At 38.8% G+C, this 72089-nt stretch overlaps 1 protein-coding gene across 1 annotated transcript; it reads left to right on the plus strand.

The window, feature by feature from the left end:
• The first annotated feature begins 388 nt into the window (after nt 1–388).
• Nucleotides 389–10509, plus strand: LOC149800519 (uncharacterized). The gene is made up of 3 exons (XM_089954202.1): nt 389–825; nt 2843–3008; nt 7631–10509. Exons 1-3 carry the CDS (start codon nt 658–660, stop codon nt 8338–8340), a joined length of 1044 nt encoding a protein of 347 aa, XP_089810328.1. The 5' UTR covers nt 389–657; the 3' UTR covers nt 8341–10509.
• Nucleotides 10510–72089: the final 61580 nt, after the last annotated feature.

Below are 72089 nucleotides of genomic sequence, written 5' to 3' on the forward strand. Positions count from 1 at the left end.
GGTTCTACGTATACGAGAGCGGAACAAGCAAATACATTGCACGTAAGGTAGGTTATCAGCCAAGATAATAGTCAAGACTCGAGCAACTCGATAGTGCCTGCCTACTCCAAAAAAGTACGAATCTAACGTGTAAATTAATTGTCAAAAAGTCATGCTTGATTAAGACCTATACAATTTACCATTGACAAATGGCAAAGATAAAACCATTACCTACCGTCTTGTTCAATAGGTAATTGGAGACTTTAGTTAAATGGAATATATTTAACTACAGAAACAATGAACTATATATGCAGTATTACATTGATTATAGGAAAGATCATTCGATATGCTAGTTTTGCACTCCTACAACGTTAAATACACACGTGTAGCTTTTGTGCTGTTTTCGACTGACTTACGGTTACATAGTGACACATCATCTGCTATTAGATCTTGAAACATTTAATTTAGATTTTTTGTGTGCAGAAGACAGGCGAAATTCTGCTTAGATTAAAACTTAAATTCCTCTTGGAAAATACGCCTTTTGCAATTATGGACAAATGGAATGTTCGAGGCGTACGTTGAACTTTAAAACTTAACGAAGGGAATCTCCGGTCTTGATGCACAGATTCATTGTTTCAAGTCCTAATTTGTTCGGATGTCCAGAATTTGTAGCAGTTGATGAGGACACTTAAAAGTCTGAACTTCTTGACAATGAATGACATTCACAGAGAGGTGTTCAAACGGCGATACCGTTACCTCTTTGACAACATCATTATGGAACATAGATTGTGCAAAGCTCTACAGGACAAAGGGATATTTACAGAAGGAATGGTGAACCTTATAATGGTAATCGTTGTGCATCCATTTGTTTGTCTAAATGCATTTTTCTCTGAAGCACATTCAATTTTAGTCTAAAACAGAAAAAAGATTTTACACACGAATTTAATAAAGATAATTAGACAGCTCCGTGTGTAATAAGGTGACACTTGTTAACATTCAAGGCAATGGAAATACATACCGTGTTGTAGTTAGATATATACCACAGTCTCTCTCTCTCTCTCTCTCTCTCTCTCTCTCTCTCTCTCTCTCTCTCTATATATATATATATATATATATATATATATATATATATATATATATATCGTTGTTACATATGTACCATATTGTAGTTACATATGTACCGTGGTGTAGTAAAATATATCCAACCATCATAATTGCTTAGGCAATCAGAGTGCATATTCAGCCTATGTACGTTTATGACATTACGATTTCCTTTATCACCATATATACCCATAACGTTAAACCTATGGATGGTTTTAACATTGCATTTCTGTTAGAACCCAGAGAAACCCATCATGTGAAATTCCCGTTATAGTCCAGAGAAGCCTCATCATGTTAAATTCCCGTTATAGTCCAGAGAAGCCTCATCATGTGAAATTCCCGTTATAGTCCAGAGAAGCCTCATCATGTGAAATTCCCGTTATAGTCCAGAGAAGCCTCATCATGTTAAATTCTCATTTATGTCACACAAAAACCCAAAGGTGTGAAACTTATGGTTATTTTTAACTTATGATTTCCCGTTTGAGGCCAGATAGGCCAATCAGTAATGTTTTAATGTTACATTCCCCACCAGAAGGACCCATAATGTCACAGTGTTACATTCCCAGCCAGACGGACCCATAATGTTAGTGTTACATTTCCCGCCGATTTCTCACAATTTGAAACAAAAGAAATCACACATTGTCTTTATAATCCAAAGACCGATTAAGCATACGATTCCCTGTAGCCATTCACGTCGCCAGCCTACATATGTATCACAGGGATGCAATATACTAATATGAATATAAATATAATAAAAATAAACTTAATCCAAATCGAATAAAATTTTCTAACACCTATCAAAACTTCGAGTCAGTTTCAGGCGACTGTCATCTTATCACATAACCGAAATGGACTAACAACGTCACATGTATGGACACTTGTTGTTTTTATGGGTGAAAAGTTAACAAATATAGTGACATCATGTGCGTTGGTAAGTCGCTGACTGAGGAAACTAAATCGAGAACTTACTCCTTATAAATGTGTCAGAAAGCAAATCGGAAAATACCGAATTTTCTATATTTGAATTTTGTAAAATCGATATGTCAAAAGGATGTAGTTTTCATTCAATCTTAAAACCTCAACTTAAAGAGTATTTCATTCGCAGACAAGGATAGACGGTGTGAAACTTTTCTTAAAAATTCTTCGGCCGTCCTTTTATTTTCAGTGGAGTTTAATGATCGAGCTTTGAAAAGGCTGCTTAGTTAGAGTATGCTGTTTAGTTAGAGCAGGTTGCCTTGAAAGAGTAGGCTACCTAGTTAGAGTAGGTTGTCTTGACAGAGTAGGCAGCCTAGTTAGAGTAGGTTGTCTTGACAGAGTAGGCTGCCTAGTTAGAGAAGGTTGACTTGATAGAGTAGGCAGCTTAGTTAGAGTAGGTTGTCTTGATAGAGTATGCTGTTTAGTTAGAGTAGGTTGCCTTGATAGAGTAGGCTGCCTAGTTAGAGTAGGTTGACTTGATAGAGTATGCTGTTTAGTTAGAGTAGGTTGCCTTGATAGATAGGCTACCTAGTTAGAGTAGGTTGTCTTGATAGAGTAGGCTGTCTAGTTTGAGTAGGTTGTCTTAATAGAGTATACAGCCTAGTTATAGTAGGTTGTCTTGATAAAGTATACTGCCTAGTTAGAGTAGGTTGTCTATTTAGAGCAAACTGTCTAGTTAAAATAGGTTGTCCAGTAAGTAGGATGCCTAGTTAGAGTAAGCTGCTTAATTAGAACACAGAATCATGATGACATATCTCACAGTCATATTTGTCTATGTGCTTTTCAGAACGAGGCTGGCCATGACAGGCAGCTTCAGAAGATGTTAGAGTGGCTCCCGCGGCGTGGACCCAAGGCCTTTGAGGCCTTCTTGGAGGTGATAGTAGTGGACTACTCCTGGGTGGCTGAGAATCTCAAAGACTGTGAGCAAGAAATCATATCAAGTCGGGAGGCGGGTAAGTGCCTCGAATTTGTTTCACCGCTAGGTTACAAGGGACCATGCAATTATTGGTACCGGGCAAAAACCGTGTGGTGTCCAGTTAATTGCTGCCTCTCTTAAGCTTCGTCATGATGACCACTACATTCACCAAAGATACTTATGAATTCCCTCCAGCCTCTGCTGTTTGGGTCAAACAGTTGATCTAATTCAAGGTTATCTGTTCCTTTTCATCACCTCCTCTATTGTCCTCTTTTCTCTTTTCCAAGTACATTTTGGTCTTCATCTGTTCATTTTCCAAGTACACTTTGTCTTCATCTGTTTCTTTTCCAAGCACACTTTGTCTTCATCTGTTCATTTTCCAAGTACACTTTGGAATTCATCTGTTCATTTTCCAAGTAGACTTTGGAATTCATCTGTTCATTTTCCAGGTAAACTTTGTCTTCATCTGTTCATTTTCCAAGTAGACTTTGTCTTCATCTGTTCATTTTCCAAGTACACTTTGTCTTCATCTGTTCATTTTCCAGGTACACTTTGTCTTCATCTGTTTCTTTTCCAAGCACACTTTGTCTTCATCTGTTCATTTTCCAAGTAGACTTTGGAATTCATCTGTTCATTTTCCAAGCACACTTTGTCTTCATCTGTTTCTTTTCCAAGTACACTTTGTCTTCATCTGTTTCTTTTCCAAGCACACTTTGTCTTCATCTGTTCATTTTCCAAGTAGACTTTGGAATTCATCTGTTCATTTTCCAAGCACACTTTGTCTTCATCTGTTCATTTTCCAAGTAGACTTTGGAATTCATCTGTTCATTTTCCAGGTACACTTTGTCTTCATCTGTTTCTTTTCCAAGCACACTTTGTCTTCATCTGTTCATTTTCCAAGTAGACTTTGGAATTCATCTGTTCATTTTCCAGGTATACTTTGTCTTCATCTGTTTCTTTTCCATGTACACTTTGTCTTCATCTGTTCATTTTCCAAGACTTTGGAATTCATCTGTTCATTTTCCAGGTACACTTTGTCTTCATCTGTTTCTTTTCCATGTACACTTTGTCTTCATCTGTTCATTTTCCAAGTAGACTTTGGAATTCATCTGTTCATTTTCCAGGTACACTTTGTCTTCATCTGTTTCTTTTCCAAGCACACTTTGTCTTCATCTGTTCATTTTCCAAGTAGACTTTGGAATTCATCTGTTCATTTTCCAGGTACACTTTGTCTTCATCTGCTTCTTTTCCAAGTACACTTTGTCTTCATCTGTTCATTTTCCAGGTATACTTTGTCTTCATCTGTTTCTTTTCCATGTACACTTTGTCTTCATCTGTTCATTTTCCAAGTAGACTTTGGAATTCATCTGTTCATTTTCCAGGTACACTTTGTCTTCATCTGTTTCTTTTCCATGTACACTTTGTCTTCATCTGTTCATTTTCCAAGTAGACTTTGGAATTCATCTGTTCATTTTCCAGGTACACTTTGTCTTCATCTGTTTCTTTTCCAGGTACACTTTGTCTTCATCTGTTTCTTTTCCATGTACACTTTGTCTTCATCTGTTCATTTTCCAGGTACACTTTGGAATTCATCTGTTCATTTTCCAGGCACATTTTGTCTTCATCTGTTTCTTTTCCAGGTACACTTTGTCTTCATCTGTTTCTTTTCCAAGCACACTTTGTCTTCATCTGTTCATTTTCCAAGTACACTTTGGAATTCATCTGTTCATTTTCCAGGTACACTTTGTCTTCATCTGTTTCTTTTCCAAGTACACTTTGTCTTCATCTGTTCATTTTCCAAGTAGACTTTGGAATTCATCTGTTCATTTTCCAGGTACACTTTGTCTTCATCTGTTTCTTTTCCAGGTACACTTTGTCTTCATCTGTTTCTTTTCATTGTACACTTTGTCTTCATCTGTTCATTTTCCAAGCAGACTTTGGAATTCATCTGTTCATTTTCCAGGTACACTTTGTCTTCATCTGTTTCTTTTCCAAGCACACTTTGTCTTCATCTGTTCATTTTCCAAGTAGACTTTGGAATTCATCTGTTCATTTTCCAGGTACACTTTGTCTTCATCTGTTTCTTTTCCAAGTACACTTTGTCTTCATCTGTTCATTTTCCAGGTATACTTTGTCTTCATCTGTTTCTTTTCCATGTACACTTTGTCTTCATCTGTTCATTTTCCAAGTAGACTTTGGAATTCATCTGTTCATTTTCCAGGTACACTTTGTTTTCATCTGTTTCTTTTCCATGTACACTTTGTCTTCATCTGTTCATTTTCCAAGTAGACTTTGGAATTCATCTGTTCATTTTCCAGGTACACTTTGTCTTCATCTGTTTCTTTTCCAAGCACACTTTGTCTTCATCTGTTCATTTTCCAAGTAGACTTTGGAATTCATCTGTTCATTTTCCAGGTACACTTTGTCTTCATCTGTTTCTTTTCCAAGTACACTTTGTCTTCATCTGTTCATTTTCCAGGTATACTTTGTCTTCATCTGTTTCTTTTCCATGTACACTTTGTCTTCATCTGTTCATTTTCCAAGTAGACTTTGGAATTCATCTGTTCATTTTCCAGGTACACTTTGTCTTCATCTGTTTCTTTTCCATGTACACTTTGTCTTCATCTGTTCATTTTCCAAGTAGACTTTGGAATTCATCTGTTCATTTTCCAGGTACACTTTGTCTTCATCTGTTTCTTTTCCAGGTACACTTTGTCTTCATCTGTTTCTTTTCCATGTACACTTTGTCTTCATCTGTTCATTTTCCAGGTACACTTTGGAATTCATCTGTTCATTTTCCAGGCACACTTTGTCTTCATCTGTTTCTTTTCCAGGTACACTTTGTCTTCATCTGTTTCTTTTCCAAGCACACTTTGTCTTCATCTGTTCATTTTCCAAGTAGACTTTGGAATTCATCTGTTCATTTTCCAGGTACACTTTGTCTTCATCTGTTTCTTTTCCAGGTACACTTTGTCTTCATCTGTTCATTCTCTAAGTACACTTTGGAATTCATCTTTTCCTTTTCCAACTCATTAATATTTCAGTGACTTATATCTTGTAATCTGCATTTACTAATACGTGCAAATAACATAACCATTTTCATATCAAATAGGGCACGAGTTTTATACATTTATCCTATTCATATCAATTAGGGTACGAGTTTTATCCATTTATCCTATTCATATCAAATAGGGTACGGGTTTTATCCATTTATCATATTCATATCAAATAGGGTACGAGTTTTATACATTTATCCTATTCATATCAAATAGGGTACGAGTTTTATACATTTATCCTATTCATATCAAATAGGGTACGAGTTTTATACATTTATCCTACGAGTTTTATACATTTATCCTACGAGTTTTATACATTTATCCTATTCATATCAAATAGGGTACGAGTTTTATCCATTTATCCTACGAGTTTTATACATTTATCTATTCATATCAAATATGGTACGAGTTTTATCCATTTATCCTATTCATATCAAATAGGGTACGAGTTTTATACATGTATCCTATTCATATCAAATATGGTACGAGTTTTATGGCCATCTTTATGCCCGTAGCAGACTCTACCCCCACCCCCCCAGCATTATCGCTTGATTGGCATGGTGAATGGATATTATTTTCAAGAACACAGTTTTTAGTATTTCTGATTCCTTGCTTAGGTGTGAACATCTGCACTGGTCAGAAATAAAGGTATAAAGGAAACAATTGTGCTGAAAGTAAGTTACTATTTCCTTTGTCCTTTTGCCAAATCATTGTCATTATGTATACTGTTATCTTCACGAGAGTTTTAAAATTCCAGAATGGCAACTTCTCTGTGTTTCCGCAGGGTTTATTTATTTAAAATACTTTTGTTTCAAAAATTCGTTACTATCCGATCGATGTTTGAACAAGGTCAGACGCTGAACATTAGATATAGTAAACTTTATATACTCCCTCCCCAAAACCCCAAACATTTACTTTGTTTCCACAGCTGCCGGAAAGAAAACTTACATTCTCATTCGCTTTCCAACAGTGTTGTCGGCAGTCGATGTTTCTGCTCGTTAGATAGGAGACAAAGAATACATTTCTTGTTATCATTACCAGATTAACACAAATTATGACAGAGATCTAAGATTGATCACTACAATGTGGTATGATGGAGTGCAAAGTTGCCAGCTGGGTAAGAAAACACTCGAACCATCTTAGATTCATACAAAAAAGAGCTGAATCGTCCTTTCATATCAAGTACAATTCCACTTTATTTTTCTCAGATCAATATATAATTCACAGATGAATCAATATATAGCCGAAATACAAGCCAATATATGGCTGACATGCGAGTCAATATATAATTGACATACGGGTCAATATATAACTGGCATATGAACCAATTCATAGCTGACTTGAGTCAATATAATAGTAAGACGATGTGCATTTTTTTAAAAAACTGATCGTGTTAAATCCACTTGTATTCGGATTATACTTTATCATCTTGAACTAAAGATACCATACATGGAAAATTCTGCTGCAGTCTTACTAAAAATTGAGCAACTAAAAGCAAAAGCAAAAACAACACTCTCTCATTGAAAACACTGGCTGAATTTGTACTACAACATTGGATATGGTGTTGTGTGTCACTTTAACGTTCTCATTCTTATTATTCCAGCGAAGCTAGACGATATACAACCAGAGGTCAAAAGGACAGTTAAAGACCATGTGAGGGAGTTGGCCAGAACTACTCGTCTAAATCAAGCGCAACAAAAAGCTATCGAGGATTTCCTGTGCCGCCATATGGCGGACGACCGTCACATGGTAAAATCATCTTCTCCTATGTTGTATAAACTCCACCGTATGCTAATGAGTTGTATTCCTCTCAACACATTAGATGAAAGTGATCAGATGGATTTGAACTGTGGCCCAGAAAGTGTCACATTGGAAAAGATCGAGAAAGAAGTGGCGTTGTTGACGCAAAGGATGAGCGATCTTCAGAGCACAGTTGAAAGCTGTTATGACCGAATGGGTGAGACAAACAAGGACAAAGAATTACCAGACTTGATTTTTTCCATGCGGAAGAGTTACTTGGAAAAGGATATCCGTTTAGAAGAGATGAAAAAGCAAGTTGTTTTAGCTCACAAGAATCTTCGTGTAACGAAAGAAAAAATTAAGAAGCTTCAAGAAGCAAATATTAAACAAGAAGAAGAGAAAGGAGAGCTAGAAAAGAGTTTAGAGTCACTAAAACAAAAGATTTTAAAACTGTCTGAGGAAAGGCAAAAGATGGGAATGAAACAAGCTTTTGATACAATGAGCACGTATTCGAGTCCAGTTATGGCGAAAAAGTCAGCTAGCAGCGATAAAAGATTCACAGAAAAGACATAGTCCTGGGCTTCAAAATATCCTTAGTGCTGTTCAGTTCCTTTAGTAGTATATACCACGTGCTAAGGACAGTAGATTAAAGTCATATAAACAGTTTAAATGGAAACAGTCCACACATGTATTATTCGACTACATATGTGTACTATCAATCCTTTGGTTCTTTTCTTCAGGAAAATTGCTTATGAGCAATTATTCTGAAACAGAACCAGTCTCAAAATCATATATCATACTCACACAATACAACGATCGACATCAGTGATTAGTGAGATGAATTAGTCCGACATGAATTAAATGTTCGCGTGCTACGTTTCAACTTGGAAGGTACGTAATGGTTATGAAGGAGCTAATTAAGAGATTGCTGACATGACATTGCTAGTCTTACATAATAAACATTACATAATGAGCAACATTGTTTCAGGAGGTTTATCAATGTCGCTGTGTCAGTATCAGATTGTGCATGCCACGTATGCCCTGGTATGTTATTTTACTTATCCATTTCGTGGCCGCTCACAAAACAAGATGACTCTTGCAGTGGCATCATATGTATCGACTGAACACTTGAAATCCTGTTAGGTACTTCAGTCGCACAGAAGACAGAAAGTTTTCGAATATAAATAAAACGTACTCTCTTGCGCTAATATGTCGTATTCATTGAGCGAGATAGAAATAACGATGTACGCAAAGTGAATGTTTCAACTGGTCTGCTCTACAGTAACATATCCTAATTAGCATATCAGTCCAAATATGGTTCCGCCCCTTTCAATCATGCTAAATTTCTCCGAATAGTCTGAAAACGTCTCCTTTAATACAACCAATATCTACCTTTAAGTTTCGTTAATTTGCTTAGTTATTTATTACTCACATTACATTGTTTTGTAGAAATATAGAAATTTTCAATTGTTATTTGAATGAAATGCATTTTTGTTTTATTTTTCTTCTTCTTTTATCACGTCTTGAACACTCGATTAATGTAAAGGTGACTTTTGAGTATGGCAATCAGGGCCGGTGCCAGACCCGGCCAGACTATCTGGCGCCCTAGACAAGGTTAGATTCTTGCGCCCCCCCCCCCGGAAAATGACAATTTCAAAATTTATAAACAATAAGTTTTTTTAAAAAAAAATGCGCCCCCTGAAATCAACGCCCTAGGCGGCTGCCTAGTTTGCCTATATGGTAGTGCCGGCCCTGATGGCAATGCCATGTAATTCGTATGCAAGAGCAATCTCTCGTGTGATATATATGCAAGATCAATTCCGTGTAATATGCAAGAGCAATGCCATGTTATATATACAGGATTCCAGTAACTGCAAATAACCTAAAGTTAGTTTCGTTAGTCAACACTAATAATAATAATAATAATGATAATAATAAAGATTGCATACGTTTTTACCAGTGGGGTGTTCATACTCGTGCAACGTGTCAAACGTGCTTGTCGTTGTTTCCAGCTCGTGAGAAAAATGTTTGACAATATGAGGGAATGATGCTAATTTATATTTTCTGAGGATTTTACAGAGGATCATCGGACTTAAAAGATAAAGTTAAAGATTCCAGGTTGAAACTAAATCATAAACTAACCATCTTTTCAAATAGATACGGCAAGGGTTAAATTTGCTTGAACATTGAAAAGATTGCAACTAAAACATTATTTTTGTTTTCAGTCGTGAACTGTATTGGACTGATAATATCTGGCTTGGTTTGTTTGTTTTCGTAGAAATCACATCCTCTGTATATGAAGAGATAAAGTATCATTTTAAATAAATATGCTCGCAAATAACGCCGTAAACGTATTGTAACGCCATATACCTGTTATACTTGAATATTGAAGATTAAGCAACCCATCGGACAGATCCATCGCACTATCAACACACAGTGAACACATTATTAAGCTATATAAATTAAAACTATAATTTATTCCTAATGGATTTCAATTTAAAACTTGTGTTTTGAATTCCTGCTTTAGCTATCCTTTGATATTGATTATTATTTCACTGGAAAAATTCTCGTTATTTTTAAATTACGTAATGCGAAAGTTTTTTCATGTCTTAATTTTGTACGGTGGAATCAATTTTAATGTCGTTTCCATACCTCTTGATACGGAATTCATTGTCTATTTGTGTTTAAGGTAAATAACCACTTGGAACTTAATTTTAAAAAAAATAAACTCTGCAGAAAATTGATATTTTTCCTTTTCACTTACCATGTAATTTTCAAAAGAGAGGATCGGCTTGATGTTTATTCGTTATTTTGTGCAACAGATGTTTTCCCAGAAATTATAAATATTTTGTTTTAAATCGGTTAAATGTTACGTTCCGCAATTAAAATTGTTGATAAAAGGTCTAAAATAATTATTAATTGATGCAGTAAAGTCATATAAAATCTCAAATTTAGGCATTCTGCCTTTGACTGAGCGAACCACTGGCACTTGGCCTTTGTATACCGTTTTACACACACACATACATACATACATACATATATACATACATACAAACGCGCTTTTAATGGCCATTAAAATGAGACTTCAGACCGTGCGGAGAAACAATGTATTCAAATTTCCAGCCAGCACTCTTATGCAAATAACAAGAGTACTTTTGTTTGGAAGGTTATCGCTGATTTTTTGTATGCTCTGTTACCTCGGTAGTGTTCATTACCATCTTGATAGTTGTTCTGCTAAATACAAGTGGATATCAGCTTTCCTACGTTATGCAATCCGATCTGGAACAGACTTTGGTCAAGCACCTTATCTATCCTGGTGAAGAGTATTCGAATAAAACACTACTTTCATGGTCTGGTTCTCGTTTTACAATATGTGATAGCTCGGGTGTTCAGAATCCCACTTTTTCGTTTATGTTTTCATATACCTGAACAAAGGCATGTTTATACATTGCATCTTTGGTTGTATGCAGGTCAGATACTTCAAATCTTAAGCAAATATCTAGAATAATGACCGATTCATAAAATTTATACATTTTGGGAGCTTTCGTTTCAAAGGAGCAAACACTCCGTCCCAGTCTACTACACATATAGTAACAAACTAATTCTATTAAATGGTGGGAAGTGAAGGTCTGTATAAGAGAATACGAGCTTCTTGAATGAAACAGAATAATGTTTTACATTTACATGTATTTCATTCGTTTTAGGGTACTTAATGAAAATTCTAAATTAACATTACACCTTCTGATTTACATGTTTCACATAATTGAATTATCAGTCCCTGGAAATCTTTGCCAGCCTTCTTTTGATTTAATTTCTAATATTAAACTATGCCAAAATTATTTAGTGAAATATTAAATAAATTCAGGTGTTCAGCATGTGTTTCAACAATAACATTATTACTGTCCGTGGGGGGGGGGGGGGGGCATGTATATCCAGAGTAATATGCACAATACATACAGTGTAAAACGCCCCCACTCTTTGTAAAGGGTAAGGGTTGATTGGCGGATTGTACCTTCTTTCAAGGTGTCCGCCTTATTCGGTTCTCGTTATCTAGGAGATGATCGCCCTCGGTGTTATTGCCCGGATCGAGTTAACCTATAGGCAGAATAAATATAGATCTGAGCCGATACAACTCAAACCCCCGTACATTAAAATCAAAATTTAATCAATTACATAAACAGTGGTGATAATACAATACATTAGGAAGATACACCTCTTTTTGGAATAAATCTTTTACCGAATTTCAAAGCACAAATATATTTATAAAAATAGCTGACCTTTTTTATTGATATAATTAGTTCATCATACGGTAGTAGTGAAGTGGGGCGATAGGGCGACAATGGGAATTAGCATTAAAAAGCACCCTGGGCCTGTATAGCGACAAGGGAAATTAACATGGGAATATAGTGTGGGCCTGTTTGGCGACAAGGGAAATTGAACAGGGTCGGGACCTTATTTTAATAAGGTCTCGACCTGATGGGTCTATGCAAATGGAACATGGGAAAATTGAAACAGGGAGGGGTCTCTATTTTTAAAAAAAATAATTAAAAAAATGGGTAGGCAATGAAAGTCAAGGTCTTTTCCAGACCTATGAGTAGCCCTGAAAAGGGCCTTTGGGTTTCTTCTTCTTCTTCTTCTTCTTCTTCTTCTAACTCTTCCATTTCTTTAACCATCTTCTCACTTTTGCCACTATTCCTCTCTTCTTCTTCTCCTTTTCTGGCATCCAGTCAGGATGGCCTAGAGCTCTGAACTTTTCCTGAACTTTTATCCAATTCTGAATGAGCCTCTCAAACTATTCCTTTTTCTTTAAATTTTCCTTATCCATTCTTTCTTTACTCCATTTCTTCTTTATCTTCTTTACTTCTTCCACCATCACTTTTCTGATTAGTTCTTCAGCTTTCTTCAGCTTTTCCAGACCCTTTTTGACAAAGGGCCAATCTGACCATTTCACCATTCCTTCCAAAAGACACTTTACTTCTACAACATTATCCAATGCCTCTTTTAACATTCCAATTTTGACATAGGGAGGATTAATAAACCCTCTCAACTTTTTCACTTCTTCTTCTATTAACTCCTCTATCTTCTATCTGGTTACTTTTAGTTTGTTAGCAAAGTCCAGACTGTTTCTTATCCTCCATTCTCTTTCAATTCTTTCCACTACATATTCACTGTCTATCATCCAATAGTATGTTTCCTTTAAGTTGTTGAACAGGTCAGATACAGCTACCATTTTCTTTTCGCTTATTCCGTAGAATGGCGCGAACGACGAATGTTGTGGATTCTTATACGAAAAGCGCGGACGTGAAGGAAAACATCCCCTAAAACCCAAAACTTATATTACCTAGATCATCACTTAAAACGCGCGGACGTGAAGGAAAACATCCCCTACTTTTCTCATCTCATATTATCTACTATCCACACAAAGTTCATGAGCCATATAATCTAACCTCATTATATACTATCCACACACGTCAAGCAGCAAAAACATAACCATAATCTACTATTCACACAAACGTACGTGAGCGCTTACAAACACAAACACATACATACACACTAGGAAAAAAGAGTGAGTGTTTATATTCACACTACTCTACATACACACATTGGCAAATCGATTGTTATTTCTTTTCTAGAGGTATAGGTAGCCCTGAAAAGTGCTGTTTTTTTTCCCAACTCCACAGATACCTGTTAGTGGCTGCACCTCCCCGGCCTGGCACCGCAAACGCATCTCCTACTCCAGTCTCCGTTCACTCTTTTCGCTGGGAGTGCAGAGGCGGGATGAGTGGCTTCAGAATCCCAATCTTCTGTCTCTGGGATTCTGAAATTTCCTTGTTGTGGCTGTGGTACAGCCATTCCTCTCTCCTTTTCCTCCTCTTCTTTTTTTCTTCTCTCCTCCTCTTTTATCCTTCCTTCTTCCACTATAGCCTCTGCGGCCAGCTCATTCAGTATGAGCCTGGCATATTCCAGGTGTACATGAAGTTCAAGAAGTTTCGCTAGCCTTCTGCTCATTTTCTAGTGTTGATCAATCAATAAGGGTAGCTAGACTGCTGAGCGATTTTCAATTTATACGAAAAGCGCGGACATGAAGGAAAACATCCCCAAGACAAAATTTATATTACCTAGATAATGACCAAACAAGGCGCGGACCTAAAAGAAACACTCACTCACTTTTTTACTACCCATAACTAATTTAAAAATTTTCATTAAAAAGATAATATACTATCCATATACTTAAATCAGTCAAATCAAACCAAAATCTACTATTCCCACACTTCAAACAACAAAAAAACATTATCATAATCTACTATTCACACAAACTTACTTGAGCTCTTACAATCACACACACTTTCTAAGCAAGATAAATAATTCATGTGCTTATAAACGCACTTCTATGTTTTAACTTATTATAGGCAATCGATTGTTATTTCTTTTCTAGAGGTTGGGGTGGCCCTGAAAAGGGCTGTTTTTTTTGTTTGCTATGGCAATCGTTTTTAGGTTCTAAGATTGCGGACTCCTCTGACGATAGGCTTTCTCCCAGGATAAGGTCTGCTTCTTCGGAAAGAGAAGAAGAACTCTTTGGTGTCGATGCGACAGTCGACAAAGCCTCTGTCAGGTTCAGGTTGCTGCTGCTGCTGCTGCTGTTGTTGTTGCTGTTGCTGCTCTCTCTGCTGTTTCTGAAGTCTATACTTCTCTGTCCATTCTTCTTTCTCCCTGTTAATTTCTTCTCTGAAGAGCTCTTCTATGAGGTCTTCAGTGACTTTTAACATTCTCACATTCTCTATCTTTTCTGGCTTCGGTATCACACTGTGTCTGACCCTATGCAAATTCACGTAGGCTTCGTTTAGCTTAGTTAGTCTGGAGCACATCTTCGTAGGAGGATAAGTCGATAATGGATGGTTAGACTGGAGACTGATCCCGGTTTTTAAAGTCAAAGCGCGGACGTGAAGGAAAACATCCCTCCACGGTTTTCGAGTCGGAACGTTCAATGAGTGTCATAAGAGAGATAGTAAGAAGTCAAAGAGCATGAATCAAGATTCCTATAGCAAAACAAAAGACAAAGGCATTTTTTCTTCAAAACAACATTTTTTATTCAAAATTACTTAACACTAACAAACAACTATAACATTTTTAACAATAACCATTTGATATAACATGAAACATTTTTTTCAAATCACAAACATTTTTTTCAACTAACACATTATTTTGGACAGGGCTGACAACGTTGTAAATGAAATTGTGATTTCCACTGTTGGAAGTCATTAGGCCATTGATGGACACTACGTTTCCTAGCTTGAGACAAAAGATAAGCATAATGGTCACAAAACCATCGATCTACTTTCACATCGTTTCTAGAAGAAGAACGAAAATGAGTCACTAAATGTTCTAAGGAATAGCCCAGGCTGCGATGATGCAGAAAATACACACAATATTGTCCACACACCAAGGAATCTGTGCCTTGTAATTTCACATTATTGAATCGGGTGGTCTGAGCATTTCTTCTCATAAAGTCAATGATATCGTCTTCCAAATGTGGCAATCCATAGGAATCGAAATATTCCACACATCCTTCTTGAGGAAAGTAGACGGCTAAGCAGTGGGTTCCTGGGAGATGACTGTCGTCTGTGTTGATCACATAAGCTTGATGGTCTTGACGTTTGCGATGAGGGAGTTCATCTTTAGCACAGACGACAGGATTCCAAGAAGCAGTGGACGAACTGTGGTTCAAAAGATAATAAACTTCCCAGGTATCCATTTATTTGTGTGTTTTTTTTCTTCTTCTTCTTCTTCACATGTAATTATAAGTGATCAATTCGATCCTGACTTTTTGCTTGAAAATGTCTGACAAGTAAAAGGCGTTTAGCTCCGACTTCTTACTCTGGTCAAAGAGAGATTCGATGCGACGACACTCCAGAGACGTTAATGGAGGAGAACAATGTTTAACCAAGCCTTTATACCACTCATTCAACACGAATTCTATCTCGATGAGACCCCAAGCTTTGTCCAGATATTCGTCCAATTTTTCTTCTTGACTCAACATTAGATATTTGTCGTGTTGAATTTGACTGGGATGATCGTTGTGACATCCATAGCACTCTTCCTTGATCATTTCTTTCATTTTATCTACCAGGACTGTAGGAAAACAGGAGACTAAATGGGCTTCTTGTTCTGGCCATCTTGACTTCATCATGATAACTTCTTCGTCTTTGTCTTGGGATTCTTCTTCTTCTTCCACAGTCTCCTCACATTCCATGTCCAAAGTTTCTCCAGTAGGTAAAGAGGGATAACAGTCTTCCATGGCTTCTAATAGTCTAGAATGACTTCTCTCAAACTGTTAATTTCTATGGTATTATCGAATTCTGCATACTGGAGGACGTTCACCGTCTCTGTTAGATTTGAAGCAAACTGAAGTTCCACACGAATCTGACCCGATTTTATAGGGTGGAAATGTCCCTCGTCGCTGCCTTGGTCTGGAGTGAAATCAAAAGCCCAGAAAGTGTAGCCTCCTGCATAATCGTCGTACGTAATACCGTGACTGGTGTTGGTTCCTAACTGACCGGTAGCTTCGTACAGGGACAAGTACGATCTCAAATAATTCTTCGTGACACCAAATTTAGGTTCGAAAGGTCGGGTACACAAGGTCTTGCCATCGCGACTGACTTCAATCTTGGACACATTGTAGGGTTGAAAGTGGAAAGGATTTTCATTGTAGGCTCCGTTGAAAGGTGCATTGCTTACGATACCAACGATTAAACGCTTGGGTAACTGTCCTTGGAACAGATGATCTTCGATCATAGATCTCTGTCCAGTGGGAATGGTGAACGTTTTCACTTCTACGCGTCGTATCGGATACTTGGCGGTTGTTCTGCTCAACGTGTGACTGATGTCGTTTCCCACTTTAGGTAACACTTCCACACGACGCACGTAGAGTTTGGCTTCTTCGATTTTGGTTTTGTAAGTGGAACCAGCAGCATCCATCAAATGGAAAGCGGCACTGCTACGATTCAGTCTCAAGTGGACATCCACTCCGTTCAGCAAATATTTCTCTTGCAGCCACATGTCCAAATGCAAACGATCCATCAGTTCTAAACTACGACGTAGTGCAATATTCTTTCGTCGTTCTACAAATCCCGTTGTATTTTGATCATCCCCAGCAACTGTAATGCTGTTGAACTTAGTCGCTTTGTCAGGTTTCCATACCACGCAAGCATCCAGATGAGTGTTCTTGGCTTCTTTTCCGTACGTCAAGAGATTTTCCAGGTACGCTCGGTAAGGGTAAGTATCCATGCTGCTGCTGACCAGTTTGTTATTCAAGTACAAGTCCACTTCGCTGAACAAGAAATGCGTGAAATTATTGACGGGAGCTACTACATCATCGTTGTCTATAGGACCGTTGTCCGCTTCGGTTACTTTGACTTTCAAGTACAGGTAACTGCTATTCAGATCGATGCAATCTTCGGGTTGTCCTTTGATTTCAAACTCGATGGGAGCTGAATCCGTCAAAGAGGAGACGGGATGAAATTCCACCCATTGGGATTCTTGCATGGTCATCATGGTGGGGGGCATGGCAAACAGATCCAGTTCCGACTTGGAACAGGCGCAAGACTCTCGGTGCATCATTTTTTTCTATTTCTCAATAATCGAAAACGTCTAAGTCTCGAACGGTTCTTCTTTTCATTGCCTTTCTAGCTTTAGAAGTGTGAAGTCTGGTGAAAGGGTGTTTTCTTCGTCGTCTTTTTCTACCTTGTAATTGCTGTGGTGTCAGGGAAGTAGGAATGCCTGACTCCGTAGCGTTCAGGGCATTTATAGGTGTTTCTCGTCGGCCCAAAAGGTCTTTACCCGTTTGCAACAAGACATTTTTGCCTGCCCTCAAGAAGGCTTCTTTAGGGTTTTGTTTGTCGATGATGACATTTTGGAGAAATTCTTTGCTTTGCGTCAGTGCGGCATCTTTCAAGGCGTGCAATCCGCGTGTCACCATCGGTTTCAACATGGGGGCCACCGAACGAAAGGCTGATTTTAGCATATCTCCTAAACCGTGTCCTCGCTGTCGAGCAACGCCTCGGTACACTGGATACATGACTTAAGAGTCGTTAGAGAACCGTTTTCGAAAATGGAGTTTCACCGTGACTTTTCCTTTGGTGAATGGAATAATTTGTCCCAGATCTCCTTTTAGAGCAATGTTGACCGTGTCCAAATACGACTTGATGACGGGTAAATAATGAGGATGTACAAATTCGCGGTGTACGTGATAAGTGTTTCCACCTTCCTCGTCAGCATTCGTGGCAGAATCCACTTTGAAAGGAATGACACGCAGTAACGGTACGGAGGTGTGTCCCACCACGTTATACTCCACCACATCGGAGTACCCAAAGATCAAATTCAGTCCTTGGTTTAATTCTACCAGGGAACGAAAGAACTTGGCAAAAGAATCATTGTCGGAAATGACTGTAATTCGTTTTTGTTGATCATGACCATTCTCATGTCCATGTCTCCGCCCAACATATCAAACAATTCAGGACAAAATAAAACGGACAACACTTTACCCCCCCCCCCAAGAAATTTCATTAGGAAGCGACGAGCTACTTTATGGTACTCCAGGGTGACACTTTTTTGACACTCTCCAAAGCTTTCAGAAACACGACATTAAACCTGGAGGCTATGGTGCTGACCAAATGTTGACCACTAAAATAATAGCCTGGGGGAATGAACAAGTGATAGGTGGTCCACTTTTGATTTTTTGTGCCAGGGGTTTTCTTGTCATATTTGACATGGGTATCCAAGTACTGTTGCAATTGTTCGTCATGAACTTCCACCTCAAAAAATTTTGATTGGGAAGGACATTGAAGACTTGGGTCGTGTGAATAATTTCTACCAAAGCCACTTCCCAACGGGCTTCGTGATCTAATTGGATGGCCTGAGGTAATTTGGCCGTGTAACAGCACAACTTGTTGTTGGGAAACACCTCCAAGGAACTGTCACTGGGTAAGGTTAAGTAAAATTGGTTTTAGGTGACTCATAATTCCAGAGTTCTGTGGCTGTCCGAGGGGTTACTGGACGTCAGAGGGGTGTTTCTGCTCAAAATGGGATTGTTGTTGTTGTTGTTGTTGGAGTGGTGACTGGCACTGGCACTGGACACAAGGTTCCCTTTGTTCCCGTTCGAAGAGAATTTCAGGGAGGGATTAGGAAGCAGGTAACCGATGCAACTGCTCAATAAAATGTCCACAATTGTTTGTCTCCTTGTTGCAAACTCAAATTGGCAATGGCTGCCCCGATGACACAATACACCACGAAGATTTGGCAGAAAAAGACAATTTGCGTTTTAGGCACACGTTCTCCACACCACACCCACAAGGGTTGTTTTTGTAAATGTTGCAGAGGAAAACTGAGTGAAGGAGTGGTCGCCGTAGCTGCGTCTGTGTGAAAAGGCATGATGGTCACTTCTTTTTATAGTCGATGACTTGCGAAGCGTCGATCCAAGAATCAAAACTGGGTGGATATCCTTTTTAACGTACTTTGACTTCTTTGACAAGTCGTTTGTCCTCTTTACGGGTTCTGCGTTCGAGAATGTTTTCGATGTCGTACACGTCGTCTTCTTTTTTGGTGACACGTTGTAATCGGGCAAATAAAACGTTCCTTTGAGCACTTCTCCGTTCATGTCTTCTAATTTATAGACGGCAGGATGACCAGGTGCGGTAATATATCGATGTACTTCAGAGTGTGGTGATGCGTAAAATATTTCCAGATGCGTTCTTTCAAGATACGTTGAAAACGTTCCACGATGCTGGCTTTGGTTTTAGGATTATCGGTGGTAAAAAAATGAATGTCACGTTTCTTTAATTCTTTTTGGAAAGCTTGGTTCAGAAATTCAGTACCTTTGTCCGCTTGCCATGGAAGAGGGTGACGACCGCTTTGTTTCAACACCCGTTGCAGAGCTCGCACTAACTCACTGCTCGATTTGGAAGTCAAGGGTACGACCCAGGCAAATTTGGAAAAGACGTCGATGACACAAAACAAATATTTGTAGCCACGATTGTAGATGGCTAAATGAGAGACATCGGCTAAATCGGCTTGCCATTGATGATCGATGCCTTCCACTCGGGTGCGACTTCTGGCAAACTTGCGTCGAATGGGTTTGTGTAAAGTGTAGGTAGCTTGTTCTTGTAACCATCGTTGCACTTGAGGTAAACGGAGACTTTTCAATCGCGTTTTGGCAGCACGATACAATTTTTGAACTTCTGCGTAACCTGCAGGATGGGAGGGATCGTAGTAAATGCTGGCTAACACTTTTTCCATTTTTTTGTTTCGTAATAAGGCACCTACTCTTCGAGGATGCTACTTTGGGTGGGACGAAAGGGTGATTTGGAAACGGATTTACGTGTCCGATGGGCTACGGGAGTAGAAGTCGAAGGTAGTGGTGGAGGTGGCAATGGAATGGCTTTGGTCTTCTTTTCTTTTTTCACTTCTGGTTTCCCTTCTTTCTTTTTCACTTCTGTCGAAGGAGGAGTGGACAACATCATTTTAACCCAAGCTTTCATTTCTTCTCGTTGGTGTGTGGGGGACGGTGTCAACAAGGATGCTGCAATCTTCCTAGACATGGGAGCTGCTGACGGTGTTTGAAACACTTCTCGTATCTCTTCTTCCTCAGGCCTTCGTGGGGTAGCGTCTCTGGTGACCCCTGGGGATGGTTGTAGTGGTGGTGGTGGTAATGGTGTGGTGGATGGATTTTTCATCAAGGTCTTAACATCTTTCAGAGTGGGAAGAGCTGTTTCGTCTAAAGCTTTCTGGTGAAAGAGTTGCAGTCATTGCAAGAGTTGACCGTACTTTTGCGATTTTTCTGTTTCGGACAAATCTTGGCGATCCATCAAGGACTGCAATTCGTGTTGTAACTGGAACATCTCGCTCAAATTGGGATTGGGAGGTAAATGCGGGGTCCGTTGTTCTTGCCAACGATGGTATTCCATCCATCGTTTGTAAGGCACTAAAGCTAGTTTTCGTCCTTCCATGGGATGTCAGGGGTCGATTCTGAGATCTTGGGACTTCAGAGAGCCTTTTTATCTTGCTCCCACCAGTCCTCCCAACATTGTTCCCAAGACTCCTTTCAGCAATGGGCCTAAGAAGAGGGGTAAAATTCCTCCACGTTGGACCAACATCTTCTTCTTTTGACGAAGGGGAATTTTCTTTTGAACCATTTGGCGAAGAACGTGACGATGTTTGCTTAAGCATTGTTTCCGGTATTTGGACAAAGGGATCGTGCCTTTTAACACGTTCAAACAACATTCGCACACGGTATCTGTTTGAATAAGTTTTTTTCGTAGGGGTGGAGAAGCTTTGGACAGGACAGATACCATGTCCCCATGTTTGACTAAACGAGGAGGCAGTCCTTTCCTTTTCTTACCTTGGGGATGTTTAGAAGAGGGATGTTTCATGGAAGGTGACATCTTCAGGAGCACCAAAACACTGATAGCCCTACTCGATCACACACCTTTTTTATACTGGAACGCGTCGCCACTGATTGTCTTTACGTCGTATTAACTTGAGGACAGGCATGACACGTCGTGCAGGGGTACGTAACGGACTAAATCGATCCAGTTCTTGCTTGGACAAATCCAGTAAACTTTGTAACATGCCCGATCTTTCTTGGACTTTGATTTTGGGAGCAGGTACTTTGCGAGCAGCGGCCACTGCCACTAAATTGGAGGGTCTTGCCACTTGAGAAGTTCTTGGGGTCATCAACGGAGAAGTTCTTGGTGTGATCAACGTCTCCAAGTACTTTTCAGTTCGTGGTGTCATCAACGGAGAAGTGAATGAACCTGAGGCTACCGGAGACGCGGTCACCGTCGTTGCAGGTCGTGGTTTGCGAGTGTAAGGTTGCGTCCTGGCCGAAGTGCCTCTCTTGCGACTAGTTTCATGTAGGCTTTGCTTTTTCTGTGGACTTTTTCTCTGCTTCTTTTTCTGGGGACTTTTCTTTTTCCGGGGTGGTGACTGGTAAGAGGAGGGTCCCGCCACTGGAAAAGTTCTTGGAGACACGGGTCTCCTTGGGGACCTGGTCTTGACACCGTAGCTCTTTTTCTTCTTCTTGGACTTTCGTTAGACTTTTTTCTTGGGGAGAACTTTGGGAGCATTAGGATCCCATCTTACGAGAGAGCGAATAATGACCCCTCCTAGAGTACCGCTCCCTCCAGGTTTCAAAATGATTTGTTTTTCGGTTTGAGTATCGATGCGGGGATCGGCTAGTTGGGTCAAAGCGACTTTGTTTCGATCAAAAAAGCGTTTGGTTTGATGAGGAATCTGAATGATACCTTGCAGTAATTGACGTGCTGTCACCGTGAACCATCGTAAGACTTCTTTGAGACTAGCTTCTAAGACACAAGCCCGTATTTGTGGATTTTTTCCTCGACTGATGCCATACAAGGCACGAATCAATTTGAAGGGAAGATGCCACTGAAGGGACGTCATGTTGACGGTGTGTGAGACAGACGAAAAGTGTCTGAGGTTTTTATAGATTTTGTTTTGGTGGGGTTAAGTCTAGGACGGAGACTTGTACAGGACAGGCCCTCCGTCTTGGCACCAGTGGTGAAACAAGTGGGTACGAAATCGCAAATCATCAGGGGTAGTAGGTTTCAAATCGACGAGTAAATAGGCGTGTGGAGTTTGAGTGGCATCGTCGTACGACTGAGTCAGCCAAGGCGTTCGTAATTGTTTAGCTAAGACTTGCACTTGCGATTTATCTCGAGGGCTTTTAAACAAGACCACGTAATGCTCATTGAGACTGATGGTGCGATGGGCTTTACTTTGTTGAAACAAATTTTGGGTGATGTAAACGACACTGGCATTACGATGATGCCCTTTGCGCGTGAACCACAGTTTAATTTCTTCTTCGTCTTCTCCAAATATGTCGTCGAAAATGACCAAATGGGTTTGACAGGAGTCAGAGACGATTCTTCTTTAGGAATGCCTTCCACAAACACGATGGAATCGCCTTGACTTTCTCGCAAGAGGTTGTACGCCGATTGCCAATCTTTGTAACACCACACGATACGATGAGGTGGTCGATCGATCAAATGATGTTTATGTTCGATCAAACGTTTGACGAAATCAGTTTTGCCTGAACCGCTAGGTCCAGCAATGAACATGTTAAAGGGAGGCGAAGATACAAAGCCTCCCAACTGGCACGATCTAAGTGTTCGTCGATGACTTTGACAGTAGAGGAAGAGGGAGCAGAGACAGTAGAGGAAGAGGGAGCAGAGACAGCAGAGGTAGCCATAGTGTCAGGAATGTCACTTGTGACACGAAAACAGACAAGACAAGAGTTTATATTCTTTTTTTCACAACACGTTTATTGAATGTTTTAAACATGAACACGAAAGACAAAAATACATAAAATCCAAAGGCTTAAGTACAACGATAAAAGACACATGAAAACCATCAACATGGAATAAACACAAGTGTCTGTACAACATGTTTTGGGTAATGTTCTGACTAGTTCTATAGGCGTTAAGGTCACACAAGTGTCCTCTCGAAAGGGTCTTTCAGGAATGTCCACGACAGTCCTGTCCTGAGTGACGAGTTCTTCTTCTGGTACTGTCACTAACAGAGGTTGAAAAGTGACTTTTTTCTTTGGATGTTGAAAGGAAGGATCACAACTCTCGTGCATACTTCTTGGGTCCAAGCCTCAAAATATCATTTTTTCCAGGCATCGACATCTGTCCAATGGGGGTGAAAGTCATAAGCTACACAGACATCGTCATACACTTCTTGGGTAGCTAAAAGTTGACGAATCTTTTTTCCCGTAGAGGTCGAGAAATATCCAGATGAAAACGTTAGGCTTTGAGCAAAATGAGTCTCTCGTGAACATTTAAAGGCACCACTTTCATATTGAATGGGGTTGTAAATACTGTTCGTAAAGAGTCCACAAGGAATCGGCTGGTAAACGAAATCCCAGAAAACAAGTCACTAAGACACACACTATGCGTCGTCACAAATTGATTGGATACATTTCTTGTAATAATTGATGGTAATGATCCACGGTTTGAATATGGTCATTGAGTTCCTTCCACGGAATCTGTTCAATCACTTGTGACATAAGCCGTGGCATGGATTCCTGTTTTTATAGTCTCTTTATTTCGGAAGCAATAAAGGTACTTTCTAACTAGAGATCTTCGTTCTCCAGTTGGGAATCTAAATCTTGCATACTGTAACCTACACTTCAGAGTTCGTTTAGAAGTTTCCTCTTCCGCTAAGCAGATTCCACGTAAAATATGTTGGTAATCCTTTAACTCGTCTTCCTCTAGGTGAATCTCGAAGTAACCAAAGTGATGAACATTTCGATCATTCACTAACTCAAAGTGTTGAACAAGGTCTGACCACTGAAATAATTTCTGACGAATCAGTTCTTTTATACCATTCAGGTACCAATGGTTAAACATCTGGTGACGTAACGGATGCAATTGTTCTTTACCTTTGACTTGTATTTTGACCAGCTCTAGGTAAATGCGTTCTCTCCACTCCACAGGCAAAGCACGAATGTTCTCTTGTAAAGTATCCATGAATAGGTCATACTAAATCCTCTTTCTGACACAAGAAATGTACCGTTTGCACAGACATGGTTTTAATTCATTGTCGAATCTAAATCGTTTAATCACTAATTTACACATTACAATTCGTTCAGAAGTTTCCTCTTTCACTAAGTTGACATTGTGTACAAGATGTTGGTAATTCGTTAACTCTTCCTCTGGAATTCGATGCAGTAAATTTTCAATGTAGTACATAGAATCATCAATAGCAAACCAATCCTTTTTTAAACCAGAGGGTCGTTGATCAATGTCTGTCCAATGGAACACTTTCAACTGAATCAGTCCTTGTATAGCATTCAGGTACCAGTGGTTCAAACACCGGTGATGTAATGGATGCAATTGTTCTTTACGTTTCACTTGTATTTTGACCAGCTCTCGGTAAATGCGTTCTCTCAACTCCACAGGCAAAGCACGAATGTTCTCTTGTAAAGTATCCATGAATAGGTCAGTCCGTACAATTCACAATCTTCTTCTAGAGCAAAAGTAATCCACATAGTAAGTAATTTCTGACCACTGCCATTTAGGGTAACGTCCAAGAATCTCATTGAACTCTTTTGATGTGAACGGTCTTGAGTGATATAATAGGATGAATGCACCCTTGACATTTTTCACTTTCTTCTTGTCAATTTCTCGGCACAAAAGTTCTACAGTTACCCACTTAGATTTCACTCTGGCAAGTCCCTGCCAAACTTCCTTGTAAATCTTCTCCTGAAGTTCTTTAGGTAATGATTCAATATCGTTTTTGAAATGGAGTTTAAATACTGGTCTCGGTGATGTCCAACATTTGACTCCTAACCAATCTGGTTTCTTCTTCAACGACATGGTAAGTTACTTGAATGTCTCGGTCCCACTAAGGGTAAGTAATGACAATTCGGTGACCATCGAGCGTGTTCTAGGTAGGCCGAATCTTGTGGATCCCAGTGGTGAAGTAACACACCGCAACTGAAGCACTTGACTTTATCCCCTTCGCCCAAGTAGAAAAATCCGGCTCTGGCTAATTCTTCGGGGGTTGGTCCTCCCAGATACTTAGGCCATTTTCCTTTGAACGATTGAAGACGATTTTCAAAGTCGCAGTATTCCGACAAACGCACAGGAAACGAATATTCGTCTTTCACAGGTTCGTTTCGATGAGGGTTGGGTGACATGGACAGGAGTTTGCTCAGGGCTGGATGACATGCGTAGGGAGGTAGACGTGAAGGTGGACATCCAACGAAACCCAGTAAAGTGTCCAAGACGACGAGCGGCATCGCTTTCGCATCCCTCAGGTTTGACACGCACATCATCACTTTCCATGATAGGGGAAGTGAGAACAGCGTTCCCATGATGCTTTACGGCATCGCTAAGGTCACAACGTACAGCATCGTTCCCATCGCAAGGCTCACAATCGCATTCCACTTCAGAGGCCCCAAACTTGAATTGTGTCTGTCTGAACTTGTTTTGTGTTTCTCTGAAAGTATTCATCTTGTTCGCTTGGTCTTAGTAGTCACAATGAACTATCGATCTTGAATAGGGTTCCTTTTTATATACAGACCAATACCGACGTGTCCATACGGTAAGGTAAAATGATTAGGAAGTCGCAATCGCTTCTGGCACACGATTTGATAGACTTTTTCCAAGGGTCGACTGACGACGTGGTGAGTGGGTAAACGTACAATCTTTTTGGGCTGATAGGTGGTCACTTTAAAGTGTTCATCTTCTTCAGACTGTAAGGCTTGTTTCAATACGTCAAAGTTCACCACTCGACTGGTACGATAATTCAGAGTCAATCCTTTCACTTTACACTTCGTGTGCTCTTCTCCTTGTTTGTCCCGGCATTCGTAGCCGTAATTTTTAGGACCGTCCCTTGCGAAACTGAGAATCTTGTCGGGGTGCTCGTCTGTCCAGGCTCCTAAACGGTCTCCTTCGATGTCAGGGTACTGTTGACTCGGGTGATCCATGTAAATGCAACTGTCCACAATTTTAAGCGAGCATGAGCTGTCACGTAAGCCGCAATGATGACATTTCCAAAGGGGTCAGCTTCTACAAAGTCAAGATCTTCTTCGTAATTCACTAAGATCAAATCTTCGCGAACGACGTCCACGTGTTTCATGAATTTAGTTTTGTCGTGAATCATCTGGAAGTAAGGGGAAGGTTCTGTCAAATATTCCGTCTTGGGTAAACACGGTCGTTGTGCCATTTTACCCCACAAGCAATTTAACATCACTTTGGCAAACGATCGCCTGCCTTCGTTTTTCTCGATGTGATTTAAAGTGATGCCTTCTTGTGCCCAGTATTTCTCTTTGAATTGTATTTAGTCTTCGGGAGTGTGACACCAGGACGGATAACCACTGGCTTCTTGCTTCAGTTTCAAAAAGGCATCCACGTAGTCTGCGAAAATGCCTTTCTGACTGGGGTCTCCCTTGTGGTATTGTTGTGTCTTGGGAAAGTGGCAAATTTCGTACACTTCTAACAGTTGGTATCCCATGTCCATAGCTTTGAACAATTCTACGCTGACCCAGGTTTCCGTCAAGACCCGTTCTTCCTGAGTGTGCTGACAAGGTTGATCTTGGTTGCACGTTTCGGCACAAGTACGGCACAAGGGAAACATCAGTTTGCCTATACAATGGTGAGGTAAGACGGGATGGTATAGGTTCGTGGGAGGCAAAACTGTGCACTTGATCAAGCTTTCGTATTGTCGAATGTTGACCAGGTCGATGTGTTCCGTCAGCAATTGTGGGTGCCCTGCAGGAAAGTGACAATATTTGCACACGTAGGGATACACCGAACACACGTCCAAGTATTTGATTTCTTCTCCTTTCTCTTCGTCGGATTGGTACAGCAAACAGGTGGCATTGGTCCTTCCTCCGTACAAACTATCCCTTGGGTTCAGGGGCTCCATGAACTGGTAACTTTCCACGATGCGTTTAAACTCGGGATCGGTTTTCAAACGGTGATCGTACTCGTGTTCCCACTTTTCCACTACTTGGTATCCTTCCTGTTCTAACTTTAGGCATCGCTGACAAGTGGCCTGGTACAAGTCTTCGATGGTTCAATGTAAAAGCTGATTTTTAGTGCCACGATCAGGGTAACAGACGGGACATCCGTGAAATAAGCAGCCGTTAAACTCGTACACGATCTTGGGGTTTTCTAAATCTCAGCCATCGACCGAATGCGTTCCGATGGTCTTTTCGCCCCCTCAGTTGCAGGCATGCTGAATCCATTTGTCTTCCTTGTCGCACAAGTAATGTAACCAGCGTAGGGTTTTGACCGAGAATTGACGTTTGACATAGTTGGTCGTTTGAGGACTGATGACAGCCACGGTGTTTTCAGGCATGAATCGTTGTCGCTACACTAAGGAATATGCTTTGGCAATGGTGCAAGCTTCTTTCAAAGGATGGACCCCTCCATGTTCCATGAACAGTTCTCGAAATTTTCCACAGCATCGCCGTAAAATGTCCACGTCGGAACGACAATACTTTAACATTTCTTCCTGAAAGTCGAAAGGGTCAGAGGCATGGACCTGGTACCAAGCGTAGAAAGCTTCTCGTTGTTCGGTACGCATGTTGTCGGGGTCGTAATAGTGAGCCTCAGGCAAATGGGGCAGAACAGCATGTTGATTGGCTTCGGTATTGAAAAAGTGTGGAAGTACCCTTTAGCCATTTCTGTCATTCCAAACGTTTTAGGCATTCGACTCAAAGGCATGGCAAAGTAATTCATCGAATCTTTAAACTGCACTTGTCCCACTTGCATGAAAATGATTTTGGCTCTGTTCAAAGTGACTTTAGGACGTTCGGTACCATGTTCCGTATAGTATCTCAAAAGAAACTGTTCATCGTATCCGGAGAAATTGTGAGCCATCACCGTGGCATGACGATGACAATCTCCGTAATGTTCGATGTCCTCTTGGCTCCATGTCTTGTCGATGGGGTCTAAGACCCATCGTGCGAAATCGCCTAGCGTGTTCGGTCCTCGAATGATTTTTTCACGTCCTCCAGGAATCTTACTGCAGTGAGGGGAATGACTGAAGATAGGTTATTGAATGCACTTCTCACACGCTCGATGAGCCACACAGAAATTAGGAATGTGAATGTCGGTCTCTTGCATGCATTCAAAATCGAAAAAGATGAAAATGTCTTTTTTCTTCTTCTCACCGTCCTCTTTCTCTGGTTGGGATTAGTGTTTTTGCACGTAGCAGTGGTGTTCCAAGTCCACGATGTGGTGACAGATGTGATATGTTTTCTTTCCTGGACAAATGTGTGACTTGGTATTATTGGTAAGTATGCCTTATCCACACGTGGGGCACAATCTCAGGAGTTGACAAGTACATTTCTGCTGTGAACCTTGTGTCTTCAAATGTTGTTGGTAACAGGTAGGACTGACAAACGTGCGCAGACAAGCAGGACAATGCACTCGTTCTTGCCCTTCGTTCAGACAGGGTTGAGAGGCCAAACATCCTGAGCATTTCGATCGGCAATGTTTGTGTTGCTCTCGATTGTTATAGCCATAGTCACATTTCTCACAGTAATAACTGTATCCCAGGAATGCGGTGATACTGGTAATGGTATCGAAATGTTCATCGCGATGATAGAGGTGAATGTATTTTCCATCCTTAAAGTCTTTCCCTCGAAACAACAGAGGTCCGCGCACTTCTTGAGGGTACACTTTCAAGGTGTAGCGTGGAGCTAGGATATCTTGCAATTTTTGCATCTCAGGAATACCACAGGGTGTGTCTTTGGACAGACCGACTTGTTGTAACAGGCTTTCTGCTTTGTTTTGTTGTTTGGCTCGGTTCGATTTTTGAATAGTTTTCCTGACTCTTTTCCATTCTACCGTGTCGTTCTTGTTGGCATAGGTTCGTCCCACCACGATGGCTCGGGCTAAGCACATCTGGTCTCGAGAATTGTGAACTTGGATGAGGCTACGCTTAATGCTGTGAAAGCCGTTCACCAATAAGACCTTTTTGCGCTGTCCGGTCCCTTGAGGAGGAGAGACGTGGGTCATGTCCTTTGTGGCTTTTCCATCGGTGATGTCAAACTGGACATTAGATTATTGAACGTGTTGAATATTGTCCATGACTTTGGAAGCGGTCAATTGTTCAGGGCTACTAAACTCGATCCAAACAGGGTATTTCAAGCCGTCGTGTTGTATGGAAAGTCTCAAGCGATCGTCTTCTTTGGGTTGACATTGTCGCTTGAGTGTGGTGAGCAAAGAATCCCACATGTCGGTGATGAACCCTTCTGCTTTCTCTAACGGTACTTCGGACTTAAAATCTTTAAATTTCACCGTGTATTTGTAAGTCGTGGTTCTAAATTTTCTAGAGGGACGCTTTTCCGTCTCTCGAATGGAATAGTACTTTTCAGGGTTTACTAAGGGTGGTGAACTTTATTTAGAGGAAAACTCTCTGGGTTTGGATTCTGGTTCACTCATGTCCTCTTCAAAATCACTGGCATGAATTTGTACCAAGACTTCAGTAATGGTACGAGGCGATAGATCACGTTTCTGCCTCTTACTTTCTTCTCAAATGAATTGGATCGTATCATCTTGATAGCAAAACGTCAAATGACTAAAATTTAAACACCATTGGCTACTTAATGGTCATGGTAGACCAACGTATATAAAGGGTATGTGTCTTGTCCTTTCACTATTAATTTCACTCTCAAACCGAGTACAACGATGGAAGAGACTACACAAATCGAACGTTTCATCAGAGCGTTGCGAGGGGTCATCAGAAAGTTCTCTTCAGACCAGTCGGGGGACTACTCTCCTTCCTTTCGAGATAAAAGTCAAGATACTTGCTATATCTGTCAGAAGAAAGGGCATTGGTCTTCAGTGTGTCCAGGCCGTCAAAAAAGCAAAACAGGGGTTAAAAGAGACAAAGGTCAAGATACCTGTTATTATTGTCAAGAAAAAGGACATTGGTCTCCAGATTGCCCTGAGAAACAATAGGAGTCAGAAGAAGAGAGGGATTCTGGACAGGAAGAAGAAGAGGAAGAAGAAGAGGAAGAAAACAGACAGGTGAAGAAAAAGAAACAGGAGAAGAAAAGAAGAAGGGAAGAAAGTGAGGATGAAAAGGAGGAAAAGACTGTGACGGTGAAGAAATTCAAAAAAACCGAGAGAGTGAACAATGAGACAGAAGAAGTCTATGAACTTTTTAAAGTGTTATGTTGTGAATTGTGAATTGAATTGTAAATATTTATAAAAGAATAAATTAGATATAAAGGTAAGTGTCTTTGGGTTTTGATTTTAAAATAAGAAGTTATACTCACGCACTCATACACAGACACGTACTATAGGGGTGAAATGGTTTTTTTTTTGAGTTATTGGCAATTGAAAGTCTATCTCTTTTCGAGAGACATGGGCGGCCCTGAAAAGGGCCTTTGGGGGTAGGGGTGAGTTTAAGCAATCAACTTTAACTGTCTTAAGCCTTTGCCACGGCCAAGGCCTACTTCTGGACTGCGTAATGGTGATGATGATGATGATGTGGTTGAAATCACTAAGGGTGGTACGGTAGGCTTAGTCACAGGGTTGGAGTGTTTAGCTCGGGAAGGTCGTATTCTCTTCGGTCGTAATAAAGAAGTCTGATACATTTGTTTCAGACTTCTTAACTCTGCTAAAATGTCTAACAGTACCGTGACCGTTTGACTTTCACACCCTCGTTTCTGAGCTGCTGCTTCTTGTTGTTGTTGTTTTTTTCTTACCTCTTCTTCTTGCTGCTGTTGCTGTAGGAGAAAAGCTTGTTCCGCTTCCTTTTGCTGTTGTATAAATTTCTCCAATTCTTCTTTCTGTCTCTGTCTAAAATTTTCCACGTGCGGTAATGAAGGAGAAGGTGGCGAAGGTTCCGGAACAAATTCTTGCGAGTTAAGAAAATCCACAAAATCCCAATTCACCTCTTTTGAAAGTAAGTCCGAGTTCCCTTGGGTAGTCTGCACGGCTGGTGCACCCCAATTTATCGTTTTCTGAGTTTCCGTCATGTTGAAAAGCTGTCGCATGGATTGACTGCGCACAGGCGCTAGCAAATCTATATAGGACATGTGACGTCATAGACTGCTCTCTTCGGATTGGACGTGGGCTGACTGAATTTTGCAAGGCGTGTTTGGATTGGATAACCAACTCTATCCGTTTCAATCCTTCCTCTCCCTATAAATAAGCGCCGTTTGCTGCATTCCTTCACCTGTTCTCGGCACCCCCAACATGTGGACCACACTAGAATCATCAACTCTTGTTTCTTCCATGATGTTCCGGACGGACATACCGATGTATGTCCGATCCAAGTGGACAGTTGTCCACAGGACAGACACCAGCCTGTGGATACGAAGGATATATGTGGAGAGGCAAGGATGCCTAAAGAGAGTCTTAGTATATGGCCTTGCAGTCAGGCGCAGCTTAAGAAGAAGAAGATCTCACAGATGCTCTCTATGCTAATATTAAGGGTATATTAACATAAAACCAAAGGCCCTTTTCAGGGCCACTCATAGGTCTCGAAAAGACCTTGACTTTCATTGACTACCCATTTAAAAAAAAACAAATAAAAAAAATAGAGACCCCTCCCTGTTTCAATTTTCCCATGTTCCATTTCCATAGACCCATCAGGTCGGGACCTTATTAAAATAGGGTCCCGACCCTGTTCAATTTTCCTTGTCGCTAAACAGGCCCACACTATATTCCCATGTTAATTTCCCTTGTCGCTAAACAGGCCCAAAATATATTCCCATGTTAATTCCCCTTGTCGCTATACAGGCCCAGGGGTTTTTGTCCATGTTAAATTTCCCTTGTCGCTATACAGGCCCAGGGTGGTTAATGTTAAATTTCCCTTGTCGCTATAAAGGCCCAGGGTGTTTTTAATGCTAATTCCCATTGTCGCCATATCGCCCCACGTCACTACTTACGGTCGAGTGAACAATCGAAGTCGTTGCCTTGTACAATTACATAACCTGCTTATCTCTGGTTCACTCCAATTTCACTGTAAGCATGTATATACACATATACGTGGATACATCAGTAGTGAATGGGGACGATAGCAGGACAAGGGGATATTAATGTTAAAATAGTGACTTTGCACTATAGGGACTATGTAAATTTAACATGGGAGCACACGATATGTAATATAGGGACAAGGGAAATTTAACATGGGAAAATGGGAGTGTTGAGGGACAAGGGAAATTTAACATGGGAAATTTTAACATGGGTGGGACTATAGAGGGACAATGGAATGGGTCTGTCTAGGGACAATGAAAATGAAACAGGGGAGAGGGATAGAACACAGACAATAGACATTTTAAAAAAAGAAGAAATGTAGGCATGAAAGTGAATCTCTTTTCGAGGCATTGGAGTGGCCCTGAAAAGGGCCTTTGGGTTTCTTCTTCTTGTTCTTGTTCTTGTTCTTCTTGTTCTTCTTGTTCTATTTCCTCCACTTCTTCCACCAAGTTCTCACTTTTTTCATCATTCCTTTCTTCTTCTTCTTTATTTCTGACTCTGGTAACCAGTCAGGATGACCTATCGCTCTGAATTTCTCCTGTATCATGATCCAAATGTCGTTCAGTTTTTCAAAGGCCTCTTTTTTCTTTAAGTTTTCCTTATCCTTTCGTTCTTTATTCCACTTGTCTTTGATCTTCTTTACTTCTTCCTCCATCACTTTTCTCATAAGTTCTTCTGATTTCTTCAGCTGGTCCAGGCCTTTTTTGACAAAGGACCACTCTGTCCATTCCATTACGTCTTCCAAAAAGCACCTTACTTCTATCACATTATTCATGGCTTCCTTCAAGTGACCAATCTTTACATACTCGGGATCGATAAAACCTCTTAGTCTTTTTACTTCTTTCTCTATCATATCTTTCACCAGATCCATAGCTAATTTCAGATTTGTCACTTTCCTTCTGACAAAATCCCGGGTAACTTCATGCTTCCATTCACTTTCAAGCCTTTCCACTACATAGGCTCCATCCCCCATCCATTAGCAAATGTCCTTCAACTGGTTAAACAATTCTGTTACAGCCACCATCTTCCTTGTCTTTATTCCGTAGAATGGAGTGAGCGACAAACACTGTAAGTTCTTATATAAAAAGCGCGGACGTGAAGGAAAACATCCCCTACTTTTGTCATCTCATATTATATACTACCCACACACGCAAAGCAGCATAAAACAAACCCAAAATATACTATCCACAAACGTAAAGCAGCAAAATCAAACCCTAAATATAATATCCACACACGACAAGCCGCAAAATCAAACCCTAAATCTACTATCCACACACGACAAGCAGCAAAACCAAGCCCAAATATACTATCCACACACGCTAAGCAGCAAAAACATAGCCATAATCTACTGTCCCCATATACGTACGTGAGCGGTTACAATCACACACACACACACACACACACACACACACACTCAAAAGAGTGAGTGTTTATTTTCACACTACTCCACATTTACACATTGGCAAATTGATTACTTTTTCTTTTCTAGAGTTTTGGTTAGCCCTGAAAACTCCAGAGGAACATGGTTAATGGTGGCACCTTCCAGGTCTGGCACCACAGATACAACGTCTACTCCAATCATTTGTCCAATTAACTTGAGTGGTTGGAAGAGCAGACGAAGGTTGAGTGGCTTCACTATCCCACTCCTCGATTTGTGGAATAGTGAACACTTCTTGTTCCCTCTCCCTTCATTGTCTTCTGTGCCACAACCGTGGATGTAATCTTTGTGGTACTGCGACTTGTGCTTGTTGTTGCTCTTGTTGCTCACGTTGCGGTACTGGAAGTGACAGCGGTTTCACTCCACACACAGATCTCATCATAGGGTGAGACCTGATTCCTATTTTCTTTTCTTTCTCTTCCTTCTGTCTTCTCTCCTCCTCCTCATTCTTTATCCTTCCCTCTTCCTGAAAGTCAAAAGGGTCCGAGACGTGAGCCTGGTACCAAGCGTAGAGAGCTTCTCGTTGTTCGGTAGGCATGTTGTCGGGGTCGTAGTCTTTAGCTTCAGGCAAATGGGGCAGAACAGCATGTTGATTGGCTTCGGTATTGAAAAAGTGTGGAAAGTACCCTTTAGCCATTTCTGTCATTCTAAGCGTTTTAGTCATTCGACTCAAAGGCATGGTCAAGTAACTCATCGAATCTTTAAACTGTACTTGTCCCACTTGCATGAAAATGATTTTGGCTCCGTTCAAAGTGACTTTAGGACGTTTTTTTCACGTCCTCCAGGAATCTTACTGCAGTGAGTGCAATGACTGAATATTCTTGAATGCACTTCTCACACGCTCTATGAGCCACACAGAAATTAGAAATGTGAATGCCAGTCTCTTGCATGCATTCGAAATCGAAAAAGATGAAATTTCCTTTCTTCTTTTTGTGATCATAATCTTCCTCTTGTTGGGGTTGGTACTTTTGCATGTAGCATTGGTATTCCAAGTCCACGATTTGGTGACAAATGTGACATTTTTTCTTTATTGAACATATGTGTGCCTTGGCACTATTGGTACGTATGCCTTGTCCACACGTAGGACACAATCTTAGCAGTTGACAAGCACATTTCTGCTGTGAACCTTGCGTCTTCAGATGTTGTTCATAACATGCAGGGCTGGCAAACGTGCGCTGACAAGCAGGACAATGCACTCGTTCTTGCCCTTCGTTCAGACAGGGTTGAGAGGCCAAACATTCTGAGCATTTCGATCCGCAATGTTTGTGTTGCTCTCGATTGTTATAGCCATAGTCACATTTTTCACAGTAATAACTGTATCCCAGGAATCCAGTGATGGTGGTAATGGTATCAAAATGTTCATCATGATGATAGACGTGAATGTATTTTCCATCTTTAAAATCTTTCCCTCGAAACAACAGAGGTCCGTGCACTTGATGAGGGTGCACTTTCAAGGTGTAGCGTGGAGCTAGGGCATCTTGCAATTTTTGCATCTCAGGAATGCCACAGGGTTTCTCTTTGAACAGACCGGCTTGATGTAACAGGAGTTCTGCTTGATTTCTTTGTTTGGCTCGGTCCGATTTTCGAATGTTCTCCTAGGCTCTTTTCCATTCTGCCGTGTCGATTTTGTCGGCATAGGTTCGTCCCACCACGATAGCCCTGGCTAAACACATCTGGTCTTGAGAATTGTTAATTTGAACGAGGCTACGTTTAATGCTGCGCAGACCGTTCACCAATAAGACCTTTTTGCGTCGTCCATTCCCTTGAGGAGGAGAGACGTGGGTCATGGACAGTGTCGCTTTTCCATCGGTGATATCAAACTGGTCATTGGATTGTTGTACGTGTTGAATCTTGTCCATGACTTTGGAAGCGGCAATTCTGCAGGGCTGCTAAACTCGATCCAAACGGGATTTCAAGCCGTCGTGTTGTATGGAAAGTCTCAAGCGATCGTATTCTTTGGGTTGACATTGTCGTTTGAGTGTGGTGAGCAAAGAATCCCACATCTCGGTGATGAAGCCCTCTGCTTTCTCTAACGGTACTTCGGACTTGAAATCTTTAAACCCGTGGTTCTAAATTTTCTAGAGGAGCGCTTTCCGTCTCTCGAATGTGATAGTACTTTTCAGGGTTGACTAAGGGTGGTGAATTTGGGCTAGGTGCAGACTCTCTGGGTCTGGATTCTGGTTCACTCATGTCCTCTTTTAAATCACTGGCATGAATTTGTGCCAAGACTTCAGCAATGGTACGAGGCGATAGATCACGTTTCTGTCTCTTACTTTCTTCTTCTCCTTTCTTCTCGATTGGATTGGATCGTTTCATCTTGACTGCAAAAAGTCAAATGACTAATGTTTAAACACTATGGGTCACTTTATAGCCATGACAGACCAGCGTATATAAAGGGTGTGTGTCTTGTCCTTCCACTATTCATTTCACTCTCAAACCGAGCAGAACGATGGACGAGACTAGACAGATCGAACTTTTCATCAGAGATTTGCTAGGGGTCATCAGAAAATTTTCTTCAGACCAGCCGACGGACTACTTACCCTCCTTTCGAGATAAAAGTCAAGATACTTGCTATATCTGTCAGAAAAAAGGGCATTGGTCTTCAGAGTGTCAAGACCCAGCGTCGTCGCTAGGGTTGGTGTCACCCAGTGCGGTAAACTCATGGTGTCAACCCTCCAGACTAGACCGAGCAGTGTGTGCTCTGTAAAATTTTCAATTTTTCATTTTGGTGTCACCCCTCTGACCCTAACCCTAACCCTAACCCTCCGCACCCCCCGCACCCCCCTAGCGACGCCACTGTCCAGACCGTCAAAAAAGCAAAACAGGGGCTAAAAGAGACAAAAGTCAAGATACCTGTTATCATTGTCAAGAAAAAGGACCATGGTCTCCAGATTGCCCAAAGAAACAACAGGAGAAAGAAGAAGAGGGAAGTTATGGAGAGGAAGAAGAGGAAGAAAGAAGACAGATAAAGAAACAGAAACAGGAGAAAAAAAGAAGGGAAGAAAGTGAGGATGAAGAGGAGGAGAAAGCTGTGAAAGTGAAGACATTTAAGAGAGAGAGAGAGAGAGTGAAGACAGACAAAAGAAGAAGACTATGAACTTTTAAAGTGCTATGTTGTGTTGTGAATTGGATTGTAAAATTTGTACCAGAATATAAAGTCTATAAAACGTAAGTGTCTCTTGGTTTTGAGTTTTAGAATAAGAATCTACACTCACGCACTCACATTCACACGTATTATAGGGGTAAAAAAGTTTTTTTTTATAGTTTTAATTGATGTTGGCTATTGAAATGCTATCTCTTTTCGAGAGACATGGGTGGCCCTGAAAAGGGCCTTTGGGTATTTGTTGGTTTAAATTAAATTTAACTATCTTAAGCCTTTGCCACGGCCAAGGCCTACTTCTGGATTGCGTAGTGTCGATGATGATGATTTGGTATAAATTGTTAAGGGTGGTATGGTAAGTGTTGTCACAGGGTTGGATTGTTTAGCTCGGGAAGGTCTTTTTCTCTTCGGTCGTAATAAAGAAGTCTGATACATTTGTTTAAGACTTCTTAACTCCGCTAAAATGTCTAACAGTACCGTAACTGTTTCACTTTCACCCTCTTGTTTCTTTGCTGCTTCTTCTTGTTGTTTCTTTCTTACCTCTTCTTCTTGCTGTTGTGGGAGAAAAGCTCGTTCCGCTTCCTTTTGCTGTTGTATAAATTTCTCCTATTCTTCTTTCTGTCTCTGTTTAAAATTCTCTACGTCTGGTAAAGAAGGAGAAGGTGGCGAAGGTACTGGTTCCGGAACAAATTCTTGAGAAAGAAAATCCACAAAATCCAAATTCACCTCTTCTGGAAGTAAGTCCGGGTTCACTTGGGTTGTCTCCACGGTCGGTGCACCCCATTTCATTGTCTTCTTAGTTTCCGTCATGTTTATGCTCACTGTGTCGCATGGATTGACTGCGCACAAACGCTAGTGTCTCTAAATAAGGAATGTGACGTCACGGACTACTCTTTTCCAATTGGACGAATGGTGACTGAATTTTGTAACGCGTGTTTGGATTGGTCAATCAACTCAATGGTTTTGGTCCTCCCTCTCCCTATAAATACTCGCAGTTGGCTGCATATCTTCACCTGTTCTCGTCACCAAGAAGTGGACCGACGTGGAATCATCTACTCTTGTGTCTTCAATGCTGCTTAGAACGGACTTACCCATGTACGTCCGATCTACGTGGACCTGTGTGTGGAAAAGAAGAATATACGTAGAAAGACAAGGTTGTTTAAAGAGAGTGATGATCTACGGTCTTGAAGTAAGACAGAGTTTAAGGACAAGAAGAAGACCTAAGCGGTGCCCTCTATGTTAACAGTATGGTATGTTAACATGAAATCAAAGGCCCTTTTCAGGGCCACTCCAATGCCTCGAAAAGAGATTCACTTTCATGCCTTCATTTCTTTTCTTTTTTAAATGTCTATCGTCTGTGTTCTATCCCTCTCCCCTGTTTCATTTTCATTGTCCCTAGACAAACCCATTCCATTGTCCCTCTATAGTCCCACCCATGTTAAAATTTCCCATGTTAAATTTCCCTTGTCCCTCAACACTCCCATTTCCCCATGTTAAATTTCCCTTGTCCCTATATTACATATCGTGTGCTCCCATGTTAAATTTACATAGTCCCTATAGTGCAAAGTCACTATTTTAACATTAATGTCCCCTTGTTCCGCTATCGTCCCCATTCACTACTTACATCAGTGCGTAGGTACATATGAGGATACTTCTGGGAATACGTCTGAAGAACTATTTTCCCCTTTTAAAACAAACGGAGAACAACCTAAATTTCCTGTCGGTTATTCTACTGGGGATAGAACATTAGTCCCCTCTCGTTATCAGATCTTGCTATTGGTATTGAAATAGATACCAAAGGCTATTTAATCGGGCCAAGCATTGCAGACCAAAATGAACCTAGTTTCATAAGATTCATGTACTTCGTAGATCGACAGAAATTTGCCCCATCACATACAGTAATGCATGATGCATACAGTAGTCCCTTTTATATATATTATTTATTTAACTGCCGCCTCTCCAATAATACCTTTGTTTATCGATCTCACGAAACAGTCAAATTTTGTTGTCTCATTTTTACCTAATTTATTTCGCTTTTCATGAATACGAATACTCAAATGGATTTTAGTTCTCCCATGACCAGAATTACAACGAGGAGTATTTAATAACTCCTATGACCAGCGTTACAACGAGGAGTATGCATTTTATAACTCCCATGAATAACGAGGGAATACATCAATGTTTCTATGATTCTTACAAGGGATATTCCTGTCAATGATAATGATCAGAAAATTTGACCCAAAGGAAGACTAATGGAGAAACTTAAAGAAAATGCACAGGGGACCTCAATCTAGCACACACACACACACACACACACACACTTACGCACGCACACACGCACACACACACACACATGTGTATAAATAAACTAAGTAACAGAAAGAAGAAAAAAAACATGTTTTGTAAAACTTGAAAAATAATTTAATTATGAAAGTTTCTAAATAAAAATGTGAGTGGAACTTACAGTATCATGCAGTGAATCCAAAATAATCTTGACAAAATTATATTTAAGTCCAAAAGAATGGAAAATAACATATAAATTTAAGAACCGGAAATGTACTTGTCCGCCAAGAATGGTCAAAATGGCGTTGTCCAGAACACCTTAGAATAATTTTCATTAGTCCAAATTAATATTATAATCCAAACAATGAGCACTTTCTAGTTACACATATAGTTCAAACAATTTTTTGTCCTCTCAAATAATATCTAAGTACAACATTATACACGTCTGCTTAGTTGTTGTTACAATAGAAGACAAGAAATGAGGATGACTTCAAAATAGGAATGAATCTGATTGCTCAGTTCTCTCCTTATATGCATACTCAAGAGTCTAGTACAAAAGTGTCTCAATATATCCTACGTGACAGATCTAACTCCTCAATCTGCTATTGCAAATACAGAGTAATGTGACTTAACTCATTAAATAAGAATTAACTGAATTCTTCTCAGATACTACCTGACCGATTTGTCCATTATGAAAAAGAAAAACCAAATCTCGTAAACATATTTATTAATAATTTTATTTTTTTGGAACTGTCAACACGTACGTAAGTACCTATTTATAGATCCTATGAAAATTTACGTTCTTAATATCTTAGAATAGACCCTCTGCACGTACAAAATCCAGCTATAGGTTTTGACTACAGTCATGAATAAAATAATACAAAAATTAGACAAACTGATCTACAAGGGGTTACAAAAAAGTATATATATATATATATATATATATATATATATACCGTCTCGACCTATCTTTGTACAAGATATGTTGATATATTGATAAAATATTAAAGTAAAGAGTCTATAAAGTAATGTACTCTAAAAACGGTTATTGTTGTTCGAATTCTTTCGTGGAACCCACAACTGGCATTATTTCCGCCTGAAATATTGTAAAAACAACAATAATTCCGCCATTGCCCAAATATCCGAAAGTGCTGTACTATTTTTTGCAATTGCAATAACATAGACAGATGTTATGTACGAAATATAATGTTATTGGCAGATGCTATGTACGAAATATAATGTTATTGGCAGATGCTATGTACGAAATATAATGTTATTGGTATATGTTATGTACGAAATATAATGTTATTGGCAGATGTTATGTACGAAATATAATGTTATTGGTATATGTTATGTTCGAAATGTATTTTATTGGCAGATGTTATATACGAAATGAAATGATATTGTCAGATGTAATGTACAAAATATAATGTTATTGACATATATTATGTACGAAAGATAATTTTATTGACTGATGTTATATACGAAATGAAATGATATTGTCAGATGTAATGTACAAAATATAATGTTATTGACATATATTATGTACGAAAGATAATTTTATTGACTGATGTTATGTACGAAATATAATGTTATTGGCAGATGTTATGTACGAAATATAATGTTATTGGCATATATTATGTACGAAATATAATTTTATTGTCAGATGCTATGTACGGAATATGTTATTGGCAGATTTTTTGTACTAAATATAATGTTTTTGGCAGTTGTCATGTACGAAATATGTTATTGGCAGATGTTATGTACGAAATATAATATTATTGGCAGATGTTCTGTACGACATACATAATATTTTTGGCAGATGTTATGTACGAAATATAATGTTATTGGCATAAGTTATGTACGAAATATAATGTTATTGGCATAAGTTATGTACGAAATATAATGTTATTGTCAGATGTTATGTACGAAATATAATGTTATTGTCAGATGTTATGTACGAAATATAATGTTATTGGCAGATGTTATGTACGAAATATAATGATATTGTCAGATGTTATGCACGAAATGTAATGTTATTGGCAGATGTTATGTACGAAATATAATGTTATTGGCAGATGTTATGAACGTAAAGTAATGTTTCATGCTAAGGAAATCATATGTGAAACTCAGGACTATATTCAGCAATGATTCAAATGTATTGATACTAGTTGTTATAAAGAAAAAAATAATAAAGTTTATATTTGGGATACACCCCATAGTAGTTTCAAAGGTAGAGTACTGCTACATTAAATATCCCAATATATGACTATACTTACCTACCCTTTGTATCGGACACTTGGATTTGTGGCATAATTGCCGATGTCTAGCTTCTCTATGAAGTAATTTGGGCTTTTAAATCCATAAATTCCATGAAATTAATCAAATCAAATCCCTGTGCATGATTTCATAAGACAATCGTAGTGTCATATTCAGTTATAAATCGTGCCAGTTTCTGAGGACAGAATAATACATATTTTGTTTAAAATCTCAAGAAATCGCAGTAAGATGTGTGTTTAATAATGTTTTCTTCAGATTAAAAGAATGTATTTCAATTGTCATAAACTTTATGCGCTATATATAATCAATTCAGCAGTGGCCTTCCAATATAGGCATCGATTAATATTATCTGGAACATGTCAATATCTTGCCCAAGGAAACCCCACGGTATGTGATCGGGGTTGATTCGATGATGGGAATCGAACTTTTGGTCTCAACTCTAAACCTACTGACTCTCTCAAATAACTACTCCCGACCAGCTGCTACCCCTAGCACCTAACAAAAAATCTCCCTGATGGTGTTCGAACCAAACACATGCGCTCTAATCCTGCCACCTATGAAAACAGACTCGGAGAGCTAAACGGGCGACTTCTAAGAAGAGGAGATTAAGAAGCTACATGGAGGATGCAATTAACAAAACTAGAGTCCTCGACAGAGGACCCCTCCTGAAATATAAACCTAAGATAACCAGGACGCGATTCCCTTCATGCTAACCTTTCACCCCGCTGCCCCAAACCCACAACAGATCATACGCAAGCATTGGCAATAATATTAAATCGTCCAGGTATATTTCTAGAAGTTCCTAAGGTTGCATACCGGAGACCTAAAAATCCCAAGGACCATCTGGTACGTGCGAGGTTAACTTCAAACAAGACCACATATTCAGACACATACCATTGCAAAGACAAGCGTTGCCTAATCTGCAAAGATATGCCCAAGACCAAATCTTTCAGAAGTTCGACATCACAAGTTAGTACACGCTCAATGAGAGAGAGAGAGAGAGAGAGAGTTAGTTGTTCAATTAGGTACTGATTTTTATGGAAACATCAACATAAAGAAAGGATTTATAAAATCGCGTCGATTTCAAAGAATCTAAACAGCTGATGCAGAATGAGTATTTTGGACCAGTTTATAGTTGACAAGCTAAGTGATGATATGGTAACTACATATGCTGATAAATTTACGGATGAAACCTGCCGTCTATTATTTCAATTAGTATTCCAAACAAAAAATATTGGTTCAGCCCGAAAACAGAATGGTACTTTCGATAGTTTGGCACAAACGACTAATTTACAAACTTGCTGCTCCTAACGTTAAATATGTATCTTCTTTATAAAAGGATTCACTAGTTTTCTTCACATCAGAAACGGTATGTTGGAGTCAAAAAATACTTTCAGAAACAAAATTCTATTACTGCTAGTATCTGCGTTCTGACCACTCTTAGTTGTGGTTGAAAAGTCTATTACTGCTGGTATCTGTGATGGATCTGTGGTTGGGCCTCTCTTATTTGTAGTTGAAACCAATGGTAACATGTTTAGTCTTAGAACATTTTCTTCGGAGATTTTTCATCGCTTAGCTTTAGTAGTAACTTGTCATTGACGTCAAAAAAAAAAAACAAAAAAACAAACTAAAATCAAAAGTTTCGTCAGCGTCATATTTGTCCCTCAGAATGATTGGTAAGCATAACCTTGAGAAAACATTCTGTATATTTTATTTCATCCTTAACAATGTTGTTATCCCTAAATTAACAATGAATAATATCTACATTACAGGCAGCTCAGAAATGAACAACCATAAACAATTATTCATACATCGCGAAATGAAATATACCCGGTTAAAATCAACTCCAAACAAGCTATATCCGGCTTTCATTTGTCCAGCACGCAAAGCCAGGGGCAATCTATTCATCTTCACTCGGCCATTATTCTGGTGTCGTCAAACATGCTTTGTGGCATGTGATGTTACTCTTCCTAATTACTAAGTAAGGGAGAAAACTTTCAATAAGTTGCAAAAGATTTAGTCCGACTCCAACGCTACTTTGTGTTTGTATTATTACAAATACACTGTTGACACGACTTGATGCTGAGTGACTCGATATGATAAAAAAGAAAGTAGGAAACATATAATTTTTTTTACAAATAGTATTCAAACGGGAGATAAGAAAGAAAGAAAGAAGAAAGAAAATGTCATATAGCAAAGAAAGAACAAAAGAAACGAAATTGTTGAAAGTAATGAGAAAGACAGAGAAACAGAAAATAGGATATATATATATATATATATATATATATATATATATATATATATATATATATATATATATATAATGAAAACAAATACTGACGCAAGCTGCGAGAGAAATAAGGGTATAGCAGACAATTATGGGAAAACAGGACATTATTAACTAATAGGTCTGAATGCACACTAGACGAAAGTGCATCGGAATTTTCTTTGATTCAGTATGAGTGTTGTATAGGATATCGACTTTGTCGATCGTTTGTGTGTCTGTTTCCATGCTATATTCAGTATTATTCAATTTCTGATCAGCTCCAGTTAGCAACGGTAAGGCCAGAAGAGACATTTCCACATAATACAAATCTCTTATCAAGCAACGGTAAGGCCAGAAGAGACATTTCCACATAACACAAATCTCATATCAAGCAACGGTAAGGCCAGAAGAGACATTTCCACATAACACAAATCTCTTATCAAGCAACGGTAAGGCCAGAAGAGACATTTCCACATAACACAAATCTCTTATCAAGCAACGGTAAGGCCAGAAGAGATATTTCCACATAACACAAATCTCTTATCAAGCAATGGTAAGGCCAGAAGAGACATTTCCACATAACACAAATCTCTTATCAAGCAACGGTAAGGCCAGAAGAGACATTTCCACATAACACGAATCTCTTATCAGAATCTTGATAATGTGCATAGGATTTACTAACAAATCAAAATGATAAATAAATTTCATCAAATATCTTAGGGAAGTTAACAGTTTCTGTGGTGATGAGAAGTTCTATTAATGCAATAGTTCTTCCAACGATGCATTCACCTCTACCTCTCAATAGTTCTACCAACGACGCATTAACCTCTACCTCTCAATAGTTCTACCAACGATGCATTAACCTCTACCTCTCAATAGTTCTACCAACTATGCATTAACATCTACCTCTCATTCCTATTCATTTCCACACAACTGAACTTCACAATGCAAAAGAAAACTCAACAACCCAGAACCAAACTAAACAAAACAAGTAAAAGTACACATAAGTAACTCACCCAAACGTCATCGCATGGTATCCAGACAGGAGCGGAGAGGGTGAACAGACCACTTAAGGGAATGGTCACCCTTGTGTTTAGACCAAAAAAAGAGTGACCCTTCATAGAGGTCAATACCACGTCTACGATTATTGTTTGTCCCAAACAGAATTCTAGACGAACCCTCTCTGCTGCTATCAATATTGGGAATCATCATCTGAATCATGGGAATCATCATCTGAATCATGGGAATCTTTTGTTTTGTTCTTCAAGTAATATTCAAGTTCTGATGGTGGTTTTGGATTTATGTTCTTTCTTTTTCTGTAATAGTTCATCAAACTTCTGTATCGATCTCCACCGCAATTTTTGCAAATCTGATATGATCCTCTAACGCCGTTGTTACATCCAACACATCTTCGTGAACCAGCATGAGGATTTTTCTTTAAAATATAATTATGTTTTTTACAATATTCTCCACGGCACCTTTTGTTGCATTTATTTGTTGTTCCTTGAATTAACCACGCACAGTTGTTCAGGATATGAATGATATCTGTTTAATTAAATTTATTAATTTATCCAAATATTTTATCAAGACCCACACGATATCTTGTTCTAGGATCATGTAAATTTATTGTTATAAATCCATGCGGAGTAGCTTGCGCTCGTGAAAAGAAATTTCTGAATTTAATTATATCCATGTCACCGCTGCACCAAGTTTGATGAATATTTCGCAGCTGTGTGTGTCTACGCTATTAAACACAACTAAAATATTACAATTGTCCCTGATCACTTTTGGTATTTGGGTATATCGCTGAGTAACATAGATCACATCTGTATTTTTATGTCTGTCGCGAGAAAATATCCTGGCTGGATTTGATTGTTTATCTAGCATCACATCATCATACACAACTAAATTATTAATAAATCCGTCTAAAAAATCAACGGACGGTGCTTCATCAATATCGGTTATAAACTCTATGACATCATTATCTTCGTCCAGTAATCGCGCGTTTTCGTTAAAATCTTTTAATACTTCATAACATCGTTGATCATCAGCGGATGGTGCTACCAAATGCAACTTATCCCATTTCAACCATCTCATTATCAGATTAAGTAATAACTGCGTCTTACCCGATCCAGATTGTCCTATGATAATCATTCTGATGGAATTAGGTAGCGCAGGATGATGCTTAACAGGTTCTCGCTGCCGAGTTGCTGAGAAATCAATTATATCCATATATATTATAACATGAATTTATATTGTTTACGCTGTAGAGTTAAAACTCCGACTACTGATTTAGCTACAGTTATAACAAAAAATAAAAAAATAGCGTATGGTGGAAAATGTTCTGTGTGCGGTAGAAATAAATTTTCGTTTTTACCTAATAAGCGCGGTGGTGATATTGCTAATTTGATGTCAAAGTTTCCGGGTACTCCATGGGCTAAATACCCAGGAGAAAAACATCTACCAGGATATAGTTATTGCGGTCCTGGTACTCGACTCGATATCAGGCTCGATAATCAAGATCAACCAAAACCAGGCGAGGAACCAGTAAACGCTATTGATCGAGCTTGTCATGAGCATGATGTGGCTTATAAAAATAAAGATCTACAACATAGGCAAATTGCAGATGTGAAATTAATTCACGCGTTAAATTCCATAAAAAATAAAAATATCAGAGAATCATTAGCTAATTGGTTAGTAAGATCCGCGATGAAAAGTAAATTAGCGTTTGGGGCTGGTAATTAATAATGGAATTAATTTATTATTCACCAAAAGGATATTGGAGAGGCAAAGCAGCAATTGGTAAACTCGCTGATGCAGCAGCGGTTAAACATTCTACTGCTAGCGCGTGGTTATCCAAACAGGCAATATGGCAAATTTATCTACCACCACCGAAATGAATTCAGTACGCGTATTTCGATGTCAGTGTTCCTAATGAAGTTCATCAAGCTGATATTCTGTTTTTACCACATGATACTGTGCGTGGTAAAACGTACAAGTACGCGTTAACTGTAGTTGATGTTGCAAGTAGATATAAAGAGGCAGAGCCGCTATCAACGAAAACATCATCTGAAGTAGCCGATGCGTTTGAACGAATTTATCAACGAGGTGGTGGACCACAAAGTGGTCTGCGATGGCCACAGCTGCTACAGGTTGATCCTGGTAAGGAATTTCTTGGTCCAGTATCATCGTTGATGAAACGACATAATACCAAAATACGACGAGCTCATGCTGCAATTCACCGTGATCAGGCAATTGTTGAGCGATTTAATCGAACACTTGCTGAGCGGTTATTTGGATATCAATATGCTAAGGAATTTATTCAAGATAAAAGATCTCGTGAATGGGTTGCAAGATTACCAAGCGTGATAGCTGCATTAAATAGCGAGATTACACGAACAACCAACATGAAACCCATTAGCGCAGTCACAACAAAAAAATATGCCAATACAACGAAAAGGTACTGAAAAACAAAAAATATTGGGTGATGTTACAGTTAGATATTTATACGAGCCTGGTGAACTTGAAGGTGGTAGCGCGAGAGCAACTGATCCTATTTGGAGTGTTACCACACACAAAATATCCACCGTGACAAGATCGCCAGGTAGGCCTGCAATCTACAGATTAGATTCGGCTGCTCCTCAACGTGGATTTGTACGTGAGCAACTACAAATAATCCCCACGGATACACAATTACCACCGCGATCACTTAACTAGCACTAGCGCCAAGGGTGCCTGCACTCCGACGTCGATTACACTCAAGACGGGTCAACATGGTATTTTCTCGTGTATGACCGCGACTATTATCTTTTCTGTCTATGGTAAATTGTCTTGAATCATTACTCGAATACCTCCACAGCATTATACAATTGCAACCTGCGCAATGATTATTCTGCTGATAATTTAACTCAGTAATAAATTCAACATCAAGATCAAAGTCGCGTTTATTTTTTTTATCAGATTGTTTGTGTCCGATTAATTTTTTTCTTATTATATCATCATCAATGACGTTAAATTTATTAACGATTTCAGGAATTATAATTCTACGTAATTGAGATATATTTCTCACCCTCGATACCGCTAAATAAACTAAATTTGACCACTCGATGTGATCGTCTACAATCCAGACTCGTGTGTCAGAAATAGTTAATCCCTGAGACGAGTGGATCGTCATAGCGTATCCCAACACCCATGGAGATTTGTCAGCGTGTAATGCATCTTCGACCACACTGATATCAACGGCGACAATATCATTTAATACGAGATTTTGATTCTCAGTCTGTCCTGGAATATCAACATTAATATTCTGTTTTCGTGTATCTGATGGTCTATAACATAACGGTACGGGTAATTCTGAATATTTTTATTTATGCAGCTGAAATAACTGCTGTTGTAAATCGTCTCTGATTATTTTTCTGCTTGCTACGATCAAATCGGTGGGTCTCCATAAATTTAAAAAATGACTCATTGAGGTCTCTGAGATTACTCCGCGTATTATTTCACACTGAATTTTGTTTGATTGTAATCTGATTAATTTTTTAAATACCTTTAAATTTGCATCAAGAGCTCTATGATCATCGTCTATTTTTTCGTAATAATCAACGAAATTTTTTAACCAATCATGTGGAGATGGTCCAACAAAAGGCGGCGGTTGACCATGATCGCCACACACCACCACAGCGGTATTTTTCGTCAGCAACCAATCAAGAAACATTTTTAATGTATCCAATGACACCGTGCATATCTCGTCCCAAATAATTATTTTAGGTATATACTTTTCTCCCATTCGTTCAGGAGTCCATGTATCCCCGCGCCACCGAAAGAAACTATGATACGTGCACGATTGTACTTGCCGTTGTTTCATCTCCCGTGCAAGTCTATATGTGGGTGTCAGCACGATCATATCTGAATTTCTAAAAACATTAATCGCTCGAGTCGTCTTGCCGCATCCACCAGGTCCATTGAGATATACTGTCTTATATCTAGTTATTGGATCACTCAACGATGGCGCTTTCGACATTTCTGATATTTTATTACATTACGATAAAAATGTCTCATCGGAACATCTGCTGATTCTGTATAATTGTGTAATATTTCCTTTTTTATTCTCCACGAACTCCATCGTTCATCATTACTTGTAAATTTCATGACAGACTCTAAATATTTACTCGAAATATAAAACGAATCTGTTGCGACTCTGACTGCGGTTTCAGGAAATCTATTAATCGTCGATAATAAATTTATAGAAACATAAGCCAACATGGAAGATCTTAGATGAGTATACTGTGGGGAGATATCATTTATGTAACTAACGATCGTACCCAATTTTGTTCCGTCGGATAAATAAACACTTTCTCGATTTACAAATATATTTCTCGCTGTTGTACCAGCGATTATAAAATCGTACTCGGCATCATCTAGAATTAATCGTGTGTGATGTCTTTTATGATCATATGCACCACCCTGAGTAAATTTACCTATAATTTTTCTGCCGAGATCTTTTGCAGTTTTAAGTTTAATCTCGAGAATTTTAGGAGTTTCTTTGATAATATCATCTTCGGAAACATGAGGACATTTTTCCTTAAACTCTCTAATAACTTCATCAGCACTGATAGAATCATTCATGGGCAACCAAACTTCGGTCTGCGCGTGATATGATATAATTGCCTCACTAACCACCAACGATGTCAGTGCCGCACAATCTAGCATATATCGTAATAAAACTATTGGCGCCCAACGTTTTTCACAAAAATGTCTGCCAAACCAAACATAACAAATCTTGTGAAGATTTTCCTTAAGCTCGAATGATTCAACACAAGCGAATCCAGTCAGATCAAAATCAGGTAATGGTCCATTAATTGCCACTCGCGTCATCTCGTTTGTAGGGTGACCGAATCTTTTAAAGTATACAGAACAATCTCCGTATCCTAGAAAACTTCCTGGATAACATGCAACCATATCGACCGAAATAACATCGTTGTAATTATATTTGGTATTCCACAATCCGCCATGTCCGTATTCGACGCAACTTGCGCGTACATCTTCAAGTAAATCAAATCGTGTTGGTTTCCATGAATTTCTTTCTCTAGCGAAATGAGCCACAACAGATGGAACGGTAAAGCAATTAGTTAGTAATTTGTCAGTATTTTCCGCGGAGTGCTTGCACTCTCAAAACTTCTCCGCGAGATTTTTCATCTCGTCGTGGATAGATTCTGTTCGATATATTTCACCGTTTGGTCTAACAAACTGATCAAATCCACCTTCCTCATTACTTTTAAATAACCATACCAATACAGGATCGTTTTTACTTAATTCTTTGATAAAATCAAACATATCTGCCCCCATATCTGGGGGGTAAAATCTAATAGTTCGATCACTTGGAAATATTGTTACTGCGCTGGTCCATGCGTGCGCGTTATGATCAATAATATTTATTGGAGCTCCTGTTGATTTATATTTTGATTCGTACAGTACTTCTCCCGTTATTGTCGCTACGGTTATTGGAAATTTTAATATTTTTCCTAACTCAGCAACATCTTTTATTGTAGCACCGGTATCCTTAACTGAATCAGCCCACGAGTTTATTTTTTTACGTCTTAAATCAGTTAATCCATTTCCACGCATCGCGTTTGTAAAGTGTTCTATTACTCGCTCGGCTACACAATTTAACCTTGAAAATTTCATGGGTGTCAGCTTATCAACGTTGGGTTTTTTATTTATCTCATAGATTCCATAAATAACCGCTGTTACAGGATACGCTCGCTCATAATACGGTTTGTCAATACCCGTCAATAGACCTGGTCTGGATTTTTACTTAATATGGCGATTTTATTATTACCAAGGACAGGATCATATTTGTCACGGATAATCCAACTACCTGTTTCTGTTAATACAATAAATTTTACTCTGAAGAAATATTTTTGATTGCCCTCATACTCAGCGATGTAGTTAATGGTAGTTGCCGCTCGCTTGTCATTCATTGTGGCGTCCTTGACAGTATTGCGTATAATCTTGAACGTTGACCATGTATGAGATGCACCATCCGTGTAAAATTCTTTCTTGGCGTCGTGAATTTTATTGATCAAACTTTTATTTTTCGGATCAACCAGATCTCGTACTGGTAAATCAGAAGATAGTCTGTCGAGGTTGAATTTATATTTAACAGGCCTAGTTTGGGATAATCTTTCAAACTCATTCAAAACAAATATTTAAATAAAGAAAAGTATATATATACAATATCTCAATGCAAATGGTTGATGATCGGCTCAGTAAATCGATGCAACAAATCCTGCAGAAGGGAATTTTGTTGGATGCACTCACAAAGTATACGACGAGGAAGTCTAGGACCAATACCGTGTCTGCTATGTGGTATTGGAGTGCGAGTAAAAACAGAATTATGTGGAAAGTGCGGTGGAAAACAGTTTAGAGAACTTAAAAGATATTATGACAAAAAAATTAATAATAGCGAAAACGCTATAAAATCCGTGGAGGATTATATATCAAGATTTCAGACAAACAATGATTTAAACAAATAATATTATTGCATATATGGAGCAAAATATATTTGTCCCACATCCCACAATAACAAACTATGAATCAGATCGTAATGGTGTCATCAGAAATTGTAGGTTGAAGAGACCAGTTGGTAATGTTACTAATACTGGCTATCTAAGGTTCAACGCTGGAAGAAATAAAATGTAGCATTGTCATCGATTCACGTATGAGTGTTTCTTCGGAGTGATCAAAGATGGTCTTGTTATTGATCATATTGACGGGGATCCTCAGAACAACTCCTTATCCAATCTGAGGGTTGTCACGCAAAGTCAGAACTCTGCACGTGGTAATACTGGAAGATGTAAGACAGTTTCTAGAAGGGCGGTAAATTCCACAAACACAGAATCTGGCGAAGTAATTATATTTCGTTCGATATGTTCAGCTGCGAAATACTTTGATATTCACTCATATTCAGCACAAAGAGTAGCAGAAAATATAACCAGATCTGCTTTCTCAAAAAAATATAAGCAGAAAATCACCTTTCAGTACTGTTAACTATCATCACCACCTCGAATTATATTTATTTTTTGGGGTCAGAAATTGTCATTATTATACTACTTATTTTTTGACTCATGAAAGGGAGGTAATTTATGCTCATGTGCCGTCATTCATTCATTGTATATATCCATTTCATTGTATATATCCATTTCATTGTATATATCCATTTCATTGTACATACCCATTTCATTGTACATACCCATTTCATTGTATATATCCATTTCATTGTATATCTTCACCAAACACACCCTCTTGGGCCTCTAGACCGTTGTTTGACGGGTTAGGGGCTCTCATAGCGGGGTAGTGTTTCGTGTACCTGTACCTTGAACTCGCTAAAGACTCGATAGGGGTTCAGGGAAATTTTTTATTTTTATTTTAAAGATTTACATATTATATAATGAACCAAGAAAATATGAAAGACATTATTTCTGCTATTAAAAAACTAGAAGAAAACGGAATTAATATATCTGATGAACTAAATCCTGAAAAAATAATATCTGATTTTGAAACGTTACAAGAACTTAAAAATGAAAATAAGTATGTTCTATCATCTCAATATAAGTTCATAAAGCGGATTCAGGCAGCTATGTTTCAGTCACTGGCTATGGTGAACGAAGATCAAGTAAATGAATTTATTCCTCTTTCTGTTGCAATAGAAAAGATCAGGTCGGAATTATCCAGCGAATATGAAACAAAAAAAAAACAATCAGTACCCGCATAAGATACTTAAGAAAAATTATGTCAGCGGGTAACGACTGAGTAGTAATATAATTTCCCTCACTGTATATCACACCAGAATTAATTTACAAATATTTCAGAATAATAAAATATTTTTTGGAAAACTGATTGATTTCTATACTTTTAAGTACCAACCACTCCATCAGAATTAGCAAACTGATTGATTTGTATACTTTTAAGTGGCAATCACCCCATCAGAATTAGCACACTGATTGATTTGCATACTTTTGAGTAGCAACCACCCCATCAGATTGATTCAAAAAAAAATAAAATATTTCAGAATAATAATAAAAATATTTCAGAATAATAATACAATATTTTTTTTTTTGTAGTATTTTTTGGAAAACTGATTAATTTGTATAATTTTCAGTACGAATTACCCCATCAGAATTAGCACACTGATTGATTTGTGTAATTTATCCCATCAGATTGTACAAAATTGATTAATTTATCCCATCAGTGATTATATTTATTTATTCTTTTAAGTTGATCGAGTTTAATACAGGAGTGTGTATAATTTAGAATCTGATCTCGATAATATGTTCTCGGCGGAGTTCATCTAACTGTTCTCGCTTCCGTATTCATCAATAACTAAATTAACGCTAAATTGCTCTGTGTTTTGAAAACACTGTTCTGATGGCGTTTTTCAAGTGTATAAAAAACAATCACGTGCTGGTACATTATATAACATTTACTGGATTAATTAAGATTTCACATACAGATTTATCACAAGCTCTTCTCCACGCATGTCAATTAAGCGATTAAGGTGGTCTGTGAGCTTAAAATTTATTCGTGTTAACATATTATTGTGACACCGCAGATACACAGGATTAGTTGGTTCTTGCACGATTAAACTTCCAGGGGGAACTTGTGGTGTAAAGGTATATAAAATATATCCTTGTTGAGCCTGATTTGATTTTCCGAGGTCTATTTGATAGCTGCCATCGACTACGTCACAAACCAGATTGACCACAATCGTGCTGGTTATATTAACGATTCCCGGAGAAACGTGCCTGCCGCCGCCGTGTGGATCATTATTATATCTAAGAACAGTTGGAGGTGGTGTTAGTTTTTTCCACGCATCGAGTATTTTAGGAAAATATTCATCAATGACATCACTGACAGATTTTCTCCGAGCGTCCGGGTCATAATCGGGAAATTTGAACGTCGGTATATCAGATTCCTTGATTTTATATTTATCAATTAAAAACGTTTTTGGAGAAGGAGATGATTTTAAAATTATGTCTATAATTTTGTTGTGAGTGCGTTCCATAGCTTCTGCGATATAATTCAGAATTTCTATTTGTTTGATAATTTCCCCTCGTGTCTCGTGAGATGTTATATCGAAAAGATACTCAGTGAGACGTTCACGTAGTTTATTTAGTTGATTTTTATGATCAAGATTGGAAACGTCAATAGTTCTTTCAATTTCGTGTTCATGAATATGGCCAGGGGTTTTATCTTCTGGTAAAGCTGAAAATATGTCACCACCATAACCAATTAAATCATCCAAACTATCATCCCAAGTTCGAGGTCCACGCCACGACCACCAAAGATCTCTCATTGTAACTTCGTGACGAGAGCTATTTGTTGACGTAAAATCAGATTTTTTTCGGTTCTGGTGGTCTTTCATACACCGGGGGAACATCCGGCCAACCTAGTACGGATCTTATCGTGGATTGATAAATATCAACGGCATAATCAGGAGAATGTATCTCAACCGTCGAGGACAGCGTCGGTTCATAAATGTTAATTGATATTTTTGCTTCTTTTCCGGTTATTGATTTTATTCTACGTTGTAATTCCTCATTGATTTGTTCGATCTCATAACTACCAGTGGGTATTCCAACATCTATCCAGTTAGGAGTACCATCTGGTTTGTTCTTGTTAGCAAATACAAGCAAATTATTTGCTGGTGTACCATTAAATGATTTTGATCTGATATTTGGCCAGCTGTAATATACTCGTAATTCAGCCAATGCTATTTCTTTTACTGGAATTGCAGTAGGAAAGTTAATACTAAATTCAGGATTAGTTGAACTTACCGAGATCATCGTTATCTTTGGCGGAGTTGTGTTAGTCACGATCTGCTGGAGTAATTCTGTCATTATTAGTACTTGTATCTTTAATACCGATACCTTCGTGATATATTTTAGTCATCGTTAAAAATTCGACATCAGATATAATTCTATCACTGAGACTCGCTGATAACAACGAGGATAACTTCGAGTATGCGACCGTCGCTGTATGTAATCTTATCATGTAATCGGATAATTTTTCATTCGTGCAGGTGCATATTTTTTTTGTGATGATATTAAGCACACCTGCAATCGTTGTTGCTGCTGAAATACAAATAGTTACTGCTGCTGGTGCTATCATTGTCACCGCTGATAATATAACACCGGTTCTAGCAACAACAGCGGATACTGAATAAACAATAACATCAACGATAACTAATCGTCGTCGATATTTTTGTACTTTTACTGTATATTGTTCGACTTGATCTTTTAGCGCCGCCTGCCATTCACGCGCTTGATTGTATCTGTATTGTGCACCATCCATATATTTTTATGCAGCAACCAGTTGAGGTGTTTCAGCTACAAATTCCAAACACCACCAGTAAGATGTTGCGGTTAATTTCTTATCATCTGCTTCCAGGATAAAAATTTCTTCGGATCCGCTATTTAATATAACAGATACAACCCCGGAAAACCTATCCGTTGAATGACGCCATGGAAACGTTGTAAATATCTCAAATCGCGCAGCACTGAACACAGACAGCCTGTACACGCCAGTGACTGTTGCGGTATATTTGATGGTTTTATTTTGCTGCGACCATGTTGCGAATCCCGATGATACCGTGCATACGATGTTGGTAATATGCCCGGGATTTATTCCGGCTGGAATTTTAATCAAATTGGTTTTATTAACGATCTCAGGAATCCCCGCTACGATGTCTTGCTGTGTTCGTTTGATCATGTCGATGTTCGTATTGATATCAGCGAGATTTATGTCAACGGAGTGCGGGGTGCCGAAGAATTCTTCTGCGGTTCTTTGATGGTTTCTGCGAAATCTTGAAAAAGCGCCCACGTGAACGTCATACCCGGCCCGCAGCGTGGATAATTTACCATCTACGGTGTCGACATATTTTTTTGTTGCTGCATCTTCGTCGGATGTTGGATCTCTTAAAACCACTATTTTATTTCCGTTCATGCTGAGTTCACACGTCATTGTGTCACCGGTATTTCTCACACGATTAGCAACGCTTCTTGCAATTTCATTTCTAACTGATGCAAATGATACACTTGAATCTCTGATTCTACCACCGTCAGTAAACACGGGAATATTATCCGTAACTGCACCAAGTACTCGTCGAACTATATCATTCCATCTGATATTGCTCGTTTTTAGTTTACCATATCGATCTTGAAAAAAAACGACCTCATCTGGATCAACTCCAGCCAGGCTCATGATATCAGCGAGTTCATCTTTAGTCGCATACTTCGACAGATCAACATCGCCGGATTTTCTCTTAACACGGGAAGATCTTCTTCCGTAAATATCAACCATTATATTTTAAGATCTATTTGAAACGCTTTACGCGCAACGAATCGGTTGCTTGTATAATCATGCACAACTTTATGTGGCGGTTTGGATGATTTTGATATAGCGTCGAGTACATTAATTACCTCACGGCCGCATATTGGCGGATCTGTCATTGTTTGTGTGGGTAGCGTTGAATACCAGACTTTGGAACCTCTGGTTCTTGCGTGGAGTGGTGCGACATACTTGATAAATTCAGCAGGTGGAGCTAACCCGTATGAATCAAAATAAAAGATTCCACGTGGATCAACCGCGTATGATACCCAATGTGTACCGGGTCCTGAAGTCGAGTCTAGATTAATAATACCTGTTTCGAGTTTGTTTGGTTGCTTTGGTAATTGATCTCGCATAAAAAACACCTCTAAAGGCTTTTATTTTTAATCGTTTAGCAGCATCAAGTAAATCAAAATTTGATGCTGAACAGCTAACGTGGGAGCCTCAGACCGCTTCCCCAGCGAGATCCCAGTAATCTTAGACCGCGTCCCTTTTTTTTGCTATATCGTCGACCAGTTGCTTTCTTTAGAGCCATTTCAGCAGCTGTTCCAACAGCACCTAACGCGGCTGCTTTTGCTACGGCTGGAGCGGCAGCAGCTATTAACGCTGGAATAGCCGCAAGAAGTGGAAATATACCACCCGTTTTAACCATGTCTTTGATGGCGCTCGGAGAAAGACGTAATTGAACTCCAGTTTTTGATTCTAGGGCTTTATTGAAATGTTTAATCTGATTATTTGTCAACGATAATTTGTTTGGACCACCACCCATCTGATCTCATTTTAGTGATATTTTAGTTCCGCATTTGCTGGTGGTTTTTGATTGAAGCTTTTTGACCTGACCGGGAGTCAGAATAAGATTAACATGACTATACGACATTTTTATATAAATAATATTTTTCTGAATAATTAGAGATTTTCCACTGGTGCATCAACGACTCTCATTCGACCACTACCACCTTCAAGTAACATGGCTTTATCGCTGAGTATGACCGCGATTGCTCTATAATTAGCACCACCTGTATTCAATGTTGCTTTAAGATGTTCATCAACGACAGATTGTTTTGATAGATCAAGATGTTCCAGTGAAAAATTATAAATCGGATACAAAGTTCTGAAATCATATTGTGATATTTGCAATCCAGTATCAACATTTTGATCACGTCCCATGAATGACATTAAACGATGATATGCACGTCCTATACGATTCTGTTCATAATTTAGTTGTATATTTTCTGTTGGTTCTTGTTGTCCGTTTATCCGTAAAGAAATATCTGTGATACCTAGTTTATCAAATATCATATGAGAGTGAACTTGTGAGCCTAATCGATTAGTTTCCTGAAACGCAACAAAAATTTGTCGCGGTGCAGAAACACCCTGTTGTGATGCTATATGCCATGTAAACTGACCGTTAACGTTTGTTTGCATACTATCTGTGCTTGTTGTTAACCATGACAATAGGGATTTACCACCAGTGTCCATGAAAGAAATTAATTTTTGTTCTACTGCGATCGTTGGAGTCATTACCGGCATCCACAGTGAAAGTTTAGACAATATTACTTTACCAGCATCACCAATAGGTCTCCACAGAGCATCGTTATCATCACCTTTTCTCACAAGAACAACCGTGTGTCTAGCTCCAAAAATAACCTTTCTAAAATTTCTACAAAATCCAAAAATATGCGATAGTGGAATTGCACATGAAAATCTTCTATTGTCTCCTAGTAACATATTTTTACGTGCTGCGAATCCCAAGGTGAAATTTTCGCTAGAACCATGAACCACTGGGGCCACATCAGCATCAGCGTTATTGGCAAAATTTCTTGGTCGTCTTATATTATACGGATCGCTTTCAGGGTTATTGGAGTTATCTTTCACAAACATCATTGTAGGACCTGCTGATCTTGTATAATCATCAGAATATCTTGCTAATCCTATTATTGTTGTAGCAACGTCTACATCTTTCTGAATCGATTCAATATTTGTTCCATCGATCATATAAGTGGCGCTATCAAACAACGCCATAATCCCATTGTTGACAAAACCAACTTTTACTGCACCTCCGTAATTAGTGTCATCCGTTTTTATAATTGTACCTTCTACCTCAAGAAAAGCCTCAGCGGGTAAAAAGTATCTACTTGTATCATGAACTTGTAGTTCAGTTCTTCCACGTTGATCTGGTATTCGTGCCTCATAAGAATAAAACTGATAATCACGTACCGATTCATCTTTAAGGACAGGTGCCTCCATATCAAATGCTTCATCGGATTCACGTTTAAACATTTTATTATAATTATTTTCGTCTAACACGAAAACCGTGTTTGGACACTCCACTTCCTGATATCATGCTTGAAATATTATTTCCTGATTCACTGAGTCTTTGATCTATCAAATTTGATGTTATATTTCTTTCTGCCTCTTCAGATAATTCCGCTAGTTTTTGATTTGCAGCCTGATTTATTATTTTACTTATGTCTGCGGGCATAATTTCAGTACTTGCCAGTTTCACTGGTGGTTGTTGTTTTCGTCGCAATAATCGTGCTACTCTTTCTTTGATTGCCGAAAACGCCTTACCAGCAACATTGACAATTGCTCCAGGAGCTTTTTCACGAACAATATCGATAGCTTTCATCGATATTTGTTTTGCAACGGGTGCTGCTTTTGGAGCTAAGTAGCTCTGTAGATTGGTAATATTGAGTTCACCGCTCTGACCTGTACAGGTTTACGATGATTATTATGTATGATCATCTTTTTTAATTTACCATTTATCTAACAATTAGTCATCAACAAGTTCATCGATAAGTTCTCGGTAAACTCCGATATCCATGATACCGCCTTGAAATAATCGCCAACAAATATCAGCTGCTTCATTAATTATTTCTGGTGAATTATTTCCGGCACGTTTTCCTCCTATGAGAACTTCTAACCGTGACACGTCATTGAGGATATTATCAGGACACAAGCCAGATCCTGTTTTAGGTTCATCTTGAGGTGTTTTAAATACTGGTGGTTGCATCACCGGATAAAGTACTTCAGTGGTGACCGGGGATATGTCAGGTGAGTCACTTCGAAATCCAAGTGGTGAATCTATCGGTGTAAATGTCATTGCCGGCGCAGAAATTTTTTTACGTGGTAAAGGTGGAGGAAGCTGATACTGGGAGAGTTGTTCTTGTTCTTGTCCTAGTCTCTCTCTGCGAAGTATTTCTACTTGTTTATAAAGATTTTTATATTTCGAATCATCACTTTTAACCTGTCTTTTGTTTGCATGTATGCGATATATCCATTTAATAAGATCTTCATTTTTTACTTTTTCATGACGGGGTTTTAAAATCCCAGATTTGTCAGATATATAATCTAATATTTTTTCGGGTAATTTTTCTATTTCAGTATTCCTAATTTCTTCAACAACCCCTTCCTTAAATTTTGCAATTAATTTTATATTTTCTTTTACTGGCTTGAATTTAGGTGCATGTTCTTTTTGCACGTCGGCGACTTCAGTACGAAGTTTTCCAATACTTTCAAGTATTTCTTCGCCGACAGGTGGAGGTTGAGCCGCAGCTATTTCCCTGGCTATGCCAGGTGGAAGATCTCGTAAAATCTTCTTTGTCTGTTTAGTTCTTCTTGCTATTTTTTCAGTTTGTTCTGCTGTTTGTTTTGATACCGGAAGAAGATCTTCTTTGATGACAGTTGCAACTTTTTCAGTAGCTGCAGTGACGGGTTTAAACAGTTTTTTAGTTTCTTCTTCGTACTCAACTTGTGCTTCTTGCTGCGCTTGTAGATTTTTCTAAATGAGTCTCTGACAGGAAGAAATTTTTTAATTGCTTCTAATCGTTCTCGTGCTATTCTTGCAGTATGAGATTCTGGATGTACCATTATTTTAAATATAACAATTTTTTAATTGATATCAGCAGAGAGGGTGTAAATTTAATTAAACAGATATCATTCATATAATGAACAACTGTGCGTGGTTAATTCAAGGAACAACAAATAAATGCAACAAAAGGTGTCGTGGAGAATATTGTAAAAAACATAATTATATTTTAAAGAAAAATCCTCATGCTGGTTCACGAAGTTGTGTTGGATGTAACAACGGCGTTAGAGGATTATATCAGATTTGCAAAAATTGCGGTGGAGATCGATACAGAAGTTTGATGAACTATTACAGAAAAAGAAAGAACATAAATCCAAAAATAGAAAAACCACCATCAGAACTTGAATATTACTTGAAGAACAAAACAAAAGATTCCCATGATTCAGATGATGATTCCCAATATTGATAGCAGCAGAGAGGGTTCGTCTACAATTCTGTTTGGGACAAACAATAATCGTAGACGTGGTATTGACCTCTATGAAGGGTCACTATTTTTTTTGGTCTAAACACAAGGGTGACCATTCCCTTAAGTGGTCTGTTCACCCTCTCTGCTGCTAACTGTTATATGTTTCTTGAATTCTCATATCCGATATTAACATACAAGTCACACGGGTCATGGAGGCATTCAACACCGACTACTTCATTAATGGGTGACATTTTTTTAGAAATTGATTGTACATACCTTGAAGTGAGAAGACTTCACTTCATTTCACTTCGTATACATCCATATTCCTTTAAAAGTTCAGTATTTAGACGCCCCGAGAGGTGCATACGGCAAAATCAATGTTAAAGTACGTATATATTTTTGGACGAAATGAACCTAAAGATGTGATCCAGTGCAATCCGGATTGAATGTCGCGCTCTGTGTTGTCACGATCGATTGTAACGATACCACTCGACGAGCTCTTATTTTGACACACGTTTAGTACATGGCTACAATTGTAAAAATCAATAGCGATATATAATTTTCGTCTGGAAGTTTCTAGATGACAGTTAAGGTGCAGATCATTCAATACTCAGAACTGAATAGTCTTTAGTTAAAGAAAATTAGTGTTATATTTTGAAAGAACAATTTTTATTTAATTTAAAATGAGTAAATGCGCATACATGACCAATGTTGCTTGTACTATAGGTTTGTTTTATTATATGGGTTTTATGTGGTTTTCTTTTGTATCGACGCTCTTAACATCCATTAATATAGTTCTGAATTTAAATATAAGATTAATATTATCCCCCTCCCTGTACATAATATTTCATTATCTTTGGTAATGTAAACGAACATGATTCAGTAGCTATTAGAGTGTGTTTTTAAAGCGGTTAAAAAGCTGTAGGCTCTTGTGAAAACGTTTTCTACTGTTTAGCTATTGCACTCTTGTTCGTTAATGAAATATGCTATAAGCTACGTATAATGAAATATGGGGATCATAAGCACTCGTAGGCCAGCATTACTTTAAAAATAAAGTCTTGTAAACAAATTAGTAAATACTGAATACCGTCAATGTATGCAACAGTGGGTTCTCTGCGCTATTGCACGAATGTGTCATATCATGATTGTGTCTGCCACACGTACTAATCTATATATCAATTTAGATAATAGTTCTTTCTTCACTTGTCTTGAAGCAAAGCTCAGCAATATGTTTAGAAAAAGTTCCCCACGACTGATGGAAAGAGCTTTTTGAACTTGTCTTTCAAGGGCCAAACCGCCATTCAAGCGTTACATCTCGTGTAAGCGTCTGACATGAAGTCACATATCGAAGAATAACATACGGCACTGCGTGTCAGTGAATGAAACATCTTTGTTGTTTGAGGTTATAATTAGTGGAGAATTCATTTACGCTTATCTCCTCCATGATAGATGTGTTGCGATGAACCAGCATTGGAGTCTGACAGGTAGGTTTATCTGCAGTCTTAATCAAAATGGTTGTTCTGATCTATGCTCCTTCTCTTTTATGTGGCTATATATTGGGGAAGGTGTTTAAGAGAGCTGGAGTTGTATCCTGGTAATCACAGCTTTTACATGCAAACGTTGTATCCTGGTAATCACAACTATACATGCAAACGTTGTATCCTGGTAATCACAACTGATACATGCAAACGTTGTTACTTCTGGATCTCTGCTTCGCTTCTCCGTGCCCTACTTTGCAGATATTCATGTTCGCACAATCGTTTTTAAATCGGATCATCCCAAGAACACATAGGTTTATTGCAGAGCAACTCTTCAGGAGCAGACAACTTATAATTATTTACTCTCTTATTTTCCAAATAAGATTTTTGTAAATAATGTCTTTATGTTCAAAAGTACCCACATTGTCAAGCCACACATATTTGATTAAAAGCAACAATTTATTGGTAAATCAGATAATTCTGTGACTCTTTTGATGTTCGGCGGTGTATGATCCATGCACTATTTTTTCTTCATTAGACTTGGTTTGTTTCTATGAGTCTTTATGTGGACTATTATATAGAATTTTGTGATATCTACTGAATAATAAAAATAGAAAAGAACAGACCAGGAGATCGTAAAACTTTTGAGTTTGAGACTGAGTTTTCTCTTTGGGCCAACCAAAGGTTACGTTAAAAAAATACAATCCTTTGTGATTCGTAGGAACAAAATCTCCCGTTCAAACTCACGCTCTTCAATTTTGTCAATTTTGTCACCTGAGATGCAATATCACGGATCCAAGAAAATCATGCACCGCACTCTGTCTGTTTCAAATTAAAACTTTAGCTTGAACTGGAAACGATACATAAGATGCATTTTTTCATGTTTGGGTTTTGATTCTTTTGCATTATTATACTTAACAACATATTACAATATGATACAAAATAAAATATTACAATATTATACGCAAGTAAATATAATTGGATTGTACGTAACAACATATTACAATATAATAATAACAACAAGAACAGCTTATTACAAAAGAATATCACCATATGCTTTATCAGTAACTTCCCGTTGTTGAATCTTTTGAAGGAAAGGTTTCTAGGCAGAATCGCTCTAACGCGTTGAATCTGCAACAAAATGGTCAACAATTCTTAAACAAGGTATTTAAGGTGTGTGTTAGCCATATGCGAGAGTGGGGTCATTCTTGGCCTACAAAATATTTATTTACAAAAGCGACATTTTCAAAATATTTCTGACCGAAATACATAATACTTATAGACTCATCATATATGTGACAAATTTGGCGGATCATTGTCTAGGGGATTAAATGAGTACCGGGGTGTGGGCAGGGTAAGTTGAATGATTACTTAGATTAACGTCGGGTGCGCCCAGAAGGGCATGTGCGAGGGTAGGGTTAGTGATATACTGGGTCACTGAATAGGGGATTAAATGAATAAAGTAGTGTTGTAGGTTGGGTAAATTAGATGATGGCTCACTCTCCAGGTGATGGAATGAATACCGTGGTGTGGGTTGGATAATTTAGATGATGGATCACTGTCCAGGGGATGGAATGAATACCGTAGTGTGGGTTGGATAATTTAGATGATGGATCACTGTCCAGGGGATGGAATGAATACCGTAGTGTGGGTTGGGTAAGTTAGATGATGGATCACTGTCCAGGGGATGGAATGAATACCGTAGTGTGGGTTGGATAATTTAGATGATGGATCACTGTCCAGGTGATGGAATGAATACCGTAGTGTGGGTTGGATAATTTAGATGATGGATCACTGTCCAGGGGATGGAATGAATACCGTAGTGTGGGTTGGATAATTTAGATGATGGATCACTGTCCAGGGGATGGAATGAATACCGTAGTGTGGGTTGGATAAGTTAGATGATGGATCACTGTCCAGGTGATGGAATGAATACCGTAGTGTGGGTTGGATAATTTAGATGATGGATCACTGTCCAGGTGATGGAATGAATACCGTAGTGTGGGTTGGATAATTTAGATGATGGATCACTGTCCAGGTGATGGAATGAATACCGTAGTGTGGGTTGGATAATTTAGATGATGGATCACTGTCCAGGGGATGGAATGAATACCGTAGTGTGGGTTGGATAATTTAGATGATGGATCACTGTCCAGGGGATGGAATGAATACCGTAGTGTGGGTTGGATAATTTAGATGATGGATCACTGTCCAGGTGATGGAATGAATACCGTAGTGTGGGTTGGATAATTTAGATGATGGATCACTGTCCAGGTGATGGAATGAATACCGTGGTGTAGGTTGGGTAAGTTAGATGATGGATCACTGTCCAGGGGATGGAATGAATACCGTGGTGTAGGTTGGGTAAGTTAGATGATGGATCACTGTCCAGGGGATGGAATGAATACCGTAGTGTGGGTTGGGTAAGTTAGTAGTTGATTGGTCAATGTCTAGGGAATGGAATGTGTAGTGTCATTGGGGTAAGTTAGAATATCCAGTTAAAAGCTTTGCGATTTGCTATGTCGAGCGATTGAAGTTGCCCGGCTTTTAAATTGCTTGAAGTCATTTTAGCAATACTGGGTTATGGTCGACAAGATATCTGATTAAAAAATAGTTGGTACAGACTAGTTTATCTTGGTAGTGGCTGTGAGTGTGTGTGTGATATGATTCTTCGAGCCGGATGTTTCTTCTCACCAAATAGCATGGACCATATGATCCACAGAGGACGTAAATTGATATTCGTACAAAACTAGGATAGGTAATAATAATAATAATAATAATGTCGCTCTGTTCGCATTGTAGCACTTCTTTTGACAGTGGCACATGCTTTCCTCGTCCAAACTTTGTTCTACGTTACATATTCAATTTAACTGACAAAGAATGAGTCAAACACGGTTACTTCTGACCACTCCTCGTTACTAGATGCGTATAGACTCGTATGCATAATCCTGTCTGCTTTAGATTGAACAATCAGTAATATCAGAACAGATATGTTTCTGGAAATTACTGGGAGAGCGTATCAGACATGATAATTACAAGATTTGCGGATACAATTGGAAGTTAGAGTTCCATGACGCAGCCTGGAAGATGTATAGAGCACTCATGTCACTCACTGAGGGAAAACTCTTTCATTCTTTGCGCCGTGAATCGAATGAAATTAAAATGTGTAGGTGTCAAATTCGCATGTTGTTTGAAAATCTCGAGATTGTTTAAACATAGAGCTTGAAATCGCTATCTGAAAGGTGCAGCGGTTCCTGAGAAACTTCAATTTCGAGTTTTCGTAATGGAAGCAATCTCCTAGCAAAGTCGTAAGTCATAAGTGATAAAAATTAATTATCGCAGAGTTAATACATATTGTTTTATACGTATGTTAGTTCGTATGCATGACTATATTTCTCGTTTAGATAGATTCCAGTATTTGTGTGTACAATCGTTCCAGTCGGTCTGTTTCTCTGTGCATGTATATATGCTTTATCTTTATTTCTTACTGTAAATGCTTGGTCATGCTATACGTCTTTATGTCTTACTGCAAATGCTTGGTCATGTTATAGTCTTGATGTCTTACTGTAAATGCTTGGTCATGCTATACGTCTTTATGTCTTACTGTAAATGCTTGGTCATACTATACGTATTGATGCCACGACAGTAGTGAAGGGGGGCACTTTACGGACAATGGGAATTAGCATTAAAAACACCCTTGGGGCACTTTACGGACAATGGAAAATTAACATGGAGAAAAATCGTGGGGCACTTTACGGACAAGGGGAATTAACATGGCGAAAAATCGTGGGGCACTTTACCGACAAGGGGAATTTAACATGGGAATAGAGTTTGGGCTTGTTTAGGGACAAGGGGAATTTAACATGGGATTTTTTTCTTTAAATTTTTAAAAAAGGGGTAGGCAATGGAAAGGCTATCTCTTTTCGAGAAATATGGCTGGCCCTGAAAAGGGCCTTTGGGTTTTCTTCTTCTTCTAATTTCTTCTTTTTCTCCACCAAGTTCTTATTTTATCTCCTACACTCTTCTTCCCTTTCTTTTTTTCTTCTCCTCCTCTTCTTTCTTCCTCTTCTCATTTTCTTCTTCTTTTTCAATTTTTTCGTTCCATTTTGTGACGATCGTCGATAAATACCTATGTATTTATAATCAGCTGAAATTCCTATGAAATCCCACTATCTATTTATAGCTCCAACTTGTGGGTTTTTCCTTTGGAAAATCCCACTGTCTTTTTATAGCCTCAGCTTGAGTGACGTTCCTGTTTATGAATTCTAGTATATATGTATAGCTACAAAATGTGGAAATCCCCAAGTCGATATTTATAGTCTCGAAATTTCCAGCGTCAGTGACGTCACTGTACTGAACACTAGGGATAAATATCAACAGTGTTGCAAGTGGCTGACCTGAATACGCGCTACTGTAGGTAGGTAGGTAGAGTGTATCTGATAGGGATAAAGTGAGTTTTATACGGACAAACAGAGACCAATAGACACACACAACGTACGCGCGCAGACACACACACACACACACACACACACACAAACACACACACAACGTACGCGCGCCGACATACTCACACACACACACACACACATACTCACACACACACACACACACAGAAACACACAACGTACGCGCGCAGACATACTCACACACACACACATAAACACACACACTATAAAATAGATAAAATTAGTAACTACTTACAATATCAACTTCTGTGACGATCGTGGATAAATACCTATGTATCTATAATCAGCTGAAATTCCTATGAAATCCCACTATCTATTTATAGCTCCAACTTGTGGGTTTTTCCTTTGGAAAATCCCACTGTCTTTTTATAGCCTCAGCTTGAGTGACGTTCCTGTTTATGAATTCTAGTATATATGTATAGCTACAAAATGTGGAAATCCCCAAGTCGATATTTATAGTCTCGAAATTTCCAGCGTCAGTGACGTCACTGTACTGAACACTAGGGATAAATATCAACAGTGTTGCAAGTGGCTGACCTGAATGCACGCTACTGCAGGTAGGTAGAGTGTATCTGATAGGGATAAAGTGAGTTTTATACGGACAAACAGAGACCAATACACACACCCACACAACGTACGCACGCAGACATACGCACACACACACACACACACACACACACGCACACACACACATACACACATACACATACAGAGGGAAGAGGAAAAAACAAACCCCAAATATACTATCAACACAGAAGGGAGATGATACAAACCCCAAATAAACTATCCACACAAACGTACGCGAACGCATACAAACCCCAAATATACTATCAACACAGAAGGGAGATGATACAAACCCCAAATAAACTATCCACACAAACGTACGCGAACGCATACAAACTCCAAATATACTATCAACACAGAGTGAAGAAGTAAAAGCTTTTTGAAAGCACCTAAGCCCTCACCTGCAATGACCAACTCTGCCAAACACCTACACCCCACCCACCCCCACTCCCAACACTACAAAACCCATTTAACCCGTTATTTTATGGCATCAGTGTGTGATTTAGGAAACATCACACAAAATAATGGAGGAATAGACTGACTATTGTTTACCGACTTGCATGCCTAAAGAGCGTGCGTGAAGGAAAACATCCTTCCATTTCAATTCTAACTAAAACATGATCCAGAGGGATAGAGATAGGTGAAAGGGCACAATTTCATAAAGTGTGAGTAGAAAACAAAACACGCCATCCTTATTATACAATGTCAAGACCAAGAGACACTTACGTGTTCTTTCTGGTCTATTCTCTTTTAGAAGGTAGTATGAAATTTCACATCAGGGCCAACGCATCGGCTCACATTGTCAATTTTTCCATTTCCATGTCTTTACTGGCACAAGTTCTTCATCATCTTCAATTTCTTCTTCTTCTGAATCCCTCTTCTCTGTTTCGTCTTGTTTTTGTTTATTCTCTTTTCTCGTAGGGCACTCTGAATTCCAGTGTCCTTTCTCCTGACAACGATATTAGGTATCTTGACTTTTGTCTCTCTTTCTTAGACGAAGCAGGTATTCTGGAGACAAATACCCATTTACCTTTGCAGATATAGCAAACTTCATTAGCACTTACACACTTTCGTATGACTCTTATCAAATCAACGACCAAAAGAGTAAGTTTTGTTGCCACTTTCGCATGTGAATTATGTTTTCGTATGACTTTTAGCAAATATTTGACCAGCAGGTCGATCTGTGCTGATTCTTCCATCTTTGATCGTTTGAGAGCGAAATGAATACTCTGACGCTAAGACACTCTCCTTATATACAGAGACCTGCTGCGTATGAAACCTAGTCAAATGTAATTTTGCAATAAGATGAAACGATTTCATTGAGGAAGTAAAAGGCAATGATGTACCGTATCGCCTCACACAAAACCTGAAGTGTTAGTTCAAATCCGTGTCAGCGATTTCGAAGACGACATAACTGGGCTTTAATCAATGCTCTCCATTTCTGCCACAAAACCACGAGTCCTGATTCACGCCAAAAGAAATTTCGTTCGGTCCATAAAAAATAGTATCACATCCGAGAAACGCAAAAACGAACTTCCAGAAAACTGAGAACGACGGCTTACACCTACAACGTGAAATGTATGAGTTCAAGTAGTGCGTAAAACTTAGTCAAATTAAATTTTTATAGTCAAGACGAAACGATCTCTTTTCGAAGAAGAAAGCAGACACCAAGCGACAATGGCGATCCGTGTCACACAACACTTTTCAAAATGTATATGATCAGAGGTTTGTTCTAGCGATCTGCACGGTTAAATTAAATGTTGATGTATTTTGCAATAAGACGGACAATGGTCGCCCATGGAACCATTGTTCGTGCATTAGTTTAAATTTTTAAAATATTTTTTTTATATAAATCGCCTATAGGATAGACCCAGTAAAGCATGGCCATTCTCGTCACTGTGTGAATAGCTGCTCAAGTCAATTCGAAGTGAACGCGGTAAGAAAATAAGTATAGCCAATGAAATGGCTTACAACGGGTGATGCATTGTTTTGTTCTAGGACTGTGTGGCATAATAATCCCTATGTTCTTGCGTTGTTACCATTACAGTGCAGACAGACTGAAATGTGAACTTACAAGCCCTCTTTGTGTGTGTTGTACCATTTCTTCTTACCACATCAAAATACTGAGCGTCACAGTATTGGTTCGCATTTTCAAGCTGACCATTTTTTTATATCTCACTTAAACATTTTAACATAAACACTCACACTCACATCGGTAAAGTCAGAACAGATGTGTTACAGTATTGAGGGGCATGTTATCTTTTTTTTCAAACTAATAAATTTGGGGTTTGTATGAAGTAAAGAACCGAAAGTACAGTGAAACTCAAGGATGATGACCCAATCTGTCTGTCTATTGATGCGTGTATTTACTTAAGAAGAAATATGACCTCTAAAACACAAAGAGATACGGCGAGCATGATTAGAATGAACATAACGATGTTTTCCTTCACGCCCGTGTAATTTAGAGCTTCAATCCTCTTTGAAGACAAACTTGGTCTCCTTTTGTAGGGCTTGAAATAATACAAAACCTGAAAAAATCTTAAGCACTTTGCTATAGATAATTTCATCAACAGACTAAACAACATAAATACCGTTACAACACTAGAAAGCCTTAAATCTTCTATCAAAAAGAAATGCATAAAAAATTAAAGATTAACGATAACTAACCAATGAAACCGAATTTAACAAAGGCAGTGACATGTGAAGAAATGGCTCTCACTTTGGAAAGGTAGGCGAACGTACTCTGTCATGCACCATCAACTTGAAAAAAAAATTATAAACAGAGAGAAACCTGAATTCAAAATTCAGTTTTTTTTCTTCTTCAAAATTGTTTTGTTTCTTTTTTCTTTTTTTTTTGGAACAAATCTAAGCACTAATATAGAGTGGAAAAGGGAAAATGCACATACAAGCTTTGATATTTCTGAAAAAAATGAGGGGATATTCCTAACGTTCATAATCACCTATATATGCTTGGACTTGTCTGTGACTTATCCACAAAACAAGATGTACATATTTCTGGTCAAGTTGCAAGTGTGTGCGTGTTTTTGAAAATGGTAAAAATTGGATATACAATTTTCTCGTGACACTTATAAAGTGAAGAGTCTGTGCAAGTGTCAAAAGCCAAAGTCATATAAGTTTTGTATTTTGTACGGCTTGTAAAGATTTCCACTTTAGAAAATGTGAAGTATCACAAGTTATTATCACAAACAGAAGTGGAACATAGGGGCTTGCAAGAAAGAAAATAACCCAGACAGTTGGTGTCATCAAGAGTGCTAGAGACGGTACCCGAACTTGCTTGCTTGCTTACTTGAATTAAAGTGATTTTCGCTCTAATGGAGCATATATCACTGGTTTAATAACGCACCGCGTGATTTTTAATTACTCCTGGGGAAGGAAAGAGAGCCTCATCCCCAGGCTTTTATGTACTCACAGACTACTTTTAAATTTAGCCACTCAGGTGTAGGACTAACTAGTCCTTAACAACCTGACTGAAAGGCTTTAAACATGAGTGGGAATAGTCTCACCACACACTCATTTTTCTGTCCGAGCGTGGTAAAGGAGGAAAAAAGGTGCTCAAAAAGACAGCCATGGGTGTTAAGTACTCAACAGAACGCTAGCCCGTACTTATTTCAAATCAAGTCCCGTTTTTGCTAATAGACAGTAAAAAGTACCAATAATGTGTTAACCACTTGTGCAATTAGTTCAAATCTAACGAGTCTGTTAAATTTCCTACTTCCTAACATATCTATCTAATATTAGTACTTAGTGTAGTGTACATAAAAATAGCCATACTGATCTTATTTAAATTATTATGTCTAAGAGACATATGCCAGTTTGGTCACTGTTAGGTTTAAAAAGTTAAGTTTGTTGCGGTGTTCCAATGGGTCAAGTTTGTTTCGAGAATAGTTTAGTCAAGGAGGGATACCAAGCCAAATATGGTTCCCTAGTTAATAAAAAGCAATCTTTTGGAGCCCTAAAAAAGGCTGTTTTTTTCTGTTAGAAGGTAACACGTCTCTCTTTTGCTTTCACGTTCTTTCTCGCACTCCTAGTCTCATGATTCTTGATATCAGGAAATGCGTAGCCATGATGGGCGGCAATGTAAGCAGCGGCTTCTACCAGTTGACTGAGGGGGTATCCAGCGTAGGTTTGTTTGTAGAATTGGGGAAGAACTCTGACCCTAATCCCCATTGAGAAGGTCTTGGTTTAAAGGTGTCTAGAGATTTGTAGGCAACGTATTGTATGACTCTAATAAACTACCCTGCTTTGTTGACGTCATACAATGCTTGATCTAGTCCCATTTCGGTGTACATCTCAACGAGTGTCAGCGTCCCCCTCCTCCTCCTCAACCGCCTCAATTTCCTCTTCTGGTTCTGATACTAATTCTTTAGTTGAGGTAGATAGTTTCAAGTCCGCTGCTATGGTGTCTGTCGCTGTTATTGTTGTTGTGGTTGTTCTTTCAGCTGAGATTGCCTGCAGTGTCGGAGTGAGAAAAGAACGTTGTTGTTGTTGTAGTGTTTAACGCCATTTTTCAGCACGCGATAGGCTATACATGGCGGCCAGTATTAATGGTGGAGGAAGAACCCGGGAAAAACAAGGAAAGAACCACCGACCCACGAGAAGCTACTGGCAAGCTTTCTCACATACCCACATTAGCCGAATCCGAGACTCGAACCCACGCAGACAAAGGTGAGATGACAGTAATCCGTAACGGAGAGCGCTTTAGACCACTCGGCCACTCGGGGCCCCAGAAAAGAACGTAGTGCCTCTGATGATTACATTTGAGTTTGCCATACCGTTTGTCTAACATAATTGGCCCTTTGTTTTGCCACCACTCTTTCCGGGGCAGGTTGTTTGTTAGGTATAGTCGGATGTTGACTAGATGTTATTTGTGTTCTCGAGGTGGGTGGAGTGCTAACTGGCTAGGTCTGCATTTCTTGCTCCCGCTACTGTTGTGTATATTTCTTCCCTCCACACCGAGTTCTGGGCCTAATTCTTTTAATTTCGTTGTAACCGAACTTACATTATCCATATTATCACCAACAAAAAAAAACGCACAAACCTAAAAGAAACACTCACTCACTTTTTTACAGAACATTACTATTTTTTTAAATTTTGATAAGCGACGGAAACGAAGGACTTAGAGTCGCACTTTCTAACCAAGATAAAGAAATCATGTGCTGATAGACTCACTTCTGTATTTTTTCTTCTAACTGACTAACATATCATAGGCAATGGAATGTTATTTCTTTTCGAGAGCATGGG

This window comes from Sinohyriopsis cumingii, chromosome 4 (assembly GCF_028554795.1).
Source record: "Sinohyriopsis cumingii isolate HCF-2022 chromosome 4, ASM2855479v2, whole genome shotgun sequence".
Lineage (NCBI taxonomy): Eukaryota > Metazoa > Mollusca > Bivalvia > Unionida > Unionidae > Sinohyriopsis > Sinohyriopsis cumingii.

Bases quoted from the DNA above. Each gene is read 5' to 3' on its own strand.
- LOC149800519 (XM_089954202.1), top strand. From the start codon at position 658: ATGAGGACACTTAAAAGTCTGAACTTCTTGACAATGAATGACATTCAC. The intron at 826-2,842 runs GTAATCGTTGTG...TGTGCTTTTCAG, and splicing joins GAATGGTGAACCTTATAATG to AACGAGGCTGGCCATGACAG. The intron at 3,009-7,630 runs GTAAGTGCCTCG...TTATTATTCCAG, and splicing joins CATATCAAGTCGGGAGGCGG to CGAAGCTAGACGATATACAA.